Source organism: Dermochelys coriacea, chromosome 2 (genome assembly GCF_009764565.3).
Source record: "Dermochelys coriacea isolate rDerCor1 chromosome 2, rDerCor1.pri.v4, whole genome shotgun sequence".
NCBI classification, from domain to species: Eukaryota; Metazoa; Chordata; order Testudines; family Dermochelyidae; genus Dermochelys; species Dermochelys coriacea.
In genome coordinates this window covers 126,780,591-126,852,679 of record NC_050069.1, presented here as the reverse complement: position 1 = coordinate 126,852,679, position 72,089 = coordinate 126,780,591, and the positions used below count along the sequence as shown (strand labels likewise).

At 40.3% G+C, this 72,089-nt stretch overlaps 2 long non-coding RNA genes across 2 annotated transcripts; one reads left to right on the top strand and one right to left on the bottom strand.

The window, feature by feature from the left end:
* Positions 1-31,087: 31,087 nt before the first annotated feature.
* Positions 31,088-52,493, top strand: LOC122458800. Its single transcript, XR_006279075.1, has 3 exons — positions 31,088-31,666; positions 50,395-50,428; positions 52,355-52,493. It is a non-coding gene; the product is annotated as an uncharacterized LOC122458800 (long non-coding RNA).
* Positions 52,494-55,672: 3,179 nt separating this feature from the next.
* On the bottom strand, positions 55,673-63,223 carry LOC122458502. The gene is made up of 3 exons (XR_006278543.1): positions 62,989-63,223; positions 61,504-61,608; positions 55,673-56,305 (listed from the first exon to the last, which is right to left on the bottom strand). It is a non-coding gene; the product is annotated as an uncharacterized LOC122458502 (long non-coding RNA).
* Between the last annotated feature and the right edge of the window lie 8,866 nt (positions 63,224-72,089).

Below are 72,089 nucleotides of genomic sequence, written 5' to 3'. Positions count from 1 at the left end.
CATTAATCGTTTGTTGCTCTCCTCTGGACTTTCTCCAATTTGTCCACCTAAAGTGTGGTGCCCAGAAATGAACCCAGCTGAGGCCTTTTCAGTGCTGCATACAGTGAAAGAATTACTTCTTGTGTCTTGCTTACAACACTCTTGCTAATATATGCCAGAATGATGGGGGCGGGGGTGGGGAGGTTGCAAAAGTAGTACGTTGTTGAATCATATTCAGTTTGTAATCCACTAAAACCTCCAGATCCTTTTCTGCAGTACTCTTTCCTAAGAAGTCATTTTCCATTTTGTATTTATAGAACTGATTATTCCTTCCTAAGTATACTACTATGAATTTGTCCTTATTGAGTTTCATGCTATTTATTTCAGACTATTTCTTCAGTTTATCAAGAATATTTTGAATTCTAATCCTGTCCTCCAAACTGCTTGCAACCTCTCCCACCACGGTATTGTTTGCAAACTTTATAAGTATGATCTCTTTTTGCCTATTTTCCAAACTACATCTTAGACAGGTCCTTGCAGGACCCCACTCGATGTGCCCCTCCAGCTGGGTTTGTGAACCATTGATATCTACTCTAAGTAAACTTTTCAAACCAGTTGTACACCCACCTTGTAACAGGTTAATCTATATTTCCCTAGTATGCTTATGAGAAGGTCATGTGAGACAGTTTACTAAAGTTGAGATATATCACATCTAACACTACCCCCACATCAAAGTTACCCTTGTTACCCTGTCAAAGAAAAATATTTGGTTGGTTTGACATGATTTGTTTTTGACAAATCCATGTTGATGCTTACTACTACTACTACTTTTTCTTCTAGGTGCTTACAAATTAATTTTCTGGGTACCCATGTTAAGCTGACTGGTTTATAATTCCCTTGTTTGTCCTCATACCCCTTCATGGTATCTAGGTGGCAAATTTACTATAAGACACAGTCACTGACTGAGCAACATGGTCTCACATGAAAGGAACTCTAGTTCTATTTTAAGAAAAAAATGGTTGCTATAAAAGAAAAATAGTTTTTGGATGGCATCAGTGATTGTCTTTATTATATTTCATGGACCCAGTTCTTCTCCATTGATAGCAATGGGAGCAGGATTAAATGTTAGTAAGAGCCCATTACTTTGATCATCTGTAAAACTGTTGTCGCTATAATTTTAAAAGGAGATGTTGAGAGAGAGAGAGAGAGAGAGAGAGAAATCTATGGGTCAATGTCGTACTTATTCAGGAAGGATTTTGTTCTTATTCTTTAAACCTTCGGACGGTGTCTGACTAGATTTTATTAATCTTACGTGTGTGATTCATTAAAAGTGGGTGGTTCTTCCGAAATTCATAGTAGTTAAACTAAGAATATGCAAAAAGAAAAGGAGGACTTGTGGCACCTTAGAGACTAACACATTTATTTGAGCATAAGCTTTCGTGAAGTGAGCTTCAGCTCATGAAAGCTTATGCTCAAATAAATGTGTTAGTCTCTAAGGTGCCACAAGTCCTCCTTTTCTTTTTGCAGATACAGACTAACACGGCTGCTACTCTGAAACCTAAGAATATGCAGTGAGAGTTTTTTAAGCTTTTGAATAGCTACCTTACTTTGTCAGAGTCCCTCCTAATAGGCTTCTGCAGTGGGAGACCATTCCATTAGAGCTAATTTTGATTTTTAATTCTGGCTGTCTGTCTTTGTTTCTGAATATTTTTTTCTGCAGTGAAAGATTGAAAATGAGAAGTGATTTTTTTTTTTTGTAATTAAACGCGGTTATATTGAGTCTGATGCAAAAGTGGAGGCAGTTGTAACTACATACTATTTACTCAACAAACACATCATGCTTTAGCTGTATTTAACATAGGAAAAATCCCAGCCTAGTAGTTTATACATTTTAATCTCTCATTGTTATATGTGTTTATATAATCAAGTATATTTCATATTTATAAATACTGTGTGTGTATAATATACCATAAAACACAATATTTGTGTACACATCACCAAATCCTGTTGACCTTAGGACTGGTCTGCACTGAAAAGTTACATCTGCATAGTTATGTGTCTGAGCGGGACAGATTCATAGATTCATAGATACTAAAGTCAGAAGGGACCATTCTGATCATCTAGTCCGACCTCCTGCACAGCGCAGGCCACAGAATCTCACCCACCCACTCCTATGAAAAACCTCACCCATGTCTGAGCTATTGAAGTCCTTAAATCATGGTTCAAAACTTCAAGGAGCAGAGAAGCCTCCCTCAAGTCAACCATGCCCCATGCTACAGAGGAAGGCAAAAAAACCTCCAGGGCCTCTCCAATCTGCCCTGGAGGAAAATTCCTTCCCGACCCCAAATATGGCAATCAGCTAAACCCTGAGCACACGGGCAAGATTCACCAGCCAGATACCCAGGAAAGAATTTTCTATAGCAAATCAGATCCCATCCATCTAATATCCCATCTCAGGGGATTTGGCCTATTTACCCTGAATATTTAAAGATCAATTACTTACCAAAATCCCATTATCCCATCATACCATCTCCTCCATAAACTTATCGAGTAGAATCTTAAAACCAGATAGATCTTTTGCCCCCACTGCTTCTATCCACTAGCCACTCTGTACAGAGTTGGCAATGGGCTTTGTTGCAAGGATAGCACACGATCCATTGTCTACAGCCAAGCTCTACGATATAACCGCATTTGCTCCAACCCCTCAGACAGAGACAAACACCTACAAGATCTCTATCATGCATTCCTACAACTACAATACCCACCTGCTGAAGTGAAGAAACAGATTGACAGAGACAGAAGAGTACCCAGAAGTCACCTACTACAGGACAGGCCCAACAAAGAAAAGAACAGAACGCCACTAGCCATCACCTTCAGCCCCCAATTAAAACCTCTCCAACGCATCATCAAGGATCTACAACCTATCCTGAAGGATGACCCATCACTCTCACAGATCTTGGGAGACAGGCCAATCCTTGCTTACAGACAGCCCCCCAATCTGAAGCAAATACTCACCAGCAACCACACACCACACAACAGAACCACCAACCCAGGAACCTATCCTTGCAACAAAGCCCATTGCCAACTCTTTCCACATATCTATTCAGGGGACACCATCATAGGGCCTAATCACATCAGCCACACTATCAGAGGCTCGTTCACCTGCGCATCTACCAATGTGATATATGCCATCATGTGCCAGCAATGCCCCTCTGCCATGTACATTGGTCAAACTGGACAGTCGCTACGTAAAAGAATGAATGGACACAAATCAGACGTCAAGAATTATAACATTCAAAAACCAGTTGGAGAACACTTCAATCTCTCTGGTCACTCGATTACAGACCTAAGAGTGGCTATACTTCAACAAAAAAGCTTCAAAAACAGACTCCAACGAGAGACTGCTGAATTGGAATTAATTTGCAAACTGGATACAATTAACTTAGGCTTGAATAGAGACTGGGAATGGATGAGTCATTACATAAAGTAAAACTATTTCCCCATGTTATTTCTTTCCCCCCCCCACCCCACCCCCCACTGTTCCTCAGATATTCTTGTTAACTGCTGGAAATAGCCTACCTTGCTTGTCACCATGAAAGGTTTTCCTCCTTTCCCCACCCTGCTGCTGGTGATGGCTTATCTAAAGTGATCACTCTCCTTACAGTGTGTATGATAAACCCATTGTTTCATGTTCTCTGTGTGTGTATATCAATCTCCCCTCTGTTTTTTCCACCAAATGCATCCGATGAAGTGAGCTGTAGCTCACGAAAGCTTATGTTCTAATAAATTTGTTAGTCTCTAAGGTGCCACAAGTACTCCTTTTCTTTTAGTCAAATGAAAAAGTCCCATTCAATTACATCATGTAATGGCAGACAACTAAAAAGTGACAAGTTTTTAAAGTGCTTATATACCAAAGCTAGAAGTCTAAATAATAAGATGGGTGAACTAGAGTGCCTCATATTAAATAAGGATATTGATATAATAGGCATCACTAAAACTTGGACAAATGAGAATAATCAATGGGACACAGTAATACTGAGGTACAAATTAGATCAGCGGGACAGAACAGGTTGTGTAGGTGGGGGAGTGGCACTATATGTGAAAGAAAGCTAGAATCAAATGAAGTAAAAAATCTTAAATGACCCAAACTGTACCATAGAATCTCTATGGATAGTAATCCCATGTTCTAATATTAAGAATATAACAGTCAGGATATACTGTATTACCAACCACCAGACCAGGATGGTGATAGTGATGGTAAAATGCTCAGGGAGATTAGAGAGGTTATTAAAATAAAAAACTCAATAATGTGGGATTTCAACTATCTCCATTTTGACTGGGTTCATGTTACCTCAGGATGGGATGCAGAGGTAAAGTTTCTTGACTTGACTTTCTTTGACTTTGACTTAAATGACTGCTTCTTGGAGCAGCTAGTCCTGGAACTCACAAGAGGAGAGGCAATTCTTGATTTAGTCCTAAGTGGAGCACAGGATATGCTCCAAGAGGTGAATATAGCTGGACTGTTTGGTAGTAGATACCATGATATAATTAAATTTAATATCCCTATGGTGGGGAAAACACCACAGCAGCCAAACATTATCATTTAATTTCAGAAAGGGGAACAACACAAAAATGAGAAAGTTAGTTAAACAGAAATTAAAAGATACAGTGCCAAAAATGAAATTCCTACAAGCTGTATGGAAACTTTGTAAAGACTCAACTTAAATGTATACCCCAAATTAAACATAGTAAGAGAACCAAAAAAGTAACACCGTGGCTAAACAACAAAGTAAAAGAAACAGTGAGAGGCAATAAGGCATCCTTTTAAAAAGTGGAAGTTAAATCCTTGTGAGGAAAATAGAAAGGAGCATAAACTCTGGCAAAGGAAGTATAAAAATATAAATAGGAAAGCCAAAAAAGAATTTGAAGAACAGCTAACCAAAGACTCAAAAAGTAATAGCGAATGTTTTTTTTTTTAAAGTACATCAGAAGCAGGAAGCCTGCTAAATAACCAGTGGGGCCACAGGATGATCAAGATGCTAAAGGAGCACTCAAGGACGATAATGCCATTGCAGAGAAACTAAATGAATTATTTGCATCGGTCTTCATGGCTGAGGCTGTGAGGGAGATTCCCAAACCTGAGTCATTCTTTTTAGGTGACAAATCTGAGGAACTATCCCAGATTGAGGTGTCATTAGAGAAGGCTTTGGAACAGATTGATAAAATAAACAGTAATAAGTCACCAGGACCAGATGGTATTCATCTAAAGGTTCTGAAAAAAACTCAGGTGAGAAATTGCAGAACTACTAACTGTAGTAACCTTTCATTTAAATCAGCTTCTGTACCAAATGACTGGAAGATAACTAATGTGATGCCAATTTTTAAAAAGGGTTCCAGAGGCAATCACGGCAATTACAAGCCAGTAAGACTGACTTCACTACCGGGAAAACTGGTTGAAACTATAGTAAAGAACAAAATTGTCAGACACATAGATGAACATAATTTGTTGGGAAGAGTCAACATAGTTTTTTAAAAGGAAAATCATTCCTCACAAATCTACTTGAATTCTTTGAGGGGGTGAACAAGCATGTGGACAAGGAGGATCCAGTGGATATAGTGTATTTTGATTTTCAGAAAGCCTTTGACAAGGTCCCTCACCAAAGACTCTTAACAGTGCCACCCAGACGATTCAGGGGATCTGAGGCAAAGCAATTTCGGGGGCCCGTTCCATTAAAAAAAAGTTAGTTTTGCTGCCCCAAGCAATGATGGGAAAAAAGAAAAAGAAAAACCCAAGTCGTGCTGCCGAAGAAAGAAGAGAATAGGAGGACCCACTGCCAAATTACCGCAGAAGACTGAAGTGGAGTGATTGAGCTGCTGCCAAAGTGCCGCCAACGAAGGAGAGAGGGACTGAAAGATCTGCCACCGAATTGCCACCAAAATTGCTCCCCCTGTCTGTGGGGCCTGGGGCAAATTGCCCCACCTCTCCCCCTTCCCCCCAGGGTGGCCCTGACTCTTAAGCAAAATAAGTTGTCATGGGATAAGAAGGAAGGTCCTCCCATGGATTGGTAACTGGTTAAAAGATAGGAAACAAACGGTAGGAATAAATGGTCAGTTTTCAGAAGGGAGAGAGGTAAATAGTGGTGTCTGTACTGGGACCAGTCCTATTCAACATATTCATAAATGATCTGGGAAAAGGGGTAAAGAGTGAGACGGCAACATTTGCAGGTGATACAGAACTACTCAAGATAGTTAAGTCCCAGGCCGACTGCAAAGAGCTACAAAAAGATCACACAAAACTGGGTGACTGGGCAACAAAATGGCAGATGAAATTCAATGTTGATAAATGCAAAGTAATGCACATTAGAAAACATAATCCCAACTATACATATAACATGATGGGGTCTAAATTAGCTGTTACCATGTAAGAAAGAGATCTTGGATAATTTCCAAAAAACATCCACTCAATGTGCAGTGGCAATCAAAAAAGTAAACAGAATGTTGGGAATCATTAAGAAAGGGATAGATCATATTGCGTCTATATAAATATATAGTACGGCCACATCTTGAATACTATGTGCAGATGTGGTTGCCCATTACAAAAAAGATATATTGGAATTGGAAAATGTTCAGAAAAGGGCAACAAAAAGTATTAGGGGTATGGAACGGCTTCCATATGAGGAGAGATTAATAAGACTGGAACTTTTCAGCTTGGGAAAGAGACAACTAAGGGGGAATATGATTGAGGTCTTTAAAATCATGACTAGTATGGAGAAAATGAATAAGGAAGTGTTATTTACTCCTTCTCGTAACACAAGAACTTGTGTCACCAAACAAAATTAACAGTCAGCAAGTTTAAAACAAACAGAAGGGGAAGTATTTCTTCACACAATGCACAGTGAACCTATGGAACTCTTTACCAGAAGATGTTGTGAAGTCCAACACTATAACAGGGTTCAAAAAAGAACTAGAGAAATTCATGAAGGATAGTTCCATCAATGGGTATTAGCCAGAATGGGCAGGGATCGTGTCCCACCCTCTGTGTGCCGGAAGCTTGGAATGAGTGACAGGGAATGGATCACTTGATGATTACTTGTTCTGTTCATTCTCTCTGGGGCACCTGTCATTGGCCACTGTCAGAAGATAGGATACTGCACTAGATGGACCCTTGATCTGACCCAGTATGTTCTCTATTGAAGTCAAAGGAGCTGCACCAGTTTACACCGAGTATCTAGCCCCTTGTTCTTAGGACCCTTTTAAAAATATTTAAACCTTCATAACCCTGGATCACTGTGGACTCATTTGATGATGTCACCAGCTATTTAATTCTTAATGTATTAAGAATTTGCTGTATCCTTTTTTTAAACCCATTCATACAAATTTTGACTGTGCATGATGCTTCAAAACACTGACAGCTGAAACAAGCAGCTTAGCTGGAAGGGAATAGGCTTTCTCTGGAATACAAAGTTCTTAGGGCTTGATTCTACTCTAGCTTTAAGTTCATTTTACAATTACTTCAGTGGAGTTACTGATGAAACCAGAACCAATCCCTTTATATTTATTAATATAACCAATCTAAACTTCTTGTGAACACACATGATATATTCTCCATGGAAAAGGGGAAACTTCTTTTTATTCTGCAATATAAAAAGGTGGTCATAGTTTAGCCTGAACATCAATGAGAGACAATGCCTCTTAATTTATGGGTCAGGAATAAAAGTCTAACAAAGAGCTTTTGTGCAATGTCACTGGGCATAAAAACATAGAAATGTAGGACTAGAAGGACCTAAATAGGTCATGTCGTCCAGTCTCCTGAACTGAGGCAGGACTAAGTATTATCTAGACCATCGCTGACAAGTGTTTGTCTAACCCAGGGATCGGCAACCTTTGGCACCCGGCCCACCAGGGTAAGATCTCTGGCAAGCCAGGACGGTTTGTTTACCTGCCGCGTCTGCAGGTTTGGCTGATCGCAGCTCCCACTGGCCATGGTTCACTGCTCCAGGCCAATAGGGCCTGCAGGAAGGAGCGGCCAGCACATCCCTCAGCGCGCACCACTTCAGACGTGGCTTGTAAACAAAGCAGCCCAGCCCACCAGGGGGTTTACCCTGGCGGGCCACATGCCAAATGTTACCGATCCCTGGTCTAACCTGTTCTTAAAAATCTATAATGGCAACCATTGCACAACCTCCCTAGGTAGTTAGTTCCAGTGCTCAACTACCCTGGCAGTCGGGAAGCTTTTCCTAATGTCTAACCTAAATCTCCATTGCTGCAATTTAAGCCCACTAATTCTTGTCCAGACCTTCATGGTTAAAGAGAACAATTTATCACTCTCCTCTTTATAACAACCTTTTATGTACTTGAAAATTGTTATCATGTCCCCCCTTAGTCTTCTCTTCTCCAAACAATACAATCCCAATTTTTTGTCAGTCTTTCCTTTTAGATCATGTTTTCTAGACCTTTAATCAGTTTTGTTGTTCTCCTCTGGACTTTCTCCAATTTTTCCACATCCTTCCCAAAGGGTGGTGCCCAGAACTGAATTGAATACTTCAGTTGAGGTCTTATTAGTGCTGAGTTGAGAGGAAGAATTATTTCTCATGCCTTGTTTACAACACTCCTGCTAATACAGTATTGTAACAGTATTACATTGTGGACTCATATTTATTTTGTGATTCACTACAACTCCCAGATAATGTCTGCAATACTCTTTCCTAAGTAGTCATTTTCCATTTTGTATTTGTATAATTGATTATTCCTTCCTAAGTAAATTACTTTGCATTTGTCCTTATTGAATTTCATCCTATTTATTTCAGACCATTTCTCCAGTTTTTCAAGGTCATTTTGAATTCTAATCCTGACCTCCAAAGTGCTTTCAGCCCACTCCCAGCTTGGTATCATCCACAAACTTTATAAGTATACTCTCAATGCCATTATCCAAATCATTTATGAAGATATTGAATAAAACTGTAACAGGACAGATCCTTGCAGGACCCTACTTGATAAGTCCTTCCCTCTTGACTGTGAACCATTCATAACTACTCTCTGAGTAAGCTTTTCAAATCATTTGTGCACCCACCTTTTAGTAGGTTTGTTTTGGCTACATTTTCCTTGTTTGCTTATGAGAAGGTCATGTGAGACAGTATCAAATGTCTTACTAAAGTTGACATATATTGTATCTGCCTCTTTCAGTGGGTATGCGTGCATGCCATGCACCCAAGTCTGGAAATTCTTCCAACCAGTGTGGGTTGACACCTCTCCAGTTCCTTCTTACCACTGCATTGTCCGAGTCAGAATCGTGTCCTCTTTCACTTCTGTGCAATCAGTAAAGCTACTGTAAATTTGTTGTAAATAGTTCTCTCTCTTAAGAATTCTAGTTGTACATAGTTTAGTATTGAATAAACATCTCACCCACAGTCAAGGGAAAAATCCTCCCCGGTCCCCAGGATTATTTCCTGGGTGTCAGTCTTCAGGAATTGTGTCTCCTGCCCTTTTTCCATCAGTGAATAACATCAATGGTGCCTCTATTGTCTGGCAGATACTGCACTTTGCAGAGATATGTGCAAGTCCTTTCTACCCAGAACCAGGGAGGCCAAAGAACTCCATCTGAAAAAGTACCTGATGGAGGAGGCTGAGGATGAGGCCCTGCTCTGATCTGGGCCTGGGACATACCCCTCCCCCACACACACACCATGCCCCTCCTCCCCCTTCCCGAAGGATTCCTGTTGCAGAGTCCACTGGGACTCTTGGGACCCTGATAACAAATGGCTGGAACTGTTGAAGGAGTCCTTCCACTTCTCCACCTCTCAGAAGTGGGTTCTGTCAATGTATGAGGAGGAAGAGGCAGAACCAGTACCACCAGTTCCAACAGGGGCCTCCTTGTCACCTGATGAAGCAGTCATCCTGTTGCTGCACTCCTCATTGGATGACCACTGTCAATATCAAGAACTGCTTCAGAGGGATGCCACTGACTTGAAGATCCTGCTGGAAGAGATCCAAGACCCCCAAAGCTGAGTCCTGGATCTCTTACAGCCACAGGCACTAACCAGGATGGCCCTCCCAATTAATGAGGCCATGATGGAATCAGTCAGAATGGTCTGGCACACACCAATACCTTGTGTTCCTATCCCAAAATGAAATGAGAGATGCTACTTGGTACCAACCAAGGGAGCTGACTTTTTATTTTCCCACCCTCCCCCTAATTCACTGGTAGTGCAGGCAGCTACAGAAAGAACTTGACAGCACTCCCAGAAATCCATGATCATGGATAAATTGTCAAAGAGAGTAGTACTTCCGAGCAGGGAAGTTTTATCTTCTGTAAGCCTTCAATTTTGTAGAGCCAATTACCAAGTTCTGTTAGCTAAAGACAGTTTTAACAAGGGCTCTCGATTAATTTCCTGAGTGAAGTGCGATTAACTAAAAAAAATTAATCATGATTAATCGCAGTTTTAATCGCACTATTGAATAAAATTAAATTAGTATTTTATTTAATATTTGTGGATGTTTTTCTACATTTTCAAATTTATTGATTTCAGTTATAACACAGAATACAAAGTGTACAGTGCTCACTTTATATTATTTTTTATAAAAAATATTTGCACTGTAAAAATGATACTATTTCTTTTGTTTATTTTTCAATTCACCTCATACAAGTACCATAATGTAATCTCTTTATCCTAAAAGTACAATTTACAAATGTAGATTGTTTTTTGTATCTGCACTCAAAAACAAAACAATGTAAAATTGTAGCGCCTACAAGTCCGCTCAGTCCTACTTCTTGTTCAGCCAATTGCTAAAAGAAACAAGTTTGTTTACATTTATGGCAGATAATGCTGCCTGCTTCTAATTTACAATGTCACTTGAAAGTGAGAACAGGCGTTCACATGGCAGTTTTGTAGCCAGCATTTCAAGGTATTTACGTATCAGATATGCTAAAAATTCATATGCCCATTCAGTGTGACAGCATGTGTGGGTCAATGGACATGGTGCACATGCCTACCCACATGTGGAATACAGATATGGACCACACATCTCAAAGTACCTCCATTTACAGTAAGGAACCTCCATTTCCTCCCTGTCCATAAGGCTTGTTACCCTGTCAAAGAAGGATATTAGGTTTGTTTCACATGAGTTGACATGTTCTTGACAAATCCGTGTTGACCGTTACTTATCATTTTATCTTCCAGGTGCTTACAAATTGGTTGCTTGATTATTTGCTCCATTATCTTTCTGGGTATCGCAGTTAAGCTGACTGGGCTATCATTCCCTGGTTTGTCCTTATTTCTTCTATTTTTATAGATAGGTACTATATTTGCCCTTTTCTCATCCTCTGGGATTTCTCCTGTCCTCCACAAGTTCTCAGATATAATTGCTAATGGCTCACAGATCTCCTCAGCCAGTTCCTGAAGTATTGTAGGATGTATTTCATAGGCCCTGGTGACATGAAGACATCTAACTTGTCCAAGTAATTCCTAACTTGTTCTTTCCCTATTTGAGCCTCAGATTCTGTCCCATTTACACTGATGCTCACTTTATTCACTCTAATCGCTGATAACCTTGTTGGTGAAAATAGAAACAAATGGAAAATAGGGAAGAAAAAAAAAAGCATGTGACAATTCAACCATTGCTGTGTTTTCTGCTGTCATCTTTCCCTTCTCATTGAGTAACAGGTCTACCCCATCCTGGATCTTCATCTTGCTTCAAATGTATTTTGTTATCCTTTATGTCCCTAGTTAGTTTATTCTCATTTTGTGCTTTGACCTTTCTAATTTTGTCCCTACATGCTTATATATGTTCATCCTTTGTAATTTGACCTACTTTCTACTTTTTGTAAGACTCTTTGAGTTTCAGGTTTTTGAGTATCTCATGGTTAAGTCACGGTGGTCTTTTACATATTTCCAATCTTTCCTAGAATTGGGATAGTTTGCTCTCGTGTTCTTTAAACAGACTGCCAACTAACCTTAACTCTTTTTTTCCCCTTGGACTTGTTTTCCATGGGATCTTACCTACCTATTCTCTGAGTTTGCCAAAGTCTGCCTTCTTGAAGTCCATTGTCTGTCTTCTGCTATTTTCTCACCTTCCAGTCTATAAAATTATGAATTCTATCATTTCATGATCACTTTGGCCCAAGCTGCCTTCCACTTCCAAATTCTTAACCAGTTCCTCCCTATTTATCAGAATCTAATCTAGAATAGCTTCTCCCCTCATCACTTTCTCCACATTAAGTATTCAAAGTTGCCTCTGATGCATTCCAAGAACTTGTTGGATAGTCTGTAATATTGTCCCAAAGGTTTTCTGGGTAGTTGAAGTCTCCATCATCACCAAATCTTGTGCTTTGTATGATTTTATTAGTTGTTTTTAAATAAAAAGCTTCATCAACCTCTTCTTCCTGGCTACATTGTCTGTAGTAGACACCTACCATGACATTACCCTTATTTTTACCCCTTTTATCTTTACCCAGAGACTTTGACCAGGTATGCCTCTCGTATGTACCTCAACCTCTGTGCAAATGTATACCTCTTTGATATACAAAGCAACCCCTCCTCCCCTTTTCCCCTGCCTGCCCTTCCTGAACAAGCTGTACTCTTCTATATCAATATTCCAGTCGCGTACATTATCTCACTAAGTCTGTGATGCCAGTTATGTCATAACTGTGTTAATTCACTAATATTTCTAGGTCTTCCTGTTTATTCCCCATACTTCTTGCATTAGTATGCAGACATCTATGATGTTCATTTGATTTCCCCTGTATATTCCCTCTTGTCTTTTCTTTGTCTCTGCTATGACTGCCCATGCCTCCTCCCTGTCACCCCCACCGCCCAAGATTGCAACCCTTCACTCAGGTCTCCATGTTTTGGACTTACCTGTGGGTTTTTGTTTCCTGTCCCCGTCAAACATAGTTTAAAGCCTGCCTCGCTAGTTAAGCCAGTCTGTGTCTGAAGATTAACTATTAACCAAGCATGCTGAGTTTCCAGTGTAGCTTTTTGATATGATTGGCAGGAACTGCACCATAACTTTATTTAACTCTGTAATGGACTTAGAAGAGTTTATTGAACAAATCTACACATTGAACTTCTGGCTGCAAATATCTACACGCACTCTGCAAACTTCCATACCGTTTTCTTAGTAAATCAAGGTCTAAATCTTTAGCCTATAAGACAAATAACAAATGTATGGAATATACCACACAGTGCCTACCAGAAAACTTGGTTTTGGAAAACAGAGCCCTAATTCTAGACTGACACAACATTCTCAGTTTCAGCTTGTTACACTATGTTTATAATTGATTTGATCCTGACTGCTGCTTGACTGTTTATCATATGTAACCAATATACTTTCTCTAAAGATTTGCTATTTCCAGTAACATTCATGTGTAGCACAATTCACCAACAGCTAAGTTGCCATATCTAGCCAATATAGTAATCTAATTTTGCTGCAAAAACTTCTATACCTCTATTAAAACTGCCAAGACCCACAAAATTATAATATTACTTGGAAGGTTGTAATGTAGTGGTATAGTATAATTTCTATTCATAGCAAAATCTTAATTTACAAAGTTTAAGAATAAAGCGCTCATATTGGCCTGCTGTACATTGCAATATTTTTATTGCAAATACACACACACACACACACACACTTTTTCCTTTGCTACTCTATTTGTACTCTCATCACAAATATCAGCTTTTCCCTGCCATACAGTCATTTCTCTGCTGACAGCACTGAGAAAAGAGCAAGGGAGTAGCTAGCTAGAGACATCCATGACACCAGTCAACTGGCTCAATCAAGTTCTGCTTGCAGGCTTCATGGAAGAAGATGAATTGATTTCACAGAAGAAATGGATAGAGAAGGTCAGATAAGATGCAGAAAATTTACTAGATTTTTGTCCTCTCAGAGTGGGACAGGAGGCTGCTTTTAAGGACATAAATGTGTAAGGTACCAATTGCAACAGCTTTCAGATGCAGGCCACGACATAAATTATACAGGATCCCTTATCTATCACACCCCAGTCAATAAATAAATAAAAGGAGAGGGAGAGATTGAGCCATAGAAACAGTATATAGTCTATTATGTACTTTCCAAGTATTGGTATATTCTTCTCTTGCATTTGACAGTGCACAGATACCTTTTGCTTTGTAGAGAGATATCACACGTGGTAGGACTGTGATATGGGTGAAAGAATTCCATGGGATGGAAAAAGTAAAAGAGTTGGTCTGAGGAAGTATTGCCAGCATAAAAGCAGCAAGAGACATATTTTTATAACAACTAATTTTTGTTCCAAGGTTTTCCATGGAAGATACTACTATAAAGTAGAAACCTATCCTGCTGATTGATGCAACTGTTTTCCCCCCTTCCCTCCCTAAATTCTTCAATGTATTACATAAGGAAAGCAAGAGAAGAAAAAAAGTAAATGGCTAGTATGTTTCTGTTTAGCAAATGTGTATAAATTCTTAAATATCTTAACAATGAAATCTTGGAGATTAATGTGGAATGGTATTTTTGTTGCAACCTTAGCTAGTACTTTTTAGTTTTGTTTTTGTAATGGAAATTTTAGATACTGCACTTTCATCACATGTTTTTGGCTTATACTTTTCCAAGTCTGTTTAATAAGTTCCCCACATTTTTGATAGCTATCTAACAGATTTTAAACTCTTCATACTGTACAGTAATTTGTAAGATTTTGCAAACAGATGGAGTTTCTTAATATGTATGTATTGTTGTGATTTTAAGTGCTACCAAATACCAGTCACACTTTTGTAACAAATGAAGGTTTTAAACTTGCAGATACAATATTTGGTATGCAGTCTTATTTTGATCTTGTTGGAACTACCGACGCATTTAGGTTTCTAATATTTTTTTTCTTTGGCAGTGGTATTTTATAAGATCTAATAAGGATGAAACAATTATTTTCTTATCTAAATTTTTTTCACAGTAATTAACATATTAACTATAAATGAAGTGTAAAAAGTAAAGATGAGAGAACTTCAAAACTAATGGTATCCATGTTCCAGGTATTATAGTACTATCCTCTCTGCATGCTGCTTTTTAGAATACATATGTAAATGTTATGCATCTTTTTCTGGGTGATTGATTTCTTATCTGATGATATTGTTCAGTAACTTCAGAGCATGTGTAACCATGAAAATGGAGACAATATGATAAGGATCTCAGAGGATCTGGCTGGCTTCAACCAACTATAATAGAATGAATAAACAGTCTTGATAATAGTTTATATAAGGTCTGCCTTCATTGCTGTTTTTGTTGCTGAACCAAGTCTAAGTATTTGCACTACTACCTCCTGAAGCAATTGTAAGAGACCCGGAGAGGAATGGGTGCTATGAGTGGGAACCACCTGCAGGTTTGTTTGGAGATGGTTTACAATGAGTGGGTTAATTACTTGGAAAGGAACATGGATTGGGGAAAAGTGATAGACTGTGGGGTAGAGTGAGCTGCCTTGTGGGATCTTTACTATTTTGATGAATGTTGATCAGAGCTATTTGGGGATTGGTTGGCATTGCTAATCAGGATGTACATTGAGCTTCATATTGGGTACTTAACTAGCAATGTCCCTTTCATTAAACCTTAGAATAGAACGTTGTTAATGTTGGTGACATGGAATACCTGAGGTGGTTAAAAGAACTTGGGTTCCTCAGTCCCTGTGATAAAAGGCAAGGGTAGATGAGGCAAGACAATAACATTGTTCACTAATTGTGCAATAGGCAAAAACCAATATTGAGATGTTTAAGCTCCTTTGGCTTCATTATGTAACCCTTGGGAATGCATAGTTTTTCAGTTCTTGTTTTAATTGTAAGTCAATGACTAATCAAACAAATACTATTAATCTAATGAGATAATATGCCCCCCCCCCAACTCTACAGCTCTCTATTTGGGTATATAGTTTCTCAAGGCAATGGTGGATTTTATACCTGGCCCCTATCTCTATCAGGGGGTGAACAAAATACAATGGATCCAAAACTTCTTCCCCCAAAATAAGTTTGAAGTTCAAATAAAATGTTGAACTTTCACTAATCTCTGTTTAAAAACAGCATACTGACACACACAGGACAATGGAATAGGTTTCACAAAATACTTGGGATGTGTGATTTTAAGAAGAGATAGTATGTATTGGTAAGAAAGCACTGCATTACTGATACTCAACACTAGCAAGGTGTCTCCGTTTCCTGGGATAAAGAAAAGGAGTGAGGGTCACATGGGTAGACAAATAGGGTGACCAGATATCCCAATTTTATAGGGACAGTTCTGATTTTTTCTTAAATAGGCACCTATTACACACCACCCCACCCCCGATTTTTTACACTTGCTATCTGGTCACCGTATAGACAAAGGAAAAGAACATTTGGGGAGGAACACTAAAAATTCATACTGCCCCCTCTAAATCCCCACCCCCTCCAAAAAAAACCAACAACCCAAAACCTTAAGTGGAACTCTAGCTGCTCATATTTGTCTACCAAACATCATTGCAAAAGCCCAGTGTAGCACAGTGGTGGTCTTAATCCTGTCCTTCTAGCAGAGTTAAGTAGTTCAAGAACATGCAGGAAGCAGTACCTGTATCTGCTCTCATTGCTATAAGTATGGGGAATGGGATTCTATATGCATGAATTAAACTTTCCCATGATAGCATTAACATGCTGGGGGACTTGTACCCCCCAGTCACTTTCATGATAAACCATCAACACCACACACTAGTTTTTCAAGGTTAAAAGAAAAAGGACAAACTAAGCAATCTCAATAGCTGAAGCAGCTGTCTAAAACTCTAAGATATGTACATACACATAAAATAATCCAATTAATACTGTACACATACTTTTAGAATCATAAAGAGTACTAAAACATACACTACTCAATTTGATCTTTGGCTGTTTCTAAGGCCCATGTGTCAGTTGTTTCTCTCTGGTTTCAGTAACCGTAACAAGTAATGGCTTTGAATTGTAGCTTGCCACGGTTATTAAAGACAATTGCAAATGCAGACTAGTTCTACAGCATTGGTGCAGCCACTGTGAGAGTGTTTCAGATGTCAGGTTGTGATGATCTGGATTGCAACCAGAATCCATGTTCAACAATTTACAATAAGTATAACAACAATGCTGGAAAATTAGCTTTGAAAACAGAAAGTAACATAATAATGTGGTTATTAATCAGAAATTCTCTAAACATATAGTAATATAGTAATATATTATGGAATATGGAATACATAATATATAATATGGAATATAGCAATTAGTGAGGACTTTGTATATGTGGCTGTCTCCACAAATCAGTTTCTATTGTATTTAAACATGTCCAGAGCAGATGTCAGATCTATCAACCTCAATTTTTCTAGCACAATACATAACTCTTCAAATGTATTTCTGTGCTTTAAAACCTCTCCCTATTTAGTTTTATACTGCCACACATCTAGCCCACTTGCTCTTTGCTCAACAAATCTACACTGACAGAGGCTACTTACAATTCTTATGAGTTTCATGTATAAGGCCAAATTGTTAGAGCATAGGAGTCAGTATGCCTAAGCCAGCTTTTGATGAAATATAGAAAATTCTCATTGATGCTAGTAAGGATGGGAGGGCATCGTCCTGGGAAGAACAAGGTGGATATATGTAGGGGACTGGTACAATGAAGGATGAACAGGAGGGTACAGAAAACTACAGGGGAAATGTGCTGTAAAAGCATATATGAAGACATGATCCTCAACACAAAGAGTTTACAATCTAAGACAACAAATCTAATAAAAAGGGTGTGGGAAGAGGAATTCAATCACTATCAGCTGTATCTATAACAATCATTGTAACAATGAACATAACCAACTGAATAGTTTGTTCCTGCTATTTAGTGGCATCACAGTTCTGAGATTGTATGAATTTTTCCTCTAGCAATTTTTCTGATGGTTCCTGAATGCTGTCACTAGAAAGCCATTCATACATTTCATTGCTGCACCTGAGTCAAAAGAGAAGAGGAACGGAAAACCATTTGGTGCTTGTCTGCTTCTCTTTGAACAACAATCACATTGATCTATGCTGTTTCTCTTGCTATTTGTTTCACATCGTTTCCCCTGGCTGAACTGCCTGGTTTCCCCTGGCTGAACTGCCTGGTTTTTATGGTTATCAATGGGAGGAGCCCTGCATATCTTTATTATTGGTGATGATTTCTCAGTCAAAAAGGACCCCATTTGACTCTTATTTCCCAAGTTAAGTTTTCAGAGCTGGTTGTCACAAAGAAAACATCTTTTGCTTGTAAGCTGAGCAAATTTGATCTGACTTATTGATGGACATTAAAAATGGATCTCTACAGTGCTACTTTTACCATCATATTTTTGAGCAGAACCACATTTAGAAAAAAATGGTATCCTATGGTTTTACGGGGGGTGTTGCTTTGATAGTTCTGCCTTTTTATAATCACTATTCATCCATACATGGAAGAAGCATTTCACAACGTATGGCATACTATTTGCTCTTATTTATTGACAAACATCTGGGGGAATATTGTAACCCCAAATATGCAAAAGTGACCTGGTTTCAGGTAAAAAGAATAGGAGAACTTGTGGCACCGTAGAGACTATTTGAGCATAAGCTTTTGTGAGCTACAGCTCACTTCATCGGATGCATTCAGTGGAAAATACAGTGGGGAGATTTATATACACAGAGAATATGAAACAATGGGTGTTACCATACACACTGTAAGGAGAGTGATTACTTAAAGTGAGCTATTACCAGCGGGGGCGGGGGGCACATTTTGTAGTGATAATCAAGGTGGGCGCTTTCCAGCAATTGACAAGAACATCTGAGGAACAGTGGGGGGCGGGGGAATAAACATGGGGAAATTAATTTACTTTGTGTAATGACCCATCCACTCCCAGTCTTTATTCAAGCCTAAGTTAATTGTATCCAGTTTGCAAATTAATTCCAATTCAGCAGTCTCTCATTCATAGATTCATAGATTCATAGATACTAAGGTCAGAAGGGACCATTCTGATCATCTAGTCCGACCTCCTGCACAGCGCAGGCCACAGAATCTCACCCACCCACTCCTATGAAAAACCTCACCCATGTCTGAGCTATTGAAGTCCTTAAATCATGGTTCAAAGACTTCAAGGAGCAGAGAAGCCTCCCTCAAGTCAACCATGCCCCATTCTACAGAGGAAGGCGAAAAACCTCCAGGGCCTCTCCAATCTGCCCTGGAGGAAAATTCCTTCCCGACCCCAAATATGGCAATCAGTTAAACCCTGAGCATATGGGCAAGATTCACCAGCCAGATACCCAGGAAAGAATTTTCTATAGTAACTCAGATCCCATCCATCTAATATCCCATCTCAGGGGATTTGGCCTATTTACCCTGAATATTTAAAGATCAATTACTTACCAAAATCCCATTATCCCATCATACCATCTCCTCCATAAACTTATCGAGTAGAAACTTAAAACCAGATAGATATTTTGCCCCCACTGCTTCCCTTGGAAGGTTATTCCAAAACTTCACTCCTCTGATGGTTAAAAACCTTCGTCTGATTTCAAGTCTAAACTTCCTGGTGGCCAGTTTATACCCATTTGTTCTTGTGTCCACATTGGTGCTGAGCTTAAATAATTCCTCTCCCTCTCCTATATTTATCCCTCTGATATATTTAGAGAGAGCAATCATATCTCCCCTCCCCTCCCCTCATTCCTCGCATCATCCTAGTAGCCCTTCTCTGTACCTGCTCCAGTTTGAATTCATCCTTTTTAAACATGGGAAACCAGAACTGCACACAGTATTCTAGGTGAGGTCTCACCAGTGCCTTGTATAACGGTACTAAAACCTCCTTATCCCTATTGGAAATGCCTCTCCTGATGCATCCCAAAACCGCATTAGCTTTTTTCACAGCCATATCACATTGGCAGCTCATAGTCATCCTATGATCAACCAATACTCCAAGATCTTCCGTTACTTCTAATTGATGCGTCCCCAACTTATAACTAAAATTCTTGTTATTAATCCCTAAATGCATAACCTTACACTTCTCACTATTAAATTTCATCCTATTACTATTACTCCAGTTTATAAGGTAATCCAGATCCTCCTGTATAATATCCTGATCCTTCTCCGAATTGGCAATACCTCCCAGCTTTGTATCAGCTGCAAACTTTATTAGCACACTCCCACTTTTTGTGCCAAGGTCAGTAATAAAAAGATTAATTAATTCATCTCTGTTTTTGAAGTTTTTTTGTTGAAGAATTGCCACTTTTAGGTCTGTAATCGAGTAACCAAAGAGATTGAAGTATTCTCCGACTGGTTTTTGAATGTTTTATAATTCTTGACATCTGATTTGTGTCCATTTATTCTTTTACGTAGAGACTGTCCAATCTGGCCAATGTACATGGCAGAGGGGCATTGCTGGCACATGATGGCTTATAACACATTGGTAGATGTGCAGGTGAATGAGCCTCTGATAGTGTGGCTGATGTGATTAGGCACTATGATTGTGTCCCCTGAATAGATATGTGGACACAGTTGGCAATGGGCTTTGTTGCAAGGATAGGTTCCTGGGATAGTGGTTCTGTTGGTAAAACTATTTCCCCGTGTTTATTCCCGCCCTGCTCCCCCCCGCACGCTGTTCCTCAGATGTTCTTGACAACTGCTGGAAATGGCCCACCTTGGTTATCACTACAAAAGGTTTTTTTCCCCACTGCTCTCCTGCTGGTAATAGCTCACCTTAAGTGATCACTCTCCTTACAGTGTCTATGGTAACACATGTTTCATGTTCTCTGTGTATATAAATGTCCCCACTGTATTTTCCACTGAATGCATCTGATGAAGTGAGCTGTAGCTCACAAAAGCTTATGCTCAAATAAATTTGTTAATATCTAAGGTGCCACAAGTCCTCCTTTTCTTTTTGTGGATACAGACTAACAGGGCTGCTACTCTGAAACCTGGTTTCAGGTGTCATTTCAAACTTGAAACTCAAATGAGGCTCATTTAAAAATCTGCTAAGGTTTGAAAATCTTTTGTAAACCCAATGGTTTTCGCTGAGGTGTGCCTTGTATTTTGAAGCCGTTTTCACATAAGGCAATGCACACATTATGTTTTTTGCAAGTGTATAGAATATCCACCTTAACGAGTGTATAATTTCCCACTTGTACAACTTCTGAATATTGTACTTATTCAATATTTATACACAAAGTACTGTCAAATGCCCAAAATAAATCAGAAAAAAAGTATCTTTTGATGATCTTAGTTTGTTTTACAAGAATTTTAGGTGTTACTTGAAACAATAGTAGGTAAAATATTTTCATAAATGATTAACAGTATCATACTTAGGACAACATTTTCAAAAGAACATAAGTGTCTTAGTTTTCTGCATCGTATTTTCAAAAGTGACTTGGGCACAAAGGGTAGATCTACACTGCAAAGAAAAACCTATGCCAGTCACAGGTTTTTCTTTGTCGTGTATACAAATTCTTAGGCTCCTAAGTCTCCTTGAAAGTCAGTGGTGCTCAGGCTTCTAAGCCCTGAAATGATTTTTTTTAAAATGGAACTTTGGTTTCTAAGTCATTTAGGCCCTCTTGAAAATTTTACTCTTAAGCTTTTTGGGTACCTTCTGCTGTTACTCTCCCTTCTTCCTCCATCCATATAAGGGAGACATCTAATTCTAGCCCATTTGTAGATGAAATTGGCAGACTTAAAGTTTTCCTTGATGTGGGCAATCTAGGTGGAGGCTTTCCAGTTTCAGGAAGACTAATTTGACACTTTCTGAAAATACTTTCTTATCAATGTATTGCTGTTGGTATTGAATGCAAGAGCAACATTTTTCACTATCCGATATTTTCAGTCAGACCTGAAGGATATTGGCCCTGATGGATGCCTTCTCTCCAATATTTCTGTTACACAGAACTTATCCATGATAAAGGACAAGGGAGGAATAATTTCATTCTGGTGACCTGATTGCAATGGGATCTTCTTTTCCAAGCACTTAGTTGTATACCTAAACTCTTTGATGGTCAACCCATCACGAGGGATGCTTTCCAACACCAAATGGCTCCCCTGAATGTCCATGATGCACCTCAGGGATAAAGAAATATGTTCTGATTTTAACCTGCCTCCAAAGGGATATTTGGTACCTGATCTGTAATGTAAGCTCCCTGCTCCCTGATATCCTGATCATCACACGCACAGTTGAGATGGAGGGAGAAGTCTTTAGCCCTATCTGTTTCAGGTATAAAGCAGCAGAGAAACCCTGCCACCTCATCAGAGTAACTTCCAGGGCTGGAGAACACATGCCAAGGGAATAATATTTTCCCTACATGCTGTTGATTCCTCACTATGCAATCCATTGTGGTGCCAGATACATTTTTTTCTAAAGGACCTCAGTGACTTAGGCTCCTATGTCCTATTTTCATAAGTGATTTACTTACTTAACCTCTGTGCCTTGATTCCTCAACTGTGAAATGGGGATTTGTTTAGCCTGTAAGGTTTTTGGGGCGAGGACAGATTTAATCATTTTGTTTGCATTGCATTGCCACAACAAATGATAAATAATAATAGTAATAGTAGTAGCAGATGGCACTATCTTTTAATTCATCTCTCAAATAACTTCAAGAGATGATGTTTGTGAATCCAACCCTTAATATCAGTTTCGTGAAATTAATCGGTCTCTAATAAGCATGTGTTTTCTCTTTCAAAACAGAAATCTGACTCCTACATTGCATAATCTTTCATTCTCTTAATGTTCCATTCTTAATGCATTACTTTTAAGCCTATCCTTTGTATTTTGTTCCCATGTCACTCAATATTGGTTTCCTTCCCAAATTGTACTGCGCTGTTTCCCCTGCCCTTTCGTGATCTAGCGCCAGTATATTCTCAGAACTTTAGGTTCTCCCTCTGTGACCTCACTACTTGTGGAATAGCACTAGCAAATCCTTTGAAAATATCCTTTGAAAATATCAATTAACTGTGCTTATCCAGAAAATCCTCACTCATTTCATCGGCTTCATAAGCCTTATTTTTTTAATTCCCATTGAAACTCCTTAACTTTCTCTTTGAACTCTGTTAAAGAATGAGTTTAATATTCCACCAGTTAGTTTGAGATCGTGTGACACTAACCTTCCATATAAACACACTCCTTACCAATGTTACATAAATATTTATGAACTCTCAAACTTCCTTGTAGTTGTTATGACATTTCCCCATTTAAAACAAAAATCTTCATTTCATTCTTAGTCCTTCTGACTTTTCTTGCATGCCCATATGTTTGCATTCCTTTCCTAAGTGTTTTGAATTTTTTATTGCTTTGTACTCCAAAATGACTTCTTACCCATCTGCTGTAAGATGCAACCCCATTTTAAGCATATTGGACCCAGTTCTGCCTCCAGATATGCAAGGCTAACTCTCATTAACCACAATGGGAGTTGGGCTTCAATACAGCTTTTATCATGAATACAAGACTCAGACCTTTATCCTGCAAACACTTATGCTTAAGAATGGTCTCCTGGGATCCAAGGCCACACACTGATGTCCAGATATCTGTGCAGTTGCAATGGAACCACACACCATACTCGTGTTCAGTGCTTCACATCCCAGGATGAGATTTTGCATTCAAGCGTAGCTCTGCAATGGTGTAGCACTTAGCTTTTTCAACTCTTGTGCTGGGGAGAATGAAGAAAGCTTCTGCACCCTTTTCCTCCTGGCATGAGTTCAGCTGTGCTGGCTGGCACACAACTTTTCTCAAATTCAGAAAATAAACAGGCTGTTTAAAAAAAAATATGGAGAACACATTTCCTGTACTTCAGGTATCAGATCATTGCAGAAGACAAATAAATAGATGCTTCCACTTTCATAAGTTTCAGAGATTTCTGAGAAGGCACACAATACCTGTAACATAACCTTTGAATCACTGCATTGGAAATTCCACAGATTCTCTTCAGCAGGGACTAAAGTTAGAATGCAGGAGGATTTTGAAGAATAATTAGAAGAGGGAGCCAGTCTAGGAGTGAGGCAGCAAAAGTAATAGGTTTGGCTGGGGAGAAATGTTAGACAAGGAAAAACAATCTCTTCAACTATAATAAATGTAGTGTTGGAATAACAGTCTTGCTTCTGATACTCACTTCTTCCAATGATCATACGCATGTTTCATAAACAGCAGATTATACTTTTACTTTTAGGGCCTATCGGGAGCCAGGGTGCCTTCCCTCCAAACCAGAGGGTAAAGACCCACCCTCTCAGCCTGAGTGGGCAGGGCCAGACCAAGTTTACACCAATCCCCGGAAGGGGAGGAGTTGAACAGGAAGTACAAAAGGCGGGGCCCTTTGCCCAGTGGGAGTAGCACCAGGGAGGGAGACAGACACAGGCCTCTGGCTGTTCCCTCCAGATCCTGCTGCTGACCCCAGCGAGGCCCTGGACCAGGAGGAACCTGACTGGGAGGAAGGACTGAGCCGACCAGGGCTGCCAGCCACTGAGTACCCGGAGGACTTGGAGAGGCCAGGCTGTAAACTGGGCCAGCGTGAGCCCGACACAGAGTGGGGGCTGGAGCTACCAGCAGCTGAATACCTAGATGAGCTGGAGGGATCGGAGAGACCCTCTTGAGAGACCGGGTAGGAAGTAGCCCAGGGGCAGAACTGCACAGTGTAATGGGTGTATTTGATCAGCGGGGCGTGGGGGGCTCTCCGCTGACCAAGCAGTGGGACCCTCGCCTCCCGCCACTGTCAGAGCCCTGGGCTGGAACGCAGTGGAGTCGGTGGGACTGCGTTCCCCTACCCTGGCCAACCCTGCACTGGGTAGCAGAATCGCATGCTGCAGATTCATGCCGGCCCTCCCCTGCCTGAGGGACGCGCTGCAGACTCGTGCCGGCACACCTTCTCTGCTAATTCCCCAGTGCCCGAAAGGTGTGACTAAGCATGCCAGTGGGACAGTAGCTCTCTATCTACCCCTAGAGGCTCGGTAGACCAATTGAAACCTGTCACAGGGCCCAATTTTGAAAGATGCCTAGTAACTTTAGGCATAGTTTTGTTCATTGAATCTTTCCATTCATATTTAGCACCCACAGAAATAGGATTTAACCATTAATGACTGAACCCACAAAACTGAAGATAGATTTCAGACCTATTTACCTTTTAATGTCAGGCTGAAAGGTAATGTTCAGGGAACCTTGAGTCAAGTCTACTTTTTTTTTCTTTATAACTGTGTTTACATTTACTTGATATATTTTATTTATTTATTTAAAAAAACCTATTTTTATGTTTAGGGTGGGAAATTTTGTGCATTTTCTATTGGCCTCTGATTTTACCCAGTTCCTTTCAATTAATTCCCATTTGCTGGCTCTAACCACCAGGCAACACTGTCTTAATCTATAGAGAAATGCAATTAAAGAAATAGACTAGACGAATGAAAGCTGGTGAGGCAAAATGAAAGAGGACAGACTGCTGAAGGCAGCCAGTAGAGTCAACTTCTTACCTTAAGGAAAAAAAAGCAAAAAAATATATAATAGTAATAATCACACCTAGCTCTTATATATCACTTTATATCAGTAGATCTCAAAGCACTTTATAACAGAGGAAAGAACCTTTAGCTCCATTTTAGAGATGGGGAAGTGAGGCACAAAGGTGAAGTGACTTGCCTAAGGTCAGCCAGCCAGCCATTCATCAGCATAAGTTGATCCACACACCTTGTCTCTGATATTCTGGGACCACCCTGGCTACAATAATACTGCAAACAGCAGGCAATTGGCAAAATCTGGGGAGGGGGGAACAGCTTAGGTCTATTGAGTCTTAGTCCAATGCTCAATTTGCTAGGCTTCACTGCCTATCAAAATATCACTCCACATCCACACACACACAAAAAGACTCCAGACTACTGGAATAAGAGTAGAATAACATCATACCATTCCTAATCTAATTGGACTAAACAAGAGAAGACTCAGGCACTGTATCTTATTCCATTCCTGAGACATTCAGAGATTAGGCGGTCACGCACTTTCATCTTTTCAATAATTTTCTATAAATTGGTTAGTGACCAGTTCCCATAATTCCATTGTATACCCTTTGTGACTTGTAAAAATAAGCAAAGAAATGATGAATTACAATATACTGAAAAAATTCTCCAGTACAATATAGCATGGCCTTTGATATGTTGCACTGGATTTTAAAATTCTAATACCTGGCAATGAGAAAAGGAAGTGTTAGCACATGAATCCACTCTTGTGACAATTGAAGTGAGAATGGGAAACTCTACAGTACAAAACTGACTGATTTCTGTTTTGTGATAGCATGCTTGTGGCCCTCCTCAGCTGCTGTAACTATAGAGTAATCATGCTTCTGATGATAAAAGTAGTAAAAAAGGAGTTCTTTCATTGGGAAACGTATGTATCGTAACATTTAAGAAGTAAGTACCAGGGGATCAGCAGATTGAGAATGAGTTACATAGCTTTTTACATTTGTTATTGATTCAATTTCATCCTAAATTGGCAGTAAATGAAAATTGTTGCCATCTGACAACAGTTTGGGAGGGAATTATGTGAAGCATTTAATCTCTGTCCAGTTCCCAGTGGGCAAGTGTCCACTTTGCAGATATCATCACACATAGTGCTTATCCTATCTCAAGTCAAAGCAGAGGCCAAAAATGGAATGGACATACTAAAGGAACTACTTTTTCAATCCGTCCAGTGATAACTCAAGCTCCAGTTGGAGGTTATGTTTTGGGGAGGGGAAGGAAAGCTTGTGCTACTGCTGTTGTTTTACCTGCTCTCTTGATTAAAGAGAGAGCTTTAGACTTCATGGTGGTCATTCAGTCTGGGATCTTTCACGAGCATGAAGTGTGCACACACATTTTAAAAAGTAATCATTTTTAACAGGCCATGTCAATGGGTAGATCACATAGCAATACAAAGAAATGATGAGTTCAGCAAACAGGGTCATGACACAGAAGTTGTGAAAGCAGCAAGGATGAATATTAGACACAGAAGTGTGAGTTTGTCCCTGTAAAATGCTCAGTCCCAGTCCAGAAAATGATAGTGGTTTAAAAATCAAGATTGTTGATAGCACATGCTGAGGAGGGCCAAGAATACCTGTGGTCTGCGGCTCCAGATAATGGAGGTTGGTTTGTATTCCTTTGGATTTCTACAGCGACTTTTATCTAAGGGATATCAAAGCACCTTATAAACATTCACGAAATAAACTTCATAGATCCATTGAATGGATAGGGAAAGTGAGGCACTAAAAACTTGTCTAAGGTTATTTGAGAAGTCATCAACACACCTGGGAATAGAGCTTATATCTCCTGACTTCTAGTCTGACGCTTTATTCCCCCCCCCTTAAACATTTGCTGCAGATGCACTCCACAATAAGCTGCAAAATTACTGTTTTGTAGAGGTGATCATGGGATTACACCCTTAATTAACAATTTTTGAATCACTGCAAATATAACTATGTGAACTCTGTCTTTTAACTATACTGACAGGTTTACAGGAGGTTGGTAACCTTGGTTTACAGCTTAGATAGAACTCCACTGCATGGGCTGCTACTAGGGCATCTGTAATTATGCTGTAAGTACCATTGAGGTTACTTAAGAATTTCTATGCCACATTTGCTACAGCAGAGGGGACAAAATATTCTATTAAATTGCCTTGTCTCTGCTGCAGGTACTGTGGCAAAGTCACCTTTAACTAAGTAACCTGATGGCTTGTCTACACGGGGAAATATACTGGCATTACTATATGGATATAATTATAGCACTGTAATTATACTGGTATAACTCCCCATGCAGACACTTTAATTCAGAATAATAGTGGCCTTTTTCAGTTTAGCTTAGTTTGCTTTGGAAGCAATATATGCTAAACCAAAAGAAGGCCACTACTCTTTCAATCTGTGTGTTTCCTACATTTCCTGTAGTAGACAAGCTTAGTCTTAACCAGGGTATATCAGCTGTGAGCTAGATTTGCCTTGGGCAGTGCACAGGATGGAGCCATGAAAGCAACTTCTCCCCCCACTACTTACACAATGTATGCTATGGTAGATCACATTAGCAGAGTCTGTGAGCATGGATAGCCTAGTCCTTGCTCCCTCTAGAGAACAAGTCACCTAGAAAGGGTCAGAGAGGAAAAGGGGCTTTGAGCCATTTCCCCTCTCGTCATCAGTCATGGAGTGGAGTCAGCATACCACTGGAGAAATCTGAGAGTGTGAGTGTGCATTTAAGGAAACAAAGAAATGGTGACATCTGCCTAAGTTCTTATGTGCTTCAATGCTTCACTACCATTGTAATTGACTTGTGATGCTTCACCATATGGAGTGGATGTAGTTCTTTCCCACATTTTCCTGATAGCATGGAAAAACCAATTCCTTCACTTCATGAACATTGACTGCACATGAGAAGAACTATGCCCAAATAGACTGAGACGCTCTTAGCATAATCTTTGGAATTTGGAAGTTTCTTACCTATCTGTATGGTAGACATTTTATCTTGCTGATGGATCATCTCCCATTACTTTCAGTTTTTGGACCAAAACATGGAATTCCATCATTAGCTGCAATGATATGTAGTGATGGGTTTTGCTATTTTCAACTCATTGCTATACTATTCAATTCTGTAAGGGGACTGAACATGGCAATGCTGACAGGCTGTCATGCCCAACCTGCTGTCAACCTGAAGAAATGTTGAAGTGGTTTATGTCAATTTGATGGATAGGTTACCCCTCATAAGCACAGACATTAACAGAGATACCACTAAGGAAAATATGCTTTCTCTTGTGAAAAGAATGGTTCTACAGAGCATAGTGTTGGATCATAAAAATCCCCAGTTTACACAATTCATGTCACATATATGTGAATTATCTATGAATCACAGTTGCGTCTTATTGGGAATATGACTAATCGTTCCAAAATCACTTCAATTTCAGGTTTTGGAATCTCTTAATGAAGGTCATTTTGGCCATAACCCGGAGTCACGTCTTGTGGTTGGAGATCGACAAAGATATTGAGAGGAAGGTGACATGCTGAGTACGTGTCAGCAAATTAGTGTGATCCTGGCCCAGCTTGTCTACACCCTTGGTCATGACCTCAGACTTCTTGGACACACATTCACATGGACTTTGCTGGATCTTGAGATGGTTATATGTTTTTGGTCATAGTTGATGCCTATTCAGAATGGTCCGAAGTTTTCACAATGACTTCTACTATAGCTACCGAAACCATTGGACATCTTCGCACCTTGCCTAGCCAGTGTGGTTTACTGTTGCAGTTGGTGAGTGACAATGGACCTCAATTCTGTTGTGATGAATTTCAAAGGTTCCTAGCTTCAAATGGAATTCAGCACATACATATGGCTCCATACCATCCTGCTACAAACAGACTAAAGGAATGTTTTGTACAAATTCTTAAGCATGCCTTAAGAGCTAACAAGTCTTTTTGAGTCATCAGCTGATATTATAAGAAGTCTTTCCTTTTACAGAACAGACAATATGCTTTACTACCCAGGAGTCACCTACAATTCTTTTCTTGAAGCAATCGTTGTGTATCTTTCGGAACCTGCTGTGTCCTCATGCTAACTCACATGTAGCCAAATCCCAAGTAATGCAACTGATCAATGTGAGACTTTATCATTCTTTTCAAGTAGAATGCTTGAACTCGCAACTATGGTTGTGAAGTTAAATGAACTTGTAACATGCATGTGACCTGTTTTATTTGTGGTAAAACTATCCAATGGTATTTTTATGGAAACCAGATGTGGACCAGTTGTAGCCATCAAATACTGCAGATCAGAGATGTTCTAGTAGGACTTTATTTTCCTCTGATCAAACCTCCTTCTGATACAACTCCTAATTTTGATTGTTTGGTGGAAGAAACTTTGCTACCAGGTCCAGTTGATTCCTTATCCCCGTTGTTCAGTACACTGTCTCATAACCACATTATCCCAAGTCTGCAAAAAAGAATTGTGGGCCTGAACTTAAAAAGTTGTTTAGCTAGTGAGTTGCTATTTCAGAGCAGAAAAATCCTTGCAAGTTGAGAGTCTGCAGTAGTCCACATGCAACTTTGTTTTGTTATAAAGTGTTTCATGGAAGCCATATGATAATATGTTTATATATTTTGGAAGTTTTCTAAAGTAGGGTGGAGAAATGTGATGTACTGTCCCTTTAAGTGTTTGAGCACTCCTCCCTCCCCTGTGCAAAGCCTCACTTTCATATTACTTTCAGTTTTGCAGCCTGAACAATAAAGCTAGCACTGTACACAGGCACCTGTGTTTCTACCAGCTCCCTTTGTATCTCTGTCTGTCTCTGTTGGGTCCAAATATAACAATATCCTCACCCCATTTTATAGTACTCCTTGCTGTAGCCTATAATCACATGGTCCTTCTGGGTTTTCCCAGGATTCGTGTGGCCTACACCGAAGCACAAGTGAGATCTTGATCTGGAATCTATTCAAAAGAACTAGCGTGTCCTGTTACAATGGATCAGAGTCAAAACTCTTTCTATGAGCACCTTCAAATTCTTGAGATCTTTGAAATCTAAACTCAGAGCCAAATCTGAATTTTACAAACATTAAAAATCAGGTATTCAAAACCAGAGTTCAGATCTAAATTTTGAGGCTTGAGTCTTAAAACATAAAACTCTTTATGTTTATCCTTTAGTATCCAAAGCCTTCATTTCTTTACATACTCAAAACTCCCAATAAATTCAATGAGCACATAGGATGCAAGATGGCAGGATCCAGTCTTAATAGTTTGAAAGCATTAACATAATAAACATGACCTTTTTATGTAAAGCACATTCACACACACACCTATTTTTAAAGAGTATACAATAACCAAAGAATTAAAATCTATATATCTTAAAGCAAAGAAGGGAAAATGAGGATTTTTTTTCTAGTCAAGTTTCTAATTCACCTGTACAGAATGCCATTTGCTTGAGAAGAGAGTGCTGAGCATTTACACATATAAATAACAATTGTTATTGTAATCTGGCACAGGGATGAGGTATGTGACATGCAGCCTGAAAAGACAGTCCTATGCTGTCCAGCCAAGAAGCAGCTTTGAAAGCATCAGAACACCATGTCCTCCCAGCACAGATGAAACAGATGGAATACATGTCCTTTTGCAGAGAGATTTGCCAGCTTCTCCATCTGACACACATCCTCCCCCTCCACCTGACATTTGAAGTACATTGTTTCAATAATCATTTTTTAAAAAACCATGTCTGTCTCTCATTTTGTAAAAGTCTAGCAATGGAGATGCTCTGAACATGAAGCTACGATTAAATGTGATTAATATATTTTTATTATTTTCAGTATTCACTCCCAAGTACAGATTTTGCATATAGTTGATGCACTTGCATATGCAAATTTGGTGTGCACACCAGTTGGAAATCCACTGAAAATTTGGGCCTCAAAGTAAGCTGAGACTAAAATACCACAAGATGAAATATTGCCAAATAGCCTATTGCACTTTGTGGTTTTTCAGCCATAGGGCATATTAAGCAGGAACAGCAGCAGGTCCCAGCAAGGCTTTTTTAACTCCATCTGCACTGGGAATTTTGGCAAAAGTGGCCCTACTAGCCAGCCCCCAGATAAGGATGGAGGAGCAGGACAGCTGGCCACAGTCAAAAGGAGGAAGAATCAATTGGCCAACTGGCTGTCTCCTGAAGACTGATTTGGGGAAAGGAATTTGGTTGCCTCAGAAAGAGGATACCAGATTGGAAAGGACAACAGAACTCCTGGCTTCTGCAAGAAACAAGGTAAGATGTGATGTGGGAAATGGGAAGGGTGAAGGTTTAAAAAAAAAAGAGAGAGAGAGAGAGAAGAGAAGGGGAAATAAGGAAGGAACCTTTGATGGAAAAAAAATAAATCTCCAAAAAAATTGTGCATATACAATGACCAGAAGTTCAGATACCAGCATGCTAAATGTAGCTGCTGGTTGTTATTACTTTACTGCTACATTTCTATGAATCTCCTTTCTGAGAGGCCGCTGGCATTCTGTGAGTCAGAGTTGATATAACATGTCACAGCGCAGAAACTCCCTTTGCAACCTCATTGGAAACTTTACTTTTGTTCTTTCCTGTTGTGCTGTTTCCTTTAATCTGGTTTCAGATTCAGTTTAACAGATTGTTTTTCATGTACAGGGGGGGAAAAACAGACTGGTTATTTTTTCTGATCTAGTTCACCCGAAGAAAGTTCAGATAGCCAAGGCTACAAATATAATAGCTGAGGCATTTGTGCACATTCACTGAATTATCAGTTTTTCATTCATAAGGCACTTTGTAGTGCTGGGGAGTATAAAAAGCATTATATAAAATGAATCTATATATTCTTTTAAGAAATAAATAGTTTCATAAATGGCATAAGTGGCATACCAAGATCAGCTAACATTTTTCTGAGGTGCTGAATCGAAATATTAAGTGTCAATATGTCACATTTCACTGGTCAGATGAAACTACTGAGCTTGTCCAAGTTCAATGAGGGTTTTCATGTGTGGAATATAAACTATCTATATATTTATTACAAATCATTGAAGATCCCATAACTCTCAGTGAGTGTTTTGTGCTGTGTCTGATCCTTGAATTTAACAAAGGTGAATTTCTTTGGCATAGTTGCTCCCCACATTCAAATAAACTCATTCCAGGGGAGGTGGAAGAAAGACAGTCCTTGAGTAATATGTAGAGATACTGTGGCTAATGTAATGATGTTCATTGTTCATCTGAAATTCACACAGTTGACAGAGTTCAGATACTTGCTTTATAAAGTGATTTTGTTTACACCAAAGCATTAATATATTCCATACTGAAACTAAGTGAAATTATTCACCTTCTTTAAACACAGGATGAGATGGAATTTGGATTGGTTGTTGCAGAGAGAAACCTTGGGGAGGGAACATAAGGAGAGGAAATTTCCATGAGGCTCTTCTGCTAGAATTTCCTTGTAATGTTTCTACTGGGGGAATGCAAGAGGCAGAGTTTGACATCACCCTCAATTTACTGTCCGTAAGAATTATGGGGTTTTGCCTGTGTATCTCTGGGAGAACAGAGTCTTCTGCATGGAGGCTCTGTGCCAGCACCAGAGTTTCTGGTGGATCTCCCCATTTCACTATCAGCAGGGTTCCATCTAGCTGCAGCACCAGGACTTCTTCACTAGTTGTTTTGCTGGTTCCTCCATAAAGGGAGTGTCCATTACATAGAGGAGAGAAAAGGTTAAGCAGTTTGAGGCTGTTATTTTCCAATAAAATAATAATTTTGTATGGTAGTCCACCTAGGACTCTGGAAGGTGGGGGAGGGCAGCAATGCTCCTCCACCCCAACTTAAGACCAGAACTCCAGACCCACAGAGGGTTTCCTGGTCCAAGGTTTGGGGCAGGGTCAGGTGTGTGTGTTTGTGGGGGACGGGTTGTTAAAATGCAGTGGAAGAGGCAATTCTGTTTTCCCTGTGAGAGGGATAAGATCTAAATGTAGATTGAGAGAGACTCCTCTTTCCTCGCCCTTCTGTCCGCCTCTAAAATATCATACTTAGTTATTTGTGTATATATTTACACTTGAGTGAAGCAGTTATCTGCCAAGACTGCTGAATTATATTGAACCATTCATTCTTCCATGGTAACTGTTGGCCTGATTTAGTCAAAAGAAGTCTGTTTTCAGAGCTGCATGGGAAACTGAAGCCCTGAAAGAACTCTATGGGCTTGTGACATTTACAAATAGATTTTTTGCTAAAATATTCCTTTAGTGATAAATTATTATACCCTCCTTAGATTTTAAGCATTTTACTTAAGCTGTAAGCACTTTAGGGAAGGGGCTGACTTCTTTTATTCTATTTGTACAGAGCCTAACACAATGCAGGTCTGATCCATAACTAGGGCTCCTAGGCACAATGATAATGCAAATCATAAATAATAATACAGGAGCTAAGTCAGTTTAAAAAGCATACATATGCCGTCTTGTACTTTTTCTTCCTCATGGCATCTCAAAGAATCCTTACAGACATGGGGAGCAGTACAGTGTCACCATTCATTACTGTCCATGACTTGTTCCTCCTATAAGTCTACCCTGGCCAATGTGCCTACCTACCATGTCCCACCATTTAGTCTGTGATCAACCTCTAGGTCTGTTTTGACTTCGTATTTGCATTATTTTCTTTGGCATGCTATCATGTTTGTCTTCACAGTGACCCCACTGTCAGAATCTGTTCAATTGCAGACAATCACGTTCCCTGATTTCACATCCCACTCTCCTTTGAACATCTTAATTTATCTTAAAATCATACCAGTTTACACCTTCCACCTTCCAAATAACTCTTCTGCACTGCCTCCAGCCCTCTGATGTCTGTTTCATTTAATGCAGCTGCTTCCGGACCATGGAGGAATACTATTAATATACTAGTCTGATACATTTTCACTTTGGTGCCAAACATAACACTTTTATCAGTCCATAATTTCATCAACTTCTGTGCAGCATTTGTAGCTAAAGCACATCCCTTGTTAATCTCATCCTTGATGGAATTGTCAGCACTGATCTAACTTCCTAGGTACACATAAGATTTTACTTGTTCTATGACTTCACTGCTGCTGTATTTCAACACTTTATTGTCCTTTTCTCATCTGACTATGTTTAAATACAAAAAATCTGAGAATGAGTTTATCTGTTTCTTCAAGTTTAAATGGTTACTGAAGTTGGTACTGCTGATGCTAAGTGAAAAATGACAGATATCATGTCAGAACTACTTTTTGGTTGATATATAGCCTTTCAAGTGAGGCTCACCAATCACTTTTCCAATATTAATTAACCATCTTTTAATACTTCCTGCTTTGTATAGAGGTATCATATTGTTTCCATTTTACAGGTAGGTAAACATATGTCTCGTATGTGTATGCTACAGAATTAGGTCGATTTTTTAGAAGTCGATTTTTAGAAATAGATTTTATACAGTCAATTGCGTATGTCCACACTAAGTGCATTAATTCGGCAGAGTGCTTCCTCACTACAATGACTAGCATTGACTTACGGAGCAGTGCAGTGTGGATAGCTATCCCACAGTTCCCACAGTCTCCACTGCCCATTGGAATTCTGGGTTAAGCTCTCAATTCCTGATGGGGCAAAAACATTGTTGCAGGTGGTTTATGGTACATGTCGTCAGATGCCCCTCCCTCTGTGAAAGCAATGGCAGACAATCATTTCACGCCTTTTTTCCATGCAGACACAATACCACAGCAAGCATTGAGCCCACTCAACTTAGCTCACCATCACTGCGGCTGTTGTGTCCTGGGTGCTGCTGTCAGCAGATGGTGCAGTAGGTCTCCTAACTACCGTCATCCACCGCTTCCGCTGCAACTCTGCTCTCCTGCAGACTCCATACCACGGCAAGCATGGAGCCTGCTCAGCTTACCGTCACTGCTGCTGTTGTGAGCATTATAAACACCTTGCACATTATCCTGGAATATATGCAGAACTGGGCTAAGAGATGCCAGCACGAGTTGGATTTTGATGAGGACATGGACACAGATGTTCCTGAAAGCAAAGGTTGTGGCAATTAGGACGTCATGGCGGCAATGGGGCTGGTTGATACAGTGGAATGCCGATTCTGGGCCAGGAAAACAAGCACAGACTGGTGGGACCGCATAGTGTTGCAGGTATGGGATGATTCACACTGGCTGTGAAACTTTCGCATGTGTAAGGCCACTTTCCTGGAACTCTGTGAGTTGCTTTCCCCCACCTTGAAGCACAGGAATACCAAGATGAGAGCTGCCCTGACAGTTGAGAAGCGAGTGGTGATAGCCCTGTGGAAGCTTGCAATGCCTGACAGTCAGGAATCAATTTGGAGTGAGCAAGTCTACTGTGGGGGCTGCTGTAATCCAAGTTACCAATGCAATCAATGACATTCTGTTATCAAGGGTAGTGACTCTTCGAAATGTGCAGATCATAGTGGATGACTTTGCTGCAATGGGATTCCCTAACTGTGGTGAGGCGATAGATGGAATGCATATCCCCATCTTGGCACCGGATCACCTTGTCAACCATTACATAAACCGCAAGGGGAGCTTCTCAATGCACTGGTGGATCACAAGGGATGTTTCACCGACATCAAGACGGGATGGCCGGGAAAGGTGCATGATGCTTGTATATTTAGGAACTCTGGGCTGTTTGAGAAGCTGCAAGAAGGGACTTACTTACAGCAAAATTACCGCTGGAGATGTTGAAATGCCTACAGTTATCCTTGGGGACCCAGCCTACACCTTGCTCCCCTGGTTCATGAAGCCTTACACAAGCAGCCTGGATAGTAGTAAGGAGCAGTTCAACTATAGGCTGAGCAAGTGCAGAATGGTGGTAGAATGTGCCTTTGGATGTTTAAATGCTCGCTGGCGCTGTTTGCTGACTATGTCAGACCTCAGCGCAACCAACACTCCCATTGTTATTGCTGCTTGCTGTGTGCTCCATAATATCTGTGAGAGTAAGGGGGAGATGTTTGTGGCAGAGTGGGAGGTTGAGGCAAATCGCCTGGCATCCGATTTTGAGCAGCCAGACACCAGGGTGATTAGAAGAGCACAGCTAGGCATGCTGTGCATCAGAGTGGCTTTGAAAACCAGTTTCATGACTGGCTACGGTGTGACCATTGTGTGTGTTTCTCCTTGATACAAACCCACCTCCCTTGGTTGATTTTAATTCCCTGTAACCAAACCACCCTCCCTCCCGTTCCCCTTTGAAATAAAGTAACTATTGTTTTAAAACCATGCATTCTTTTTTTATTAATTAAAAAAAAGTGAGATAACTGACTGGGTAGGGTGGGGTGGTGGAGGAGGGAAGGATAAGGCCACATTGCTTTTTGTAGCCACACTACAAATCAAACTGTTTGAATGACTACCTTCTGTTGCCTGGGCCATCCTCTGGAGTTCAGTGGCTAGGTGCCTGGAATCTCCTCCCTGCCCCCCCCCCCAACATTCTTAGACATCTGGGTGAGGAGGATACGGAACTTGGGGAGGAGGTCAGGTGGTTATACAATGGATGCAGAGGGAGTCTATGCTCCTGTTGGCTTTCCTGCAGCTCCACCAGATGCTTCATCATGTCCGTTTGCTCCCCCATTAGTCTCAGCATCACCTCCTGCCTCCACTCTTCACACTCCTGCCTCTGCTCTTCGTGCTCACTTAATGCTTTCCTGGCCTCTAACACTGAATTCCTCCATGCATTAAGCTGTGCCCTATCATAGCGGGAGAACTGCATGAGCTCACAAAACATGTAATTGCGAGTGCGGGGTTTTTTTTCACCTTCTAATCTGCGATAATGTCAGGGACAGAGATGATAAAGGGAGCGTAGAAATATTTGCACCTGGTGTGGGAGATACAAAGGGAGAGTACAATTTAAGACGATACATTTCTGAGAACAAAAGGGATACTCTTTCACAGTGAATCAAGCAATTTACAGCGGACAGCACATGTTCTTTAGGTACAAGGTAACATTTTGCCTTTTATATTGAGCACCTGCAGATATGGTGACACATCACATATGGCTGGGCAACAGAATTTGGTTTCCAGGCAGCTATGGTAAGGTACAGGGTATGTGGGGTTGGCTTCTTACTCATAACTTGTGGGAATGGTTTCAAACTGTAGCTCCATCCTTTCCCATAGCAAGCAATGGGTTGGGTTTCGTATTTAAAAGGAGGGGCTGTTTTTTTGGGTGGATGTGCAGCACACACCTCCCCTCCCCAGCCGCGTGGCTATTCTCTGGTATGATCCCTTTTAGCCAAGTGCAAACAGCCCAGCATGAACGGGGTAAATCAAACATTAAACACTATTGCTTTTAAACCCTGTACTGTAGTTACAAATGTGCACTCACCAGAGCTGCCTTCTCCAGCTTTAGGGTCGGGGATCCTGCCATGGGAGGGTATTGTGTCAAAGGTGACGAAAAGGTCCTGGCTGCTGGGGAAAACGGATTCACCACTTGCCTGATGCTCATTCTCCACCTCCTCCTCCTCATCCACAAAATCCTCCTCCCTGTTGCGTGAGACTCCCCCCTTTCAGGTGTCCACGAACAGTGGTGGGGTAGTGGTAGGTCTGCCACAGAATGCCATACAGCTGATGATAGAAGCAGCATGTATGGGGGTCTGACCCGGAGTTCTCATTTGCCACCTTTGTCTTTTGGTAGGCTTGCCTGAGCTCCTTAACTTTCACGCAGCACTGCTGTGTCCCTGTTGTAGCCTCTCTCCAACATGCCCTATGAGATTTTGGCAAATATATTTGCATTTCCTCTTTTTGATCGGAGTTCGGCCTGAACAGATTCTTCTCCTCATATGGCAGTCAGATCCAGTGTCTCTCTTTCAGTCCATGCTGGAGCTCGTTTACAATTCTGGGACTGCATGGTCACCTGTGCTGCTGAGCTCGCCATGCTGACCAAACAGGAAATGAAATTCAAAAGTTCCCAGGGCTTTTCCTCTGTACCTGGCTAGTGCATTGGAGTTCAAAGTGCTATCCAGAGTGGTCACATTGGAGCACTCTGGGATAGGTCCCAGAGTCCAATACTGTTTATTTGTGTCTGCACTACCCCAAATTCGACCCAGCAAGGTCAATTTTAGAGATAGTCCCCTTGCCGGGGAGGAGTACTGAAGTCAATTTTAAGAGCCCTTTAAGTCAATGGAACGGGGTTGGTTGTGTGGACATGTCCATTTTAAAATCGACCTAACGTGGCTAAATTCGACCTAACCCTGTAGGGTAGACCAGGGCTTAGGAACAGAGAGGTTCTATGATTTTTCTTACAGTCATACATTGGGCTCTTCTGGTGCATGGAGGAGTGAGGCCATTTTTCAACATTTTAAGAGAGTAGAATTCATTTCTATCCATGGCCGGAGTATTACTGATTGATATGACACTATCCGATGAAGTGAGCTGTAGCTCACGAAAGTTTATGCTCAGATAAATTTGTTAGTCTCTAAGGTGCCACAAGTACTCCTTTTTTTTTGTGAATACAGACTAACATGGCTGCTACTCTGAAACCTACATGTTTTTAGTTCACCAATTTATTTACCAGATGTTTATTGAAGGCATCTTGTAAAAGATTTTAGACCTTGAATGAATGTGCAGCTTCCACAGAGAAGTATACTATGAATCTCAATGTTATGTATGTTTGCAGCCGGCAATGCCCTCTGCAGGCAATTAAGAATGTTTAAAGACAGTCTTTCAAAGTGATTCCTGGTGTTGGTCATCCAGATGTCTTTTCCTTCATGTATACAATTTAGCCCACTGCTGGCATTGAAGGAAGGATTCAATTTCACAGACTCCCTTCAGGCTTTATATAGCGTTCTTGTCAGTGGTGAATAATTCTGAAAATACAGGAAAATTCCAGCATCAAATTCACAAGGGGGTTGGGGGATGGTGGTGACAATCAGGGTCCAAATACCCCAAGGGGAGATCAAGGGGTATGAACCCCAAAGAATAAACAATTGAATCAATTAGTTGTAATCAATGTTACTGTGTATAAAATATGTCAAGTATGTCTCTTTTATGATAGCTTGTAATGTTCTGAACTCAATGGTCATTATAAGATATGTATACAGATGGTGGTAATGAATTTATGTATATAGAATACTATTCTCCTGACTTGTTCTACTATTTAAAGTACAGCTCACACCAGGGAGGGGGCTGCTCCCAAACTAGTTGTGTATGCAAAACTACATTCAAGCACTCATCTATTTTCCAGTTAGGAAGAGACAATGGCGAGCCATTACAGTTAATGTACAGACAGGGAAACAGAAAAGAAAACGTCATTCTTGGAAAACTAAGAAAAGAGGAAGTTTCCCTCACTCTGAGGGCTTGTCTACACTTAAAACATTGCAGCGACACAGTGCTTCACTCTGTGTGCCAACAGGAGGGATTCTCCATCTCCCCGAGAGGCAGTGCTTTTTACACCGGAGGTTAGAGAGGTTTCACTGTGTCATTCAGGAGTGTGGATTTTTCACTTCCCTGAGCGACATAGTTATACCAACTGAATTTCCTAGTGTAGATCAGGCCTGAGTGACTATGGCTATGAGTCATACAAGAAGAAAGAAGGGGGGGGCAGAAAAACCTTTTAAAAATAGGCTTAGGGGCTAGGTATGGGTGGGTGGTTATCAGAATTTGGGCCAGCATCTCCGCGAGGTACTGTCTGTGAAAACACTGAATCCTCTCTAGGACGGGGCCCACAAACCAACTTGATAGTCATGGAGACTCCCACCCCTCCCTTGCCACACTACTACTCTGCTTCTTGGCTTGTGTCAAATCCATCTGATGCTCCTTTTTAAAATTCTTGTACCAAGAATTCCACCATCTGATCGTCAAAATCTTCCCCTCCTAGATTGTCAACCGCAGCAATGGCCTTAACTTTAAAGACGACGACTATTACTCCACTTACACACTCAGGACAAAGATGTCTAGGGAGTCCTTGTTCTCCCTCCCCCCCCCACTCCCTGAGAGTTTTCTAAGCTGTGGGTGAGAGATGCAGAGACATGTTCAAAGGATTGCGGTATGTTGAGTCCAGCAATTACTCCTGTGTTTCTGGTGGCCTGGAAGTCTCAGAAACTGGCTGGAACAGTTATCACAGTGTTCATGGCCATGCCACCTGACTAGCCTCCCGCTATCTCCTTTATTTTGCTCAGCACTCATGTGGAGACTTTCTCTGGGTAAAAGGCCTTCTTTTTCCCTGTGTAGGACACATGCACCTAGGATGTTTCTTTGCCATGTATTATCTTGAAAGGCCAAAATTTTATGCCTGCTCCAGTGATAGAGATCCTTTTTTCCTGCCCTCTCTGCTAGTCCTTTGCTTAATGCTGAAGATAGTATTAAAGTTGTGTTTGGCACTCAGAAAAGCACAAGAGCTGCAACTGTCCATGACTCTTGCACAGAGTAACAAAGATAGAGGTTTTTTGTGCTCTGGACCCTTTAAGGGTCATTGGCAAGAGCATGAAACAATCTACTCTGTAGTTATTTCACTGAGAATGAATGACATTGAACAGTGGGCATCCTCGTCATTTCTCTGTCCTCAACAGTAACCTTTATTAATTAGGAAGTAATGGGTTGGTAGACGGACAGCAGGTAGAAATACCATGTAGATAGACAAAAAGTTGGAGGGAGGCAAATAAACACAGCAGTACACAGATTAAAATATGTGTGACTGCTAGTAAAACCCCATGACTACAGGCAGCTTGAAAGATGTTTATGTTCAGATTACAGTTTTATGACTGGCTCTTTCCAATATTCATGAACATAGAGAGTATTTGCCTGAGGCATGATACGGTTGCAAAGCATTAAAACTGGTAATAATTGCTTAACACTCTGAACAACATAATTATATTTTTGAGCATTTTAGCAATTGATTTAAGGATGAACGCTGTACATTGGAAAAAAATATGATCTATACTAGGAATAAAACTGATCCTTTCATCATTTGCATTGAGATCTATAAAATTTGAAACTTTATATCTCCAGAATAAATCACATTTCTCTCATTTTACATATGTTTACATTTTACATGGTTCATCATAATCAGTGTGACCCAATAACCTCTTAATGCCAACTGGCAGAAAGCAGAGGGTGTATAGGGTTTTATAGGAATCTCCATAGTCAGATATATGCATAATAGTTTGCCAAAGGCTGGCATTTAAGATCTCTACTAAGAGTCAATAGCCCACTTGTCCTCATAATCATTGCAAAATGTATGCACAGATAATATTTAAAGAGTTATGCATCTATAATGAAAATTATGTTAAAGTCTTGGAGTTAAGGTTCGGCACCGGCAGGTGACATGCCTCAGAAATGTTCCGTTCTAGTAGGAGGTAACAGATACTTATCTCCTGGTATAGTCATATGTGTATTGTATGCCTCACAGTGGAGGCCTACTTGCATATTGAGATAGGTGCCAGTCAAAAGGCCCTTCGTTACCAGCACTCCCAGCTATCTTCGAGACACCACCGATTTCCTGAGGAAACTACAGTCCATTGGTGATCTTCCTAAAAACACCATCCTAGCCACTATGGATGTAGAAGCCCTCTACACCAACATTCCACACAAAGATGGACTACAAGCCGTCAGGAACAGTATCCCCAATACTGTCACGGCTAACCTGGTGGCAGAACTTTGTGACTTTGTCCTGAACCATAACTATTTCACATTTGGTGACAATGTATACCTTCAAATCAGCGGCACTGCGATGGGTACCCGCATGGCCCCACAGTATGCCAACATTTTTATGACAGGTTTCAGAGTAGCAGCCGTGTTAGTCTGTATTCGCAAAAAGAAAAGGAGTACTTGTGGCACTTTAGAGACTAACAAATTTATTAGAGCATAAGCTTTCGTGAGCTACAGCTCACTTCATCGGATGCATTTGGTGCATCCGATGAAGTGAGCTGTAGCTCACGAAAGCTTATGCTCTAATAAATTTGTTAGTCTCTAAGGTGCCACAAGTACTCCTTTTCTTGTTGCGAACATTTTTATGGCTGACTTAGAACAACGCTTCCTCAGCTCTCGTCCCCTAATGCCCCTACTCTACTTGCGCTACATTGATGACATCTTCATCATCTGGACCCATGGAAAAGAAGCTCTTGAGGAATTCCACCATGATTTCAACAATTTCCATCCCACCATTAACCTCAGCCTGGACCAGTCCACACAAGAAATCCACTTCCTGGACACTACGGTGCTAATAAGCGATGGTCACATAAACACCACCCTATATCGGAAACCTACTGACCGCTATTCCTACCTACATGCCTCGAACTTTCATCCAGATCATACCACTCGATCCATTGTCTACAGCCAAGCGCTACGATATAACCGCATTTGCTCCAACCCCTCAGACAGAGACAAACACCTACAAGATCTCTATCATGCATTCCTACAACTACAATACCCACCTGCTGAAGTGAAGAAACAGATTGACAGAGCCAGAAGAGTACCCAGAAGTCACCTACTACAGGACAGGCCCAACAAAGAAAACAACAGAACGCCACTAGCCATCACCTTCAGCCCCCAACTAAAACCTCTCCAACGCATCATCAAGGATCTACAACCTATCCTGAAGGACGAGCCATCGCTCTCTCAGAACTTGGGAGATAGACCAGTCCTTGCTTACAGACAGCCCCCCAATCTGAAGCAAATACTCACCAGCAACCACACACCACACAACAGAACCACTAACCCAGGAACCTATCCTTGCAACAAAGCCCGTTGCCAACTCTGTCCACATATCTATTCAGGGGATACCATCATAGGGCCTAATCACATCAGCCACACTATCAGAGGCTCGTTCACCTGCGCATCTACCAATGTGATATATGCCATCATGTGCCAGCAATGCCCCTCTGCCATGTACATTGGCCAAACTGGACAGTCTCTACGTAAAAGAATGAATGGACACAAATCAGACGTCAAGAATTATAACATTCAAAAACCAGTTGGAGAACACTTCAATCTCTCTGGTCACTCGATCACAGACCTAAGAGTGGCTATACTTCAACAAAAAAGCTTCAAAAACAGACTCCAACGAGAGACTGCTGAATTGGAATTAATTTGCAAACTGGATACAATTAACTTAGGCTTGAATAGAGACTGGGAATGGATGAGTCATTACACAAAGTAAAACTGTTTCCCCATGGTATTTCTCCCCCCCACCCCACCCCCCACTGTTCCTCTGATATTCTTGTTAACTGCTGGAATTAGCTTACCTGCTTGTCACCATGGAAGGTTTTCCTCCTTTCCCCCCCCCCCCGCTACTGGTGATGGCTTATCTTAAGTGATCACTCTCCTTACAGTGTGTATGATAAACCCATTGTTTCATGTTCTCTGTGTGTGTGTATATAAATCTCTCCTCTGTTTTTTCCACCAAATGCATCCGATGAAGTGAGCTGTAGCTCACGAAAGCTTATGCTCTAATAAATTTGTTAGTCTCTAAGGTGCCACAAGTACTCCTTTTCTTTTTGCGAATACAGACTAACACGGCTGCTACTCTGAAATCAAAAGGCTGTGAAATTTACAAGAGAGAAAATCTATGGAAAGAAACAAAACAGCCGTAAGGACAGGGGTGTCCTGTTTATGAATGGTTTCAGATTAGCAGCTGTGTTAATCTGTATTCGCAAAAAGAAAAGGAGTACTTGTGCCACCTTAGAGACTAGCAAATTTATCTGAGCATAAGCTTTCGTGAGTTACAGCTCACTTCATCGAATGCATCCGATGAAGTGAACTGTAGCTCATGAAAGCTTATGCTCAAATAAATTTTTTAGTCTCTAAGGTGCCACAAGTACTCCTTTTCTCTCTGTTTATGAATGAAGAGAAAGGATGGGACTTGTATATCTTAGGAAGCAAAGGAACACACAGGGTCCTTCACATAGGTGACAAGCTGACAGCATGTCTGTCTCTGAAAAGCGAATCACAGCCAAGCCTGGCTGTAAAGAACTGCAAGGACTTGAAGTGAGCAATACCCTAATAGACGTGAGAGTATCTACTTAATTAAGTCTAGGTTCTAGAATATGTTATGATTTTATTGTGTATATAACCATTTGTTTCCAATACTTCTCCTTGCTATTTAGTCTGAATATCTGTGCTGGCAATTAAATACATTTTACTTGATTTCACTCTGAATGTATCTAAGTACTATGTGTTAAGCAGAGTGTTGACATGAGCTGAAGCTAGTAAGCTGACGAGTACAGTTTCTTTGGAAGCAGCAAATCTGTGAATATTGTGAGCGTCTGGTAGGCCAGCAGCTGGATTTTCTAGCGAGGTGCTCAGAGGACATGGGGGTTGAAGTGTGCTTATTGCTAACCTGTAGAGAAATAGCAGGGCCTGTGATCCCTAGATGGGAGTGCTTGTGTTGCCAGTAGAGTTACGGAGCTGACCCCTGTAGACACAGACAAAGCTTTCTCATGATGCCCCAGAACCCTGGGTAATCCTGAGGGAGTATCACAGAATGTCCCACACAACATGTGCTTAAAAGTCTAATAAAACCAAAATTAGTGATACACTGATATTCCACAGGCCTGCTGCACATGTAGAAATACAAGTAGGGAAATACTCCTTCTGAAGTCACAGAAAGTTAACTTAATTGCTTTGCAGTGATCCTTTCTCAAGAGCACAATTTCTGTGACAGATCTGGAACTCAGTTAGTTTGTGCATGTCTGGAGTATTTACATTGGCTGCATTGGAGATATGCTGGATTTACACCAGAAGAATCTGCTCCTTTTACTTTGCTAGGACTCAGTATAGAATACCAGTATTGTTATATTTTTATAAAGATTTTAGCATGCAAAGTGAATATTTGTGTAAAGAACATCCCTTCCCCAACCTTCAGCATGAACAAAATCCTTTCATCTAAATTTTCGTGAATAGTGAATGCTAAAGGGTTTGAAAATGGTTGAAATGAACAGCCATTTGAAATCTGAATGGATGCTCTTGGACATGGGTTTTGAAGTATTTGGCCAGTTCTATGTATGGGCCTTTTCTTTCTGAAAGAGGAAACACAGTAGGTGGCATAAATAGAAACCCCCAGATATGGAACTGTTAGTTTAGAATTATGAAGAAGGGCTGCCAAGAATGGCTCCAAGATTAAAAAAGAAAATATAAACCCTTACAATCCAATTGTGTTCCAAGAGGAGGAGAAGGGATTGCTTCTTGCCACACCTATTATTTTTTTTACTCAAAATAATATAACCAGGGCTAATCAGAGGATGAGTCACTAAACTTGTCCATCCATAAGTATGCATGTGATTACTCCAGTCTGGATGTGGATGATCCCCCACTTACTGTGTGGTTAGAGGGGAAAGCAAAAAGAAAGAGAATGTGGAGTTGTACACTGCTGGACAAAGCAAGTCCTTTTACATGAGCTGTTCTTCTGGCCAGCTTTGCAATACTTGTGACTTGAGCACTTCTGAAACTCTTATGAAAAGTGGCTTCTTACGTGGGCTGATTTATTTTTCACTAATAGGCTGTCCCACCAGGGACCCAGCAAACAAAATCTTTCTGCTCTGGTGGTTTAAGTACCTTATAAAAGCAAGAATAATGGAATGTGCCTTACTTAAAGTACTGTGTTAAAAACAATGCAGCAGAATAGATTTAAAAATATACTTCATCTTCTTTCCTCAAAATTCACCATTTTAAACAATTAAAACTATATGTAACAAAAGATGTTCCTTGATGGTTTGGATGCATATATATTCCGTGATATAAATAAAGTCCCACTCCTTTAACCTTTAAATGTTTACTAAAGCTGTAAATCGCATATATTTCATTGCCATCTTGACAAACTCTCACTGCTAAAGGGTTTAGTAATAATGTATATAATAGCAGCTGCTGCACTCAGTGTTCTTTCTAATATTTGATGATTTATTTTTTAAGTTTTATTTCTAAAGTCTTCTGGTTAATTGTTGTGTGCTTTAATTGGACTGCAGTACACTCCTCTTTTGATCACAGTGCAAGCAGCAAAGCCACACCTGGCTAAATCTTTAGAGTATCAGTAGTTTGATGGATTACTTCAGGGTCTCTGTTACTCCTGGGCTACATAGAATGCAGCTCCTGAAACATAACAAAATGTAAGCATATCACAGGATCTAACAATGTCACTAGTGATTCCATGCTGCCCAATAGACAAGGCATGGATTTCAAACAATAGGAGTAATAACGCCATTGCCCTGAAAACATTCACTCCTTACTCCTCCGTCTGAAGGCTGAAGCTGAGACACAATGAAGTTCAAGTTCATTTGCATTCTCAAGGTGTTTCACTGCATAATTATATCAAGATATTCTTGTGCCTTCTGAAAATTAGATGCTGTGTTTTTCATATCTGCTGATTGTCTCAGATTTAGGCTAAAAACTGGAGAAATCGTGCACCTCACAGCTGACAATAATATCAAATTAGATTAGGAGATTAATCTTTTATGGCATGGTGGTGCTGTGAGATTATTCTGAATAATGTTTACCTCATTTAATCATTTTTGTGTAGACCATTTTAAAATGTTACTCAGGCAATTTATTATGAGTATCCTAACATATTTGTGTTCTTACCATAAAAACTGCCTATAAGTAGTTAATATGAGTAGAATGATTTTTAAAAATTATTTATGAAAAAAATCACTCTCAGCTTTCAAGACACCTTTGAAAAATGAGGATTACCCAGTGATCTGTGGGAAAAGTGGAGTTCACATTATTTGTACAAATGTCTGTAATAGTTATGATTCACAAATTTAGTTCACAATCCAGCAATCAAATCTATATGGGGTACTTGTGAGAAACCTCACTTATTTCAACTGGGCTGTGTATGGATGCATAGGGTCTGTCGAGATGGATCTGACTGCAGGAGTCAGGCCATAATTTGAATATTGTTGCCTGGAGAAAGTATTCTATTAAAATAGCATTTTTAAATACATCTTTTTAAAAAAATGTTTCTAAACTGTTGTGTGGACAATTGATGGGTCTATCAAAAATTGTGAATATTAATGATGTTAAACAAACTTTTTAACATTGACTTTATTCAGGCAGTCCCCAGCAAGGCCAGGAGACAGAAAACAGAATGTTGGATGCCTGATTTCCTCAAAAAAATGCTCAATTTTGTGGTATCTTGGAAAATTGCCAAATTCTGTGAGTACAGGAAAATGGAATCTACAAACATCCAATAAGAGATAAATACATCAGTTCACACCTCTTAAAACTAGGATCCCTTTACATTCAGGAAGCTGACACTGTTCCAGTTTACACTGATCCATATTTTTGAAGTTATTGCCATAACCCTAAGGATTAGAAATTTGATTTAAAAAAAACCCACACACAAAAGTTGAGATTCTGGAGCACCTTTCTAAGGGAAGAGGCCTCAGAATTGCAAAATATATAGGTTCCTGTTTACGGCAGAGATCATGAGTGTCTAAAACCATAATTTAGGATCCATCATAAAATGATGGTATAAAAATCACATGTCCATATTAGTATAGTATTTAAAAAATACTTAGATTATTTATTGATATATTATGTCTTCAGGTTTTTAAAAAAAAATATTTTGTGTTAAATGCATTCCCTTTAAACCTTAACACTGTCATGTAACCATACTTATTGTTTTCTGTAATTTATTGTTTTTAATTTGATTTTGGTAATAAAAATTCTCAATTCTGTTATTTAATTTATGAACTGGAATCCTATGAAACATGACATGAGTAGTTGATTAATTAAAATCATTTAACCATATATGTTTTATAAAGTATGTAATCAACCATTCTTCTAAAACCATAATTTTCCAATCTACTTTGTCACACTTATAAACTTTATATCGATGAGCTGTTGCCAGATTATTCTATGCCAGTCATCACCTCATGTAACACCCAGGGAATATCCTCTCAAAAATTACTCAATGCAATATCGATTTCAACAAGATAAAGTTTTTATAAGGTATTGTTAGATCTGTTACATATTTTTCCTATCAGCACAAATACTTAAAATAAAAAAAATGCCAGCTGTTTAAAAACAAGTAAAACAAAATACTGCACACAAGAATTATATAATTAAAAGATAGTGATACCAGTCAATGCCAACTATTTTCTTAAAGGTTCACCTAATGTGACAGAGCTGGGAATGTCACTCTGAAGTTCCTAGCTTGATGCACTGCATTTGTAATCCATTTCTTTTTCTCTCTCTCAATTTATGTAAAATTTGAGTGATTGTATCTTTTCCATAGTGAAGAGAGAAGCTAGTTTTCTGTTTTATAATCTTGATTTTCAATTCTAAGTGGGGAGATAGCAATGCAAGCTTATATGGCAGTAGAGAATATCTGAGTTTTTTCAGCTGTTCATTTCTATTCTTAACATTCTGAGTTTTCTTTAAAATGAGCAGTATTTGAGGGTTTTTTTTAAAGGGTAGTATTGATTTTGAATATTAGAAAATTGGCATGACTATGTTAGAGCTGACTTAAGGTTTACCCATTCCAGTTTCTTGTGTCTGAGAGAGGCCTGTACCAGATGCTTAGCAGGAAAATACAAGACAATGGTAATGGACAATTATGGAACAACTTACTCATAGGGAAGTTTCTTTCTAACCCCTATGCTTGGTTCTTGTCCTGAGAATTTAGATTCTTTCTTATATAACTGTGGATGTTATCATCATCATCATAAATGACCAACCTTTTTTAAAAATATCACTTGGTCTCAAGGATACATATGCCAGTGAGCTTCAATGAGGTTAATTATTCATGGTGTAGAAAATAGTGTTTCGATTATTAGTTTTAAATTTGTTCCTTTCAGTTTTATTGACTATGTCCTTGTTCTAGTCTTATAAGAAAAGGTGAACAGTAGCACCTTATTTAGCTTTTGTAGATCTGTTCTTAGAGCTGGGAGAATACAGGATTTTTCAGTTCATTGACAACTTCAAAAAGTTGAAAAAAATTACTGTCATTAGAAACAAAATATTTTGTTTTGACAAAACTGAAATATTTTCTTATGATTCTGAACACTGGTTAACCTTTTCGAAATTTTAAAAATAAATCTAAAGGGAACTTTTAAAAGAAAAAAATATTTAAAACCAAAAAAATCAAAACATTGCATTTTGTTTTCTGTTGAATCTGAATGTTTTGAATTGAGGTAGGGGCACTCTGTTATATCCCCTATTTTTTTTTTGGTCTTTTCTTCAAACTAGACAGTCCCAATCTTTTCCGTTTCTCATCTGGCTGGAGTGACTTCATGCCTCTAATCATTTTTTGTTACCAGTAATTGAAGCTCTTCTATTGCTGCTATATCTTTTTGAGAGAGGGTGACCAAAACTGAACACACTATATATTAATATATGAATATATTAATGGCATTTTTCAGACAGTCATAGAACCATCAATTCCAAGGCCAGAAGGGAACGTGATCATCTAATCTGACCTCCCGTATAAACAAGCTATAGAACTCCCCCAAAATAATCCCTAGAGCAGATCCATTAGAAAAAAACATCCAATCTTGATTTACAAATTGTCAGTGATGGAGAATCCAGCACGATCCTTGCTAAATTGTTCCAGTGGTTAATTTCTCTCACTGTAAAAATGTACAGTGATTTCCAATCTGAATTTGTCTATCTTCACCTTCCATCCATTGGATTGTGTTATACCTTTCTCTGCAAATTGAAGAGTCCATTATGCCATATTTATTACCCATTATTACTTATAGACTGTAACCAAGTCACCCCTTGGTCCTCTCTTTGTTAAGCTAAATAGATTGAGGTCTTTGTGTCTATTACTATAAGGTATGTTTTGTAATCCTTTAATCATTCTCATGACTCTTCTCTGAATACTCTTCATTTTTTTAACATCTTTCTTGAATTGTGGTTACTAGAACTGGATAGTGTATGCCAGCAGCAAGTCACACCAGTGCCAAATAGAAATGTAAAATAAGCTCTCTGCTCCTACTTGAGATTCCCCTGTTTATGTATCCCAGGATCACATTAGTCCTTTTGGATACAGCATTCAACTGGAAGCTCATGTTTTGCTGATTATTCACCATGACCCCTAAATCTTTTTCAGAGTTACTGCTTCCCAGGATAGAGTCTCCCATCCTGTAAGTATGGCCTATATTCTTTGTTCCAATATGTGTACATTTACATTTAGCCATACTAAAATGCATATTGTCTGCAACCAGTTTACCAAATCATCCACATTGTTCTTTATCAGCATTTCTCAAACTGGGGTCCGCAGACCCCTGGGGTTCTGCAAGGGTACTCCATGGGGTCTGCCAGCCCTGCTGATCAACTCCTCCCTCTCCCTCCCAGTCCCAGGGCAATGGCTGTTCAGCAGCATGCAGTAGGCGCTGAGAGGGAGGAGAAGGCACATTTGTGGGAGGGGTTGGAATCATGTCTCGGTCCTCCGGCCCTGCTGATCAACTCCTCTCGCTCTTTCCCAGTGTCTCTGGGAGGCACTAGGAGGGAGGGAGAGGAGTTGAGGGAAGGAGTTGATCAGTGGGGCCAGCAGACCCCCTGGAGTACCCTTGGTTCCCCAATGTGCAGAAGGTGCTTGGAGGGAGGGGGAGGAGAAAGGATGGGGCACGCTCGGGGGAGGGGGTGGAAAGAGGTAGGGAAGAGGAGGGGTGGAAAGAGGTGGGGAAGAGGAGGAGTGGGGGAGGGATGGGGTGGGGGCGGGGCCTGCAGTTGAGCAGGGTGCTTGGGGGTCCATGAAATTTTTAAAATCAAAATGGGGGTCCTTGGATTGCTAAAGTTTGAGAACCACTCCTCTATATTACTGTGCTCTTCATTATTTACCACTCCCCCATTTTTTGTGTCACCTACAACTTTATCAGTTACAATTTTAAGTTTTCTTCTATATCATTGATAAAAATATATTAAATCTTAACTTTTCTGTAACAAAATCTTTGATTGTGAATATGCCTAGGTATCTTACAAGAATATACATAAGAATTTTCTGTCTTGAATAGTTTATAATCTAATGACCACATCATGTTATGTTGTGCAAAATCCAGGAGATAACCCAACTTTTCAAAAATTAATCAGATACAAGTCTTTATTGAGGATAGGTAAATAAAACAAATATGGAATTTGATATCTGGAAAAGATGTTAAAAAGTGAACTTCCAAAGAGAGTTAGAACAGTGTTCAGACTATTATACGTCATGAGTATCTTACCTGAACTTCCCTCATCCCCATAAATCATACTTCTCTTGAAACAGATGAATGCACATAAAAACTGTAAGCCATATTGGTTGAGATTTCTTGACATTAAAGAGGGAATCAAAATCAGGCTTATACTGGAAAGGAAATCATTACCTTAACAATAGAAAGACTACTATGTATCTATCATTCAAAAGGGATTGGACATCCAAATCCGTAGACAGTTTTCACAATCTCAGCCTAGACATTCATGTGCTGCAATACACTCAAAATACTAATACTTTAAGACTGGGATATATACATATTACCATTTTGTTACAGTGAAACATTTTACATAACCAAAGAAACACAATGCAATTTGAATGTTATTTTTGTAATTTCACAAGTTGCCAAGTAATGAAGTACTATATATTATAGGTTTCAGAGTAGCAGCCGTGTTAGTCTGTATTCGCAAAAAGAAAAGGAGTACTTGTGGCACCTTAGAGACTAACAAATTTATTAGAGCATAAGCTTTCGTGAGCTACAGCTCACTATATATTATGTCCGTTTAGGCAGTACCTTATATTTTAATATATTTTCTATAACATTTAGAATGTTTGTTCAGTGTGTGTGTGTCTGTTTGTGCGCACACATGCATATGTGTATTTGGACATAGCAAAATAATTAATGTTAAATCTCTGCTCTGTTTTCCCCATTCACACATCATGTCTTGTAAGCTACATTTAAACAAATGCTTTCTACATCTTTGGAATGGCTATAATTTAATTGTGTAGACTTAATCTGTGTTTTCTTAATCTGTGAAATATTTGACCATTGCCTCCTATCAGAGCACACTTGTTATTCATTTTCACACCTCTCTTTCAGAGTCTGAAGAGCACAGGATAGTCTGTGTAATATTGCCTGAGATGTTGAAAGCAGAAGAGAAGAGGATGTATTTTTTTTAATATCAAGAGAGCAACATCAGAGTGCATTGGCTCACTTGCTCCAGGAATACATGTACCCTAGATAGTCTTAGACTTCATTAAATATTTTCTGTGGTTAGCTCTTGTATGATATGTATTTTGCAAAGATATGAAGGAAATGGGTAAGTCTGCCTGATATAAATATGTGTGAGAGAATTTCTCCATGATTTCCCACTCTTCGCAATGTATAATGTGATTATATTTGTGGAGATTAGTGATGGGATGAGTTGGATGACAATTCTGGCATATTTTGTGCCTTTACTGAAATTTCCCTGCCATGATTTTTATGTATTTCAAGGTTAAATCTTGAAACTTTTAAGTGAACTCAAGCTGGAAGCATTTTATCAGCTCCAAAAAGAGGAGCTGTGGTAGTAGGCCTATGGCAGTATAATAGAGTTGAAGTAGTAGCTAAGTACACTTTTTGGAATCACAATGGGTATCTTATCTGTCTGTTCTCACTTCTTCCCCCCCCACCACGAAAGTTTTGAATCAGGTTTTAAACAGCTTTAAAATAATGGGGGGGGTGTTAAATGGTAACATGCTAAATATATTAAGCTATGGTTCTCCTGTCTTTTGGAAAAGAGGGCTATGACTCCATAACAAAGATTGGAGGGTCATGCCCCCGAGATCCATATGTGGGGGTTGCTTCCACATACAGCTGTACCATGCAGTAGAAGGACTCAACCATTTTCACAGCACCATCCCCCATCCTCCTTCACATAAACCACAAGGGTGTCCTTGCAGGGATTTCCTCTCTTTGAGCCTCCGATATAAGTTGTAATGTAGTCAGGGAAAGAGAATCTGGCCCAATGATAGTAATTTGGTCCATTCATTGTAACAGGTTTTTCAATTATTGAACGAAACAATGAGAACTGTCTCTTATCCTATATTCTTGCTTCCTACTCTGCAATATGGCACATACTTTGTGTCCTTAAGTAACATTCTGAAAGAAGATCCAGTGTGAAAATAGGATAGAATTGGAAAAAAGGAGGTACCTCATTTTTCTAACAATACATTTTAGATCGAGAAAAATTTGAAAATCCATTCATTGATTCCATCCAGTGACTGGTCGGTTCCTTTTGGTTAGTTTGCAGTTGGAGAATTTCATATACATAGAAGAGAGAGACTTCTGTTCCACTCCCTCTTTCCGCCAATAGTAATGAGTCCACAAATTCCCAAGTTAGTTCCTAATTGCCTCCACCAAAGGTTTTAAGGCCAATATGAACAATAGCAGTAATAAAGGACAGTCTGTTACCTCTGCCAATCTTAAAAAAATTAAATATTACTCCATTACATAAGATTGTTGTAGACAGTCCTGAATGATATTACAATATTCACTTAATTGTTTCTGGTCCAGAATAATACATTGTAATTAGAGATGGGTCTGCACAGAGAAACCTATAAACTCACAAACTATGAAATCTGGAACTAAACCCAAATCTGAACTCTGCTGCATAGGTCTATCTATATATTTAATATAGTGATTTATTTATTTAAAGGATTATTTAAAGTTTATTTAAAGGATTTTATTGGGATGATTTAATTTGTACTCTAAATTCCTCTTCTTATAGCAAGAAACATGACAAATTTACTTAGCATAATTTTCCCAAACTTCTTTCTGTCAGTATTATGTCTCAGTTTGCAATTCCTGGGTCCCAATTGATATTTAACTTCAAGAAAACCTGTTTTAGAAGATGTAAAGTTTATTTAAACTACAGAAGTGCTCAAATCAGGCTTGGCACTGAGCATCCACCATCCAGAGAAACCAAACTGAAGTAAATGGATGGCTCTACATTTGCAATGGGAAGAATCAAAACCCTGGACCTGACCCCTCTACCACCAGGCTCGTTCAAATCTTTGTTAGCCATTAGTGGAGACACATGCTATGTTCTGTACACATATTCGTGAATGTCATTGAGAACTTAACCCCTATTGTCCATATCTAAACCTCAGAAGCACATGTCTGAAAGTGAGTAGAGGGCAAGTAAGTTAGCATTCCTGAATTGTGTGGGTAAGTACACTCCTCAGACTGTGGCATGCACCCATGTCAGTTTGTAGTATGGAAGGGGGTAAGAAGTGTGTATTAGGTTTTGAGATTCAACAGTCTTCCACCCCCATTCCACAATGCAATGATCCCTTTCATCCCTGACCCTTACCCAATCTATAAAGGACCCTGTTCTGCTGTTTTCAGTGTTCATAGTGAGCTCTGCTGACCACATCAGAACACTTTTCCACTGAATATACAGAATATACAGTTGTGCCAGGAAATTTCATAGAGGCTGGAGCAGGTGGGAGCTGAATGGATTCTGGGAGCACATCAAGCACATGAGGCTCTTTTACAGGAAGGCAAAAGACTTGACAAGTTGCTGTGGGAGAGCTTGTTGTACATGACCCTTCTATAACAAGAGTACTGAGTGATGTCAAGGGTCCCAGTACAGAGCCTAAAGTGATTCACAACCCCCTCCTCAATCCTGCCAGCCTCATTGTCTGATGGGATATTCATGAGGTCTACAGGAAGGAGGCAGCAGGACCATAGAGGGTGCCCTGGAAGACCTGGAGGATGAGTAGCTTGTCATTTTGCACACCTACTCAGAAGAGCCACTTAAGGAAGCCTTTCGACGAACTCAAGGAGGTCCCCCAGTCACTGCAGAAACCAGAATCTAAGGCTGGTAATTTACAGTGGACCCCCGTCATTCTCGCCAATGTCCTCCTTGCCAATATCCCCTCTTGCTCTAGTGCTACCTTTCTGAATTTAAGCCTAGTGCCTGCTCCACTCCACCCTGAAATGGTCCCCATGTATACATGACTGTCCTTCTTCAGCTATCCCTCGATACGAGGATGATGTCTGCCCAAGGGATTAATTGGTGAGTTTTTAGGTGGCTGAGAAGCCCAATTTGTGCCCTGCAGATTTTTCCACAGAAGTGACAGGTATAATCTTGGAGAAGACAAAGTTGTTGGCTGGACTGTTGAGCCCTTTCTTTCCTCCTTGGTCACTTCTCTGTCTGATGAGCACAGCTGTTCTGTTCAAAGTGGGCTGTGGCTTGGTGTATGGCATGGCACTACTGTTTGACTGTACTGATTTCAGCAATCAGTGAATATATTGATTTCCCAAGGACCACTATTATGAATTTGGCAGAAGCTATAAATCAGATTATTCAGGAGCAATTATTGTGCCCTGTGTCTGTGCATTTCTTGACCAGCATGCAGTCAGCAATGGGAGCCATGTGGACTAGGTGGGAAAGGAAGTGGCAGGGTTAGAAAGGTCCTACTTGAGGATGGGGCAGTTGCAGAAAACATACAGTTGTCTGTCTCAAGTTAGTAAGAGCTGTCTTTTGTTCCTTGGATGTTTACATGGTTTCAGTGCTTCCCCACCCACTTCCCTCAATCCTGATTTTATCATCCCCTTAAAAAAGGGAGCCATGTGGAATGGTTGGGGTTGGGGTGGAGTGGAATTCGGTCCGGGAAGGGTAAGGGAACACATCTAATGAGGAAAAGTTAGTCACAGAAGTCCTTTCTTCCTTGGAAGATTACAAAAATTATCACCATCCCTGTCCCTGGCTTATCCCCACTCCCAGCCATGTTGCACAAGCAAGAAGAAATGGCTGTGGGAGAAGGATCTGAACTGGAAGCTAGATAAACACAGTGTGGTGGTCTTTTGCAGTGAAGAGGTGAGGGGCTTGTGGTACTCCTCTGAAATTTCAGGGAATCAAATAAAGTTGTGGTGTCTCTGTCTCTTTCCCGGTCCATTTCATTCTTGGTAGGCAGGCACAGTGGCAGGATTTTCTGATGATGCCAGAGAATGGGCAGTTCTCATGGTTTGCAGCTCCCTTTGCATGGAGACTCCATATGCTAGCTAAGAATATAGCCAATTTACAGTCAAATTATCTCCTAGACCAGTGAGCACATTTCAGCAAGTATCTGATATAGCAGAAAATCCTACTGGGTCTTAAAATTAAACAGCAGTACAAATCTGTTTGGTTTACCTACATAACTGATCAAACCCCTCCAGTCAGCACTATATAGAGGGATAACCATTGGTGCAAACATCTCTCTGACATAAATTGCCAGATCTCCTCCATAGGACTGGAAAGCCACTTCTTTCTGGTAACCTAAAAACCACTTTGTTATCCAAATGTTGGCCAGCCTTTAAAAAAGAAATTACAAACTAGTAACATAACCCCAGGAAGGAAATCTCTCCACCCTTGGGACACTACAAAAATTTGAATGTTTTAAAACCTTAGTGTACTTTTTCGTACCATTATTAGACTCTGCGCCATCCTTGTGGTCTGCAAAAGTTGTCTGAGAGCCAAGGATAGTCTAACAGTTGCATTCTTGGAATGCTGAAAAGTATCAAAATTGTGGCCTACAACACTGTTATGTTATGTGGGGGGAATTCTCAAATTCTTCCAAAGGAAAAAAAAAGCACAAAGCTAGTTTTCTCTGAATCGGCAGGACCTTCAGTTCCTGAGAGGAAAACCATTCCACCAGGAAGGTAGGAACAGCACTGCAGAGACATTAGTGGCAGAGAGAGAAGGACCCTGAAAGAGCGTCTTATAGAGATGGTTTGGAAAATCTAGGAGCAGTTTGAATCCTTTAGGGCATTGGAGGATCAGGCTGTTCAGCAGAAAGAGACATTGACTAACTGGTTCCCAGAGCAGGAGACCCACCACAGGGAATCGGAGAATTCCCTTATGGAAAGGCTGAGAGAACTAGTGATTGAAAAAGTTAAGGGGCTGCCTGTTGCTGTGGCCACCGCACCTGTCTCTGAACAGCCACCTCCTCCTCCAGCTGCCAGCTAGCACGCTGCTGAGCCAGAGGACCATCTATCTAGAATACCCCTGAGTGATCAGGATGAGAGCATATTGCCTGCAGGATTCCCTGTACCACACCCTGCACTGTTACCCAAAACAATAGCCACCCACTTCTGCATCAGTTTGACTTCCCTGAATCGAGTGTTCTGGCACTGGAGGATTGGTGCAAGCTCATCACACTGCTCATGAACATCTCTTTCCTCATTTGGAAGTTCTGAAGCCACTGGTAGTCTTTTCTGGTTTCCCAAATGATGTTACCCCACCACAGTATACTGGTTCTCTTGCATCAGAAATGATGGTCAACCAGAGGGCATACTGTGGCAATACTGACAGTCACCATACTTGCACCATGTGATCTGAATGTATTGACAGTGACCCTCAAGGTCAATTGTCTTCAATGTGTCAGAAAGTTCTGTCCAAATTCCATGCAGTATCTCATCGATTGTCTGCTCCACAGTATAATCATTTGTCCTTCAGTAAGGAGCATGAGTGGAACCATGTCATCATCATACTGTTGCTGCATGTCTTCCACCAAGTTTGGCATGGAATTACAGCAAGGGGAGACATGATCAGGAACTGCCATAGGTGAATGTGTGCAGGTGTGGACAGCACCAATAACACACACAGCAAATTGGTTCCTAGAATGTCTCCCTGTCAGCACAGAACTGGGATCCCTCTGCTAAAATGGTAGTGCCAATGTCGCGTAACAACAGCAGCAATCTGGACGCTGATATACTCATGAACGCAGTATTATAGCCGTGTCAGCACAGCATATGTCAACCCTCAGCAGAGGAATGGGGAGCATGCACAAGCATGTACTCAGTTAACTAAATAAGTATGTGTACCAGTGTAGACATAGCCCTGGAATAGGTAGCCAAATTCTGCTCATTGATTCATCAGTCTGAATCCAGAACCACTCCTCCACCACTCTCACATTCCTGTACTATGCTCTGGATGGACCATGTAAAGCGGTGAGAAAGTAGCTCAGGCTTCATCATATGCCTCTTGTCTGACACAAAACAAGGTAAGCCAAATTTCAGTGGTGGCTTTTGCTATAAAATGAATGCTTACATAAAGCAAGACAAAAATTGTATCTGCTCTTCCATCACATTGAAAAATTAAGTTTCATCCCTGAATGTTTCTTCATATTTACATCTGTATTTGGGATAATTCTGCCTAGAAGAATCCAGTAGGTAAAGGGGTCGGATCTTCCTCTATGGGGAAAAATTCACATAAGATTCAGTTTAGATCCTATACTGTAATTCCACCTGATGTGCAGGTTATGCCCCTTTCCTTGGAAAAAGGCAGTGGGCAGGGGTTTCCAACAACCACAAATGGCAGGGTTAATTGCACAACAGCCTCCTACACCATATTTCTCCTTTCCCACATAGCCCCACAACTCTCTTAAGAGGTGTGATGCCATAGCCTCCTCACAAGCCATGGACCCAAATCCCCACAGCTTCAGCCTAAGAGTTTAATTGATTGGTAGAGAAAACAGCCTAAAATACTACTGAGAGCATCAGCAGTATTGTGTATTGCAATCTCCCCAGGGGGATAAGCAGAGATTATGCTGTGGGCACAACTGTTTCCCTCCACCCCAGCTATGTACCCTTTCTCCTAAGCCAGACTCACTTGCTTTGGGTATTTTCCTCTCACTCATTCAGATGGAGGGGACAATTAGAGCCAATGTTTATATTCGTTCTCTAATTGTGCTCTTTGTTTAATACCACAAGACTCTTAACTCAGTGTTAGCTCTTCTCCCTCTCCTTCTCTTTCTCTCTTTTTTTCCCCCTGAAGCAAATGGTGGTAGATCTTGTTAAAACTGTTCATAGTGATTGACATAGAGTGTTTCTGAGAGCTGGAAACATATCTAGTAATTACACTGTTCAGACATGAAGATTGTATTACCTCAAATTGCCTGGAATGATGTCAATTTATCAAACTTCCTGCAAGGAGTTCATCTCTGCTGTAAAGTGATCACTTTTCTCTCTGTTAGGTTGCCTTATCTAATACAAAGGGTCCAGAGGGGATTTATCCACTGTCTCTTTCTACCTCATCTTCCCTTGATTCTACTTGACCAATAAGGAAAAAAATAAGACAGTGTTTTGCTACTGCCTTATTATTTATTTTATCGTCTTTCAGAACAGTGGAGGGAGAGGATATATAATTTGGTTTGAAAGCCCAAGATAGTTTAAGCAACAGGGCTTTGACAGAACAGCAGTAATCATGTCTGCTTACTGAGGTAAAACATGGTCTGTTTGTATTCCATACAGAGAATTTCAATTATGTTTGTTTAAGACCAAAAGATTAAAAAATATAAAGCTTCATTTTCTATTGAGCGCCATCTTAGTGAGTCTTTAATACACCTATCAAAGTATACTTTCTGGATAGTTTCTTTTTCTGTTTAGTGCTGCCAATTAAGAGAGAGACTGTGATTATAATGCCTGACCCTACCTCCCTATTAACATCACAAAATACTCTATAAAATGAGAATTAGCTTTTGGACCATCCAGAACAGACTGATTTATAATATGTAAGGTATGAAGCAAAAAAAAAAAAAAGAAAGAAATTGTATCCAAAGAGATAAACAAGATGTGTACATTGAGCATTCCTGGCCTTTCCATACTGTGTATGTCATGTTAATGCTTTGAGATCAAAGCATCTAAAAAAAATAAATCTTTTGTGGGAGATTTATTGTAGAGACATCTAGATTGCTGCTGTTTTCAATTCAAAGTGGTGACATTTGGCAACAGTGTGAAACCAGATTTAATTGTTTTCCATATTCTATTATGAAGCACATGGGTTTCCACTAAAGACTGTTTGGTGTGCTCACTGTGTGGAACAAGGCAAGGACATGTGGTATGGGTTTTAACCTGGATACACCTTTATTAGTCAAAATACATCCAAGGTTCCCCTTGGGGGACAGATCGGTGCAGTCACTTGAACCCCATTGATCCTTTGCCATTTCTGCAGGGGCTCCCACCATAGGGGAAGCCAATGATCTCAGCAAGAGAGTCTCTGGGGTCCACAAAAGCCTGCAGGCTAGTAACTCCAACTATATTATCACCATACCAGGAAATATGTCCACAAGCAATCCAATATCACTCTTAGCCTTCCAAATCACTTGGAGCCTGGAGCACATTCCGAGGTCCTTCTCCCCTAAGTGGGAATCAATGATGTCCTCACAGGACATGTCCTCACAGGACATCAGTGGGTTCAACACATGCCCTGTCCGCTGTGCCAAGACTAAATTCACCTCCAGGCCGGGACCTGGCTGCCCTTGCTAAATTACATGTTCTCTTGTAAGCCGAGTTCACAATGTTGTGCCCACAAATCCATATCTCCAGCCATAGACGTGCTCTGAAACATTCTATGTGACAGGCATGCAGAAAGAAGCAGATGTGGTTAAAACTTGCAGTGCTTATGGCCCGCCACCTTTATCTGCCTCCCCTGAGACAGCAACATGTAGGATTTATAGGCCCTGGATCACCTGTGTCCAATAACTGGACCTCTGATGCCCCTAGACCCAACTGGGTAGCTCTGTTGCGGCCACTATACAGAATAAGTGGGTACCATACTCTCCTGGTAGACAAGAATGGTAGTCCCCTGTTAAACAGTCCCACAAACTGAAATTGGTTAGAAAGGAGCATCCCCCATACAGCAGTGGGGACCTGCACCAGGTGATCAATGAGTCACACATGCTTGCAGGGGACACAGGTCCCCCACACCAGAGCAGTGCAGAGCAATAGCCTTGCCCACCCCAGTTTGATCATTTTTTTAAATCCATGGACCTCAAACCATAGAGATTCACTGTCCCACTACACATCCGGTAATTTGAAAGCCCACCTCGAAGAGTCTCCCCTGGCTGAAGTGAAAACTCCATGACCAGACAGCCCAAATAAAACTCAACAGAAAGACAGCCTCACCCCCGAAATGGTACATCCAAGGAAGACCCTCAACTAATTTCCTAAGGAGCTACAAGGTACCTGGCTTGCTGAAATTGCTCCACATCCTGGCAGCTCTGGCCCCACCTGCCTTCATTCTGCAGATCATGAATTCCCAGCAGGAATCCAGCTGACCCCCAGACCTGCAGTAAAAGGCTACCCTGGATAACTGGTTAGCTATACCAAGACAATTAAACTGCTGCATTTGGAATTCTGGTATAGTTGAGGACCTCAGTCCCCCTGAAACTCTTCAAACTCCATTGTGTAAGCTAAAAAGGTGCCTGTTGCAAGTGTACCCTTGTTCACAGGTACTGCTGTTAGCAGCCACAATTCATGAGGGCTGCCAGCATCTTTTCTGGCACTCCCTTGGCCTCTGGTGTTAGTACTCCGAATCTGTTGACCTGCAATCAAGAGATCAGTAAGGCCATTAAGCCCAGGCACATGCATGGCAGTGAAATTAATTTTGCATGCACATTTCTGCTTGGTAGTGTTAATTGTTAAATAATTCTAGGATGGAAGAGAGTGCTTTGAGAGCTTTAGTCACATTAAGGATGATGCCATGCGTGTGGAGTCATGCCTTCCCCGCACTGTCAAGGGCTGCTGTGGCTTATACTGGGAAGGGAAATTTCTCTTCAAGGCACTGGGTAAGACATGAGATAGAAAACCCTGGTGTCCTGGTAATTCATTCCAGCAAGAGTGTAGTTAGGTGCATTCCATTCCTGTCAGGTAGGACAGACAAGCCTCTGACCAGGGCACAATGTGCACATTCCAAAAAGCATGGACCATTTGGTAACTCCATCCCAGGGGTGGCTGTTGTCATCTCAGCACCTGATGAGCTCCCTTTCATGAGAGCATAACTACACTAAACTCCCTCCAAATGCTTCTGCTCAAGACAGCACTTCCAACTGGGCCTCTGAAAAGCCTTGTTGGGACTTGATTATCTTCACTTAGGAAACAAGTACTGCCTATTGGATTTCTATTCTACAAAAACTCTCAGGTGCTTGTATCCTTTGCGCCCCTAAGATTTAACAAAGAAACCTACCTCAGCAACTCACTGTTTTGTAGCTTGGCAGGGTCTCCTACATTTGGGGGTATGATTCAGTGAGGCATAGCTGCTGGAGAAAACTCAAGCCAAATCTATGACTATTTGACAATATTACATCTACGAATTTCCTGCAAGCAGCATCTCTATTGTTCCTGAGTTCTACCCTTCCAAAATTGTTGAAAATATTTCTAGAGCTGACATAATATGAAAGGTGGCTTACATTAAGTAAGAATGACATTTCTCTAGGCGATAGCTGTGATAATTCCAGAAGAATCTTAGGACCGTAGGTCTTTGGCAAGGAATAATATTCTGTAGGCTTTGTCAGTAAGTGAACCAGACTTCCATGATTCTTAGTAGGTGAGTCAAAGTCCCAAAATGCCTCGTGTCTATAATTCTTTGTTTTGAAGCTGAACCTTAGCTTGTTATCAATGATGAATTTAATGTCCTCTTGAGATACATTTACATAAGCGACTGAACATGTATCCTTGCATTTGATTGTTCCATAACCCCCCATTGTCCACATCTAGATCCCAAAAGCATGTCCCTGAAGGTGAGCAGAGGGTGAGTAAGCAAGCATGCCTAAGCAGTGTGGGTAAGTACATGCATCAGGTTGGGGCACAGCCCGTTATCTGTGCCAGTGTGCAATGCGGAAATGAGCAAGAGGCATGTTATTATTGAGTTTCAATAATCCTCCACCCCCATTCCCATAATGCAATGGTATTCTTTTTTGTCTGACCCAATCTGTAAAGGTAGCTGTTCCCTCATTTTCACAGGTGGTAGCAAGTTGTGCCAACCACATCAAAACAGCTGATCAATGTATGGTCAAAGTACACCATCCTCCAAGCCTTCTCTCAGAGTGGCAGGAACATTCTCCTGTACCTGGAAATTTCACAAAGGTTGGAGTAGGTGGGCATTCAATGGACTCTGGACCCGTGCCGAAAACTGATGAAGCAACTGAGAGTCCTCTACAGGAGGACAAAAGACTTCAACAGTCACTCTAGGAAGGCTTGTTATATATGCCCCTGAACTGGGCACTGTCAACGGCTCCCAGTACAAAGCCTGAAGTGGCTCATAACCTCCTCCTCAACCGCACCGGCCTCATCAGATGAAAGGATGCTGGTAAGGGCCAGGCTTAGGAATCAGCAGGGACTGAGGAGGATGGCCTGGAAGACCCAAAAGATGAGGAGCATATCATTTTGCACCCCGGCCAGAGGAGCCAGTTGAGGAAGCCCCGCTGATGAAACCAAGGAGGGGACCCCAAGCTGCAGCAGGAACTAGAACCAAAGTAAGTTACATTGGATCCCCATCCTCCTTTCCAGTATCCCTTCTTGCTCTGGTGCTATATTCCTGATTTGAAGCCCAGCTCCTGCTCTGATCTGCCCCCAAAAAAGAATTCCCAAAGTAAGGGGTCCCCAAGTAATACAAAGGTATAAATTAATGCCTGTATTGAGTTCCCATTCACCATTATTATGCATTTAGCAAAAGCTATAAAACAGATTATTCATGAATAAGGCTGAATTTAGTCACTGGTATTTTTAGTAAAAGTCATTGATAGGTCATGGGCAGGTAATTCCCATGACTTGTCCATGACTTTTACTATATACCCCTAACTAAAACTTGGGCCGCGCGGGCTCTGGAGGGAGGAGGTGTCCCAGAGGCAGGTACTTGGCGTGTGTGTGTGTGTGTGTATGTGGCTGGGGACCCCTGCTGGTGCTGTGGGGGGTTGGGGCGGCTGGCAGGCTCCCTACCTGGCTCAAACCAGCATGTCCCTGCAGCTCCTAGGAGCAGGGGCATCCGGGAGTTTCCGAGCGCTGCTCCCGCCACAAGCTCCGGCTCCGCTACTCCCATTGATTGGGAACAATCCAGCTGCAGCATCTAGGGGAAATGGGAGAAGGATCTGATCTGGCAGTTGGATAAACACAGTGTGGTGTCCCTTTGCAATGGAGAGGTGAGGAGCATGGTGTGCTTATCTGAAACTTCATGGAACAACATAAAGTTCATGTGTTTCTTTCTTTCCCTGTCCATTTCACTGTTGTTAAGCAGGTACAGTGGCAGGTTTTCCTGTGATTCCAAGGTGAGGCAGATTGGGGAAGGGGCTTATTTACATGCTTCACATCTCCCTTTGCATGGAAATTCTGTATGCTAGCTGAGAATATGGTCAATATATACTCAAATTGCCTCCCAGTCTTGTAAGCATATTTCAGCAAATTTCTGGTGTAGCAGAAACACCAGCTGCTTCTTCAGGTTCAACAACAGTGCAAATCTGCATGGTCCACCTTCAGATATGACCAAATCCTTCCAGCCAGCAGTATTTAGAAGGATGATCATTAGCACAAACATTTCTCTGGCATACAGTGCTGGATCTCCTCCAGAGGACTGGAAAACCACTTTTCTTTTCCATTCGGGTACCTTGTAAACCACTATGTTCTCTGAATGTTGGCCAGTCTTTCCAGGGTTTCACACATGGATATTCATGAATCTGCCCCTGTAATCTGCTAAGCCTTGCAGAACAAATGAATGGTAACTTTTTCAGTTCACATATTCATAGATTCATAGATTCCTAGATACTAAGGTCAGAAGGGACCATTCTGATCATCTAGTCCGACCTCCTGCACAACGCAGGCCACAGAATCTCACCCACCCACTCCTATGAAAAACTTCACCTATGTCTGAGCTATTGAAGTCCTCAAATTGTGGCTTAAAGACTTCAAGGAGCAGAGAATCCGAGACATGAGCAAGAACTGCCATCGGCAGATGGCTGAACACAGGGGATAGCATCAGTAACACACAGCAAGTCAGTTACTAGTGTCTCACCCTATGATGCACAGAAACCTTGGATTCTGTCCCCAAAATGGTAGCACTAATATCATAGAATAAAAGTGATGGTGTGGACAGAGTATATGTGTGTGCATTGTGTTATGCCTGTGTTGAGCACAGCATAGGTAGAAACTTGGCCTGGGTATAGGGAACATGCATGAACATGAACATGGTCAAGTAACTGGGTATGTGTGCCAGTGTAGACATAGCCTTATTCTGACCCATTGGCTATTAAGAAATATGTGCAGATGGCCTTTGATTGATGTGGGGCAGATGGTTTCTCTGATAGATAATGATCTATTGGGAGATGCTTTTAGCTTATCAGGAACTACACTTTACAGATGTTTTGTGTCATAATGTCTTTGTTACAATAAGCAGTAAATTAGTTAGGTAAACCAGATAGCACGAAAAGAACTCAATGGGTCATTTACTTTGTCTCTTTTTCAGTAAACACACATGGTATATAAGGGGGAGAGTTCCTGAGTGTTAGCTGGAAATTAATTGAGCTGCAAAGTCACTTCTCCAGACTGGTTTGACAAGTATGACATTTTTTTTTAAACTACACTGTATTGATCTTTGACCAAGAATCTTTGATTAATAAATTCCAATTGAGCCTGGTTAGTTGACATCGTATAGTCTTATCATTAAAATTTGAACCCTCACCAGATTGATTCACTCATATTTTCAAAACACTATGAGATCCTTGGACAGAAGGCATTGATATTTGTTCAGAAATTAGACTGTAACCTCTTTTGGGCAGGGACAGTCTTTTTGTTCTCTGTTTGTACAGCACCTTGCACAATAGGGTCCTAGTCCAAGTATGGGGTTCCTAATTGTTAACCCAATAAAAATAAATAATAATAAATACATTTTGTGCCCCACTTCCTTCCCCAAACAGCCTGAAAAACATTTTATTGTTTGCTTCCCTTAGTTCTGAGCATATCTTTGCTGTTTACCTTTTAAAGGCCTAAAATAGACTGTTACAGACATCACAGCTGTGGGCCGTCTAAGATTGCCCAATGCTTGAAAGGACCACATCTGCTGGTATGTCCACTGCCACTACTAGATTCTTTGGCATAAAAGATACCACCTACTGAGGGAGAGCATGTTATCAGTGTTGGCTGTCAAAGTGAGAAAACAGTGACACTGAACAACACAGCCCTTTCCCCATCCCTTGTGCTCCACTAAACCGCCTGAGAAGAGTAAAAGACCAAAGCCTACTGCAAGTCTTGTATAAGTGCTACAGATAGCACATTGCAAATAATAGTACTTTTGAACATGTCATTACTGCTAGCACAATATCCCTGCTCAACTATGTCCTGGAGAAAGGTATGTATAATTTGGCTGTGGGTCATAATGGAAGGGGAGGGGAGCTTTAGTTTAGTTACTGAGTCCTGTGGAGGATGATTGGTTTCTCTAAGCAAGTAGAGCCAAATCCTGAAAACCTCACTTGGCAAAAATTCCCACTGAAGTCAGTTAAGAGTGAGGCCTTGTCTGTTGTATTCTTGTAATTTAAACCAGTAAAAATCTCTATGTGGACATATTTAGGCCCCAATCCTGCAAAAATGCATGCACATGCTTAACTTTTAATATATAAGTAGTCTCACACTTGGGCCCCAGTGAGTATGTCTGGACTGCACACAAAGCCTGAGGCTCTGACTCCAGTTTGAGCCCAAGTCCCACTTTCATCCACACACAAATTTGTCTGACTTAGGTCAGCAAGCACTGACTTAGGTCAACCAAGTCCTAGGAGACTGCTAGGGGTCTAAGTCAGAGTCCAGGTCCTACTGTGATTCGGGATAAGTCCAAGACCTGTCATTTAGCAGTGTGGACACATCGCAAGCTTCAGACATGAGTCAGAAGGTCTGCCCAGTGCAGTATGGATGTGTTAGTCTAGCTGTCAGACCTGGGTCCAGCATTTGTAAACCAAGATTGACAATGCAGTGTGGATGTTGAAGTGCAGGCTTGGAAACACCAAGTCCAGAAACCTAGATTCCACAGACCTGGGTTTATAATGCAGTGCAGACCTACCCAATGAGGCTACTTCTACACTACATCATTTACAAAGGTGCAGCTACACCGATGCAGCTCCGCCGCTGTAGTGCTTCTGGTGTAGACTCTCTAAGCCGGCAGGAGAGAGCTCTCTCTTTGACTTAATAACTCCTTTCTCCATGATAGGAGGTAGCTATGTCGGCAGGAGAAGCTCTCCTATTGACAAAGCATTGTCTACACCAGTGCTGAGGTTACTATAATTTACGTCGATCAGGGGTGTGGATTATTTACACCTTCGAGCAACGTAAATTATACTGAAGGAATTTGTAGTGTAGACATAGCCTGAGACTACTCACAGTGCATAAAGTTAATTGCAAATGCAAGTCGTTGCAGAATCAGGATTTTAAATCAGTTTACAGCTGGCTCGATTTATATATAAGCCAGTTATAAACTGGTTTCAGTGTGTCAGTACAGGGCTTTGCACTGATTTAAGTGAATCAATTTAAATATAGATTTTCCTTAAAGTGTTGCAAGTTTTGTATGTACACAAGGCCTAAGTATAAACCTTACTAAGACCATCAGATTTTGATCAAATCAACATTGTGGGGAACCTGCACAAAACTCTTTCTTCATACACACACAAATACCTTTAAATAATTCACTAGAAAACCTAGTGTTGTCTCATGTGAATTCACACTATTCTAATGTTAAAAACATCACTCATTGATTACAAAAAAGGGAGCAGTAAGGTTCAAATCTGTCCTAGGTCAGGAAAGGCAAAATTGTTATGAATGATGTGAAATATGTTCTGTTCAAATGGGTTTCAAGAGATCCCAAAATGATACCTGCTTTGACTTTCTACTGCATCTGCACACCAGCCAGTGGTGTGCTCAGATTTTTGTGAACTGTCCATGGAAGCTTTTTGATTCCCTCCTTCCCCAATCAGCATATCTTTGAATGTGTTAAACCTGCTTCAATGGGTTTGGTCACATAGTGGAATCCTGGACACAGACGATTAGGAACTTGGGGGAATTTAACACCCCACAAAATTTTAGAGATTACATTAATAAATAAAGGAATCACTGAGTTTGGAACAGAGTCTCATTTGTCTTTCTTTACTAAAAATTGACAGATTTAGTCATTGTACAAAACTACTCATTAAAATGACATTTGACAGCTACTATTCTATTATTTTTAGCACTAGGCCCCACTCCCTGAAAATAACAAAAGTTGTTTATAATCCTGGGAAGTCATATATAGAACTGGCTGAATTCCCCCTCCCCCATCATTGGAAAATTTTGAATTTGAAAAGGAATTAAAAACCAAAACTGAAAACTGAAACATTTTGATTCTGAAATGCTGCTGCAGTGCCTCATGGGGGCTGTAGTTTGTGTTACGCATGTTCCCATTCTCCTCTGTAGGGCTCCTATTTGAACTACATCTCCCAGGATGCACCACAGTCATCCTCTTGATAGACACTTTTTGTGAGTGGATGAAATGTAGATACTTTTTTTGCAAAAGAAATATGTTTTGTTTAAAATCGAATTTCTGTAAAATAAACAAAAACAAAAAAAATAATTTCAAAAGAAATTTTTGAACTAGCCTAGTTAAATAGTTCTTTGTTCCTGACTGGCTGAATTTATCCCATGTGTTCTGGAGCCTCAGAGAGATGCTCTCTTTCCCAGAGAGTGAGATAGAGTCTTTTATTCAGCTGGAAAAAAATGATTTCTTCGACAGAACTTGTGTATGCCTGGCCATCAGTCACCTAATACATATACTACATTCTGAATTTCCTTTTGGTTTTATATTTGAGCCGTAGTTCCCAATTTTACAAGCAGAAATTTTTTTTTTTACCTTTTTTGTGAGTATAACTCACAAGTATAACTCATGGATGGAGCCCTGCTCACAATAATTCCCTAAATTAGCTGGCATCATTTTAGAATTCTATTTGGTCAGAAGTAGGGTTCAGTTATGTGTTTTACACAGCTGGCACACTGCCCCATCACACAGTGTGGAAACTTTGAAGACACCTCACAAGATCCAGCAGGTCCAAGGAAATAGAGAGATGTATGGGACACCATGTGGAGGGCAGCTCAACCCTACTTGTAAGAAAATGAAGCTTGCTTGCAAAGAGTTCTCCAACCATCCTAGGAAGACAGATAATACTTGTTGGAAATTCAATGCTCAGAAGAACTAAAAATACATTTTTGGAAGAGACAGGTGGACAAGAGGATGGTGTGTTGCTTTCCCAGAACCAAGACACTTGATATTCTAAGATTCGATAGGCTTCTGAAGTCGACGGGCAAAGATCCATTGGTGATGGTTCATATGAGCAGTAATGATATTGTGTTGCAGGATAGCAGATAGTAGATGACTTCAAGCAACTCAAAAGCTTGCTGAAGAAAAAGAATTTCCAAGCAATCTTCTCTGTAATCCTCCCTGTTCCACAAATGAATGAAAACAGAAGGCAGAAGTTTCTGGAAGTGAACTGCTGGCTAGGTAAGTGGTGTAGGGTGGAAGGTTTTGTGGGACATTTGTCCATCTTCTATGGGAATAGGGGAATGTATAGTTTGGATGGCCTCCATCTTAGTAGAAGGGGACCAATCTCTATGGGGGCAGGCTGGCTAAAATAGCCAGGAGCCTGTATAACAAAAGCGAGAGGTAAAAAGAGAGAAGATATGAGCACTCAACACAAAACTGAGATGCTGAGAACAAAATAAATCAAGGAAGCAAAGGACATGAAGAAAAGAAATTCTTGAATTGCCTATACACTAATGCTAGGATCCTGGGTGATAAACAAGAGGATTAGAATTGCTCATTTATGAGCAAAAATTCAATCTAGTTGGTATTAACAAAACCTAGTGGGATGATATGCATGATTGGAATGTTAAAATAAATGTTTATCATCTATTTAGGAAGGCTCAAATGGGCAAAAGGGGAGGGAGAGTGGCACTCAGTGTCAAAATCACATTACTTGTTTCCATGTCACTGATAGCTCAGAAGAAAATGATCTTGAATGATTATGGAACAATGTCCTAACAGTTATACCATAAGATGGGGTATCAGCTGGTGTCTGCTACAGACCACCAATTATGAAACAGGATGACTGACTCCTTACACACCTATATATAATATGTCAAAAAGACCCTGTGTTGTCATGGCGACTTCAATCTGAGTGACACATGCTGGAGTGGAGGTCTCATTCTGCCAGTAGTAAAAGTCCTTGGAACTTATAAGCATCATAGAGGACAATTTCCTAATTTAAAAAGTATTGCAGCCAAAATGGGAAAAATCTTTATTAGACTTTGTCCTAAAAGATAAAGAGAAACTGATCATGAAAATAAAAATTAATGCTTGCTTAGGTACAAGTGATACTGACTTGATCACACTTGTAATGTGCAAACAGAATAAAGTCCAGACCAGTAATATATATACGTGGTGCTTTCATAGGGCCAATTTCACAAAACTGAAAACAATTATGAGCTCAATCAGAAGGATTTAATTAGCAAAATGTGAATGATAATTGAGAATCATTTAAGAACATCTTACTGGATGCCCCAAAAGCCACAATCCCACAAATGAGGCAGAAGACTGTGCTGGTTAAAAAAAAAAAACTTGGTTTAGAGGGAAAGTGGAGGCAGCTATAAAAAGTGTGTGTGTATAAAACAAATGGAAGAAAAGAGAAGTGATAGTAATGAATATAAATCAGAAATTAGGAATTATAGAAAATTAATATTGGTAGCCAAGGGACACAAGGAGAAATCTAGGCCTACCACAGCTGAAAACAATAAAAAGGAGTTTTTAAAATATATTAGCAACAAAACAAATCTTTACAATGGTATTAGTTCATTATTAGATGGAAATGGTAGAATTATTAATAATACTGCAGAAAAGGCTGAAGTGTTCAATAAATATTTCTATTCTGCATTTGGCGGAAAAGCAGACAATATAGTCTTATCGTGTGGTGATGATAACACTTTTTCTATTCCACTAGTACCTTTTGAGGATGTTAAACTGAAACTACCAAAGTTAGAAATTTTTAAATCAGCAAGTCCAGATGATGTGCATCAAATTTTTTTAAAAGAGCTGGCTGAGGAGCTCACTGGATTGTTGATTTTCAATGTGTTTTGGAGCACTGGAGAAGTTCCAGAAGACTGAAAGAAAGATAATGTGCCAATTTTTAAAAAAGGTGTAAAGGATGACTTGAGTAATTATAGACCTGTCAACCTGATATTCATCCAAAGTAAGATAATGGAGCAGCTGATAAGGGATTCAATTAATAAAAAATTAAAGAAGGTTACTGTAATTAATGTAAATCAATATGGGTTTATGGAAAATACATCCTGTCAAACTAATTTGTTATCTTTTTTTTGGATGAGATTACAAGTTTGGTTGCTAAATGTAATAGTGTTGATGTAATATACTTAGACTTCTGTAAGGCTTCTGTCTTGGTATCTCACAACATTTTGATTAATTTTATATCATTCTCTATTTTAATTTGACACATGTTAAATGGATTAAAAACTGCCTAAATGATAGGTCTCAAAATGTAATTGTAAATGGGGAATCATCACCAACTGGATGTATTTCCAGTGGGGTCCAACAGGGATTGGTTCTTGGCCCTATCTTATTTAATATTTTTGTCAATGACCTGGAAGAAAACATAAAATCATCACTGATAAAGTTTTCAGATGACACAAAAATTTGGGAAGTAGTCCATAATGAATCACTGATTCAGGGTGATCTCCATTGCTTGGTAACCTTACCCTGCTCTGCTGTGAGAACCTCCACTTCTGGGATGTTCACGCACAGCCTCTGGCATGTAAACTGCTTGGATTGTGCAACCGAATGACACTAGCCAATATCTCTGGTCCAAGACACAACCCTAGGAACCTCCGTCTTGCAGTGTCCAGTTATGCCCGCTGGACACTGCAAGCTTATATGAGTTTGTCAATTGATATGCACCAGACTTGTTATCCCAAAGGGAGTCTCTGACATGCTTCAAACTAAATGCATTGCTTCAGGTAG